The sequence below is a fragment of the Triplophysa dalaica genome, chromosome 14 (genome assembly GCF_015846415.1).
Source record: "Triplophysa dalaica isolate WHDGS20190420 chromosome 14, ASM1584641v1, whole genome shotgun sequence".
Lineage (NCBI taxonomy): Eukaryota > Metazoa > Chordata > Actinopteri > Cypriniformes > Nemacheilidae > Triplophysa > Triplophysa dalaica.
In genome coordinates this window covers 166549-234638 of record NC_079555.1, presented here as the reverse complement: position 1 = coordinate 234638, position 68090 = coordinate 166549, and the positions used below count along the sequence as shown (strand labels likewise).

Below are 68090 nucleotides of genomic sequence, written 5' to 3'. Positions count from 1 at the left end.
AGCAAAAGTGTTTACTAAGATCTTGGATTTGAGGAAGTCAACGAGAAGAACTCCTCATGGATCGCTGGAGAAGAGTCTCGCCCTGACAGAGTCAGAAAAACTAAGAGAAATACAAAGAGTCAAAATCATACAGCAAAAACACACACCTGCTTTTGATGAAAAAATAAACTTTTGGTGTTCTCATGAAACTCTGTTGGCACAAATACACACATGAATAAATCTGTGAATAAGATGAAAGAAAATATAAATCAAACAAATAGCCTACAGGAGGACGGAGAAAGATAACAAGTGTTTCTCACGACACACAGTTGTCTGTACACACACTTTCTGCTTTACACAACCCTCACACAGACACGCACTCACTCACTCACTCACTCACGCACATACACACACACCCGTAAAGATTTATGATGTTTCTAAGGTTGAAGAAAACATTCAGTGTTTACAAATGAGCGTGAACTGATAGATCAGGCGTTTTATGAGCCATCGTTTGTGAAATGAAAGAGTACAGCGGAGCATCTCAGATCTGTGTCTCTGAACGCTGGGAAACACGTTTGATGTGGCGTAGAGGCCAGGTGTGTGAAACAGGAAAAGTGAACGAGCGCTTGAGCTTCTGCAGAGATGAGCGCTTGTGGCAGTAAATGACCTCTGTTGAGCTTCCTCAATTACGGGCCGCCTCATTAGATTTATTACCCACCAACCACCATTCAGCCGTCAGCCTTTGACTTCAATTTCTGCTTTGATGTTCCACCGTCAAGACCACAACAAATAACAGACCAAAGCTTTCCAACGGAAGATCCTGTGATTTTTCACAAATGCTGACACTGTGGGCGTTGATGCAACAGCAGTTTCTTACTGATGGAGTGTGTGTGCAAACCATTCTATCTGCATGCCTCTCTCTCTCTCTCTCTCTCTCTATTGCACCAGCATCCCAGTGACAGCTGAGTGGCTGAGGCGTAATTGCAGAGAAGTGAGGTCATCAGGAGGCTTTTATCAGAGACTGCACAGCGTTCAGCAACACAAGAAGATGCAGAGCGCAGACGGGCCGTCCCCAAAGTCTCTCTCTCTCTCTCTCTCTCTCTCTGGACCGCACAGTTTCTCTGGAATGATCAGAACTGAAACACACCACCTGGAAACACATGTGAGTAGTTTTTCTTTTCTGTTCTACATTGTCAGCGTCTAAGTTTAAGACACACAGAACGAGACAGCGATGAGCGCAGAGATGTTAAACATGCCAAGCGTTGATGTTGATCAGTCCAGGATTATTCTGAGGTCATTAACCTCTGTGTGTTTGATTAACTGAGCTAAACGAACTTTGAAGAACTTGTATAAAACATTGGCTTTCATGTGAAGACACAGAGTCCGGTGTGAATGAATATACTAACACGTGTCCCGTGACTTGATCAGGAATGAGTCGCTGTGGACTGGAGGAGGATCTTTCAGGCTTTGAGGATTCTATCAGCGGCGTATCTTCTGCCACAGTGAAGACTTTTGCTCTCAGTATGTGGTTCATGAACTCCTTGAGAAAAGTATAATGCGCAGATGGACGCTCCTATGGAAACTGCCAAACTTGCAGTGCAGACTGTGGTTAAACCTTCTGCTGGTCTTCAGTCACGTATGCGCGTGTGACAGCGATAGAGTCACCGGTCAAACCTCTGCAACCGACTGTTCCAAGCATGAACGCCACACCAGGAACTTTGACTATATGGAAGGAGGGGACGTCCGAATCCGACGGCTCTACAGTCGAACGCAGTGGTTCCTCACCATCGATGAGTTTGGGAACATCAACGGAACACAGGACCCAAACAACTGCTACAGTAAGATCTCAACACACAAGTGTCACGCTTCTCCTGTCCATCAGGACCACTTACATTACAAACATCATCATATAACATATAGAAACAAAGACTTTTCTATTTGAACATCAGCGGAAAAGAACTTTGTAAATTTCTTGTAAAGCATTCCTGAAGTAATGTTGCAGTGGGATCTCTCATGAGATGATGAACAGATCTGCTGGTGTGACAGGAGTAAAGAGAGACAGGTGCTGTGTGTATTTATAGCTCTCATGTCTCTCATTAAAGTGCTGAAGGGTCTGAAGTGATCGATGTACATCTTCGTTATAAATCAGAACTCAAACGCAAAGTCTGTCAGCTTCACTTAAGACTGTAACCATGACCTGCTTAGACTCGACTCAGACGTTAATCATCTCGTTTTCTTCTGGTCAAAACTTCTTTAAGTCAGTTTCATAAAAAGCTAGATTAGGCTCACTGAGACATGAAAAGTAAGACTGACTTACGGATGGTCAGTGACACTACGGTTATAACTTGGTAGTGATAGACGATATATTGCCTTGGCCGATTTATCAGCCGGAATTTGGATTTTTTTAATAATTGACTGATGTATTTTTACAAAAGGACAATATTGTACTACTGCACATTAGCAATTCACTTCATAAAAATCCCACTAAGATCAAAAGCAGGCGTTTGCCACTAATGTAATGACCACAGGAAAATGGGTCATGAAAATCTTATAGTAACGTATGTTTAAATTGTTATATTTGATTCTTTTGAAGCCATGTTTAGCTGCCCACAATTTACATCAAATTACATTTACTCTTTTGGAAGACGCTTTTATCCAAAGTGACTGATACTACTCAGAAACAAATGAATAGTATAATGCAATGTCATGTGTGAACCTTTCATGTGTTCAAGTCTGTTAGGAACTACGCACGTAATACACAAGAACTGTTCATTCACTTCCTCCATTTTACGGCCTTTTATCAACAATCGGCCATAATATCGACCACTTCTTCCTTAGCTGGAGGGCTGCTTTAGAATTAGAATTTCAAAGTTGAACATTATTATTATAGCATATAGGAACTGATAGTCTGTTCAATATTTGACCTGTGTTTCTCTCTCCTTCATCTTAAATGTTGGTTAGTGTGTGGTGTGCGCGTCCGTGTGTCTGCGTTTCCATGTCTATGTGTGTTAGTCCGTGTGCATATTGTTTTATTTTACAGGTATATAACTTTAATTGATTTGCTTCTAGTCAATGTATCTCATGTACAGCTGCTCTGTTTAAATGGAAATGGTAAAAAGCGCTATATAAATAAAGTTGAGTTAGCAGTTAAGTTTATGAAACTGTACCCAGATCTTACATCCTAGAATTATAACTCAAATTCTAAGCCTGTGTTCTAGAAAAAAAAACAGATCAATCATACCTAAAACTCGATATCAATGTTTTTGTACAGAATGATCGCACACTTTAATACAGACACACTTCATTATTTCTATCAATAATATTTCATCATTTTGATTTAGATTCATGTTGGCTTTATACCGTGTGAGTGTTGTAGAAGGTTAGCGTGTTGGCGTGACGGCGAGCATCTCTGCTCTGGAGGGAAAAAGATTACATCAGCTGGCGCAGAAAATAAGGAAAATTGATAGTGCCAGATGTGTCTGACAACTGCACGCACAGAGAGAGAGAGAGTGAGAGAGCTAGAGAGAGTTAGAGAGAGAGAGACAGAGAGAGAGACAGAGAAAGTAATAGAGAGTGAGAGAGAGAGAGAGAGAGAGAGAGAGACAGAGAGAGAGACAGAGAAAGTAATAGAGAGTGAGAGAGAGAGAGAGAGAGAGAGAGAGAGAGAGACAGAGAGAGAGACAGAGAAAGTAATAGAGAGTGAGAGAGAGAGAGAGAGAGAGAGAGAGACAGAGAGAGAGACAGAGAAAGTAATAGAGAGTGAGAGAGAGAGAGAGAGAGAGAGAGAGAGAGCAGCCAGTGAGGGTAGGAGAGGGGCGGACGAGTCCGCTGTGGGAGAGAAAATCAGACAGATTGTGAGGTTGTGTCAAAGACCTGCCGTGACAGCACATTATTATACCACAACACACACACACACACACACACACACGTCTGGTTTATTATCTCTGTGGGGACAGTCCATAGGTGTAATGTTTCTTATACGGTACAAACTGTATATTTGATCCCCTAAACCTAAAGATCATAGAAAACTTTTGACACTTTTAGATTTAAAAAAAAAATGTTTGAGTATCCCATGAGTCCCCATGAGTTGGTGTGTATTCAGGTTTAGGACCCCACCGGGATATAAAACATGTCCACACATCACTGTCTCTGACCTCACAAACACACATCACTTCATCTTCACTGAAAGTAAATGAGCTGTATAAATATAAATGAGCCGGTTTTAAACTTTCAAAAATCAAGTTTTTTTAGCATTCTAATTAATATCAATCAAACTGTAGTTGGTTTGTTTTGATTTAAACCTTAATAACTCAAAAAATACAGCTAACTAACACAATAAAACACAATAAAAGCATGATGACATAATAAAAAATGTGATTTTTGAAAACCTTTAAAGAGTAAATAACTAGGACTTTTTAAGGTTCTACTTTGGTTTCTGGAGTGGCCAACAACACGTTTGTTTTCATTTAATGTGTGAAAACATGATTATCTCGTAATAATACGCACTTATTCTTACCTCACTTCTTGACTGACTCTCAAATGATTCGTTCCTCAATTCATCTGTATAATCACCTCCTTTCTGCTAGTCTAGTCTGCTGTGATTGGTCAGATGGCCTAGTCTGCTGTGATTGGTCAGATGGTCTAGTCTGATGTGATTGGTCAGATGGTCTAGTCTGCTGTGATTGGTCAGATGGTCTAGTCTGCTGTGATTGGTCAGATGGTCTAGTCTGCTGTGATTTGGTCAGATGGTCTAGTCTGATGTGATTGGTCAGATGGTCTAGTCTGATGTGATTGGTCAGATGGTCTAGTCTGCTGTGATTGGTCAGATGGTCTAGTCTGATGTGATTGGTCAGATGGTCTAGTCTACTGTGATTGGTCAGATGGTCTAGTCTGCTGTGATTGGTCAGATGGTCTAGTCTGATGTGATTGGTCAGATGATCTAGGAAAAAATGTCCTTTTCATGATGTCATGTTATCTACTCTTTTATAATGGAGTTTCGACATTTTGGAACCAAACTCTTCATATATAGACGGTTTCAGGGGCAACAACATGAACAAATGTTCCATTAGACCTCCACAAAGAATCCATTGCTGTTGAGTAGTTTAAATCTGATTAATATTCATATTCAATAAAACATTACCATAATTAAAAATAATTCAATATGAAATAAATTGTTATATTCAAACCAAACACAGATCAGAAGTTCACTTCGTGATGGGGCATGCGTCTGATGACATGGTCTAGAGAAGAGAATCAATCCATGTTGTTATTTTCACATTGTAGAACTTCACTTGAGTCATTTCTGACAGCTTTGTCATTGGATAAGATGTGTTTATATTGTGTATAATGTGTCTCTGCGGGTGTGTGACAGGTGTTCTGGAGATCAGGACGGTCTCTGAAGGAGGTGTGTTGGCCATTAAAGGACTGAAGAGTCAGTATTATATTTCCATGAATCGAATGGGAACACTGCAGGGGAAGGTAAACGTCTCATTCATTCAAACACACATCACCTGCTGTTTAACAAATCCCATCTGAACGATGACGCTTCTGTCTCACACAGAAAGAGTACAACGACAGCTGCGACTTTAAAGAAGTGTTCCTAGAAAACTTCTACACGGCGTACGCCTCTGTGAAATGGACTAAAAACGGAAAGGAGATGTTCATCTCTCTGTCACAAAAGGGCCGGCCTCTGAAGGGAAAGAAGACGAGAAAAGAAAGCGTGGCTTCTCACTTCATCCCTAGAAAGTGCAGAGAGGACGAGAAGACACTGGCGTAACCTTAAAGTCACATATTTATACTCCATCATCTGAATGAAAGAATAACACAAGCTTCAGAAAGATTCTGGAGGTCACTTGATGAGGATCATAGAAGGGGTTTGGAAACGTGTCAGAAATAACTTTTATAACAATAACAGACCTTTCAACAAAATCTAGAACAATAGAAATCTCTGCATTCATGACTCATCGCTTGATTTTCATCAGACACATTCCACTAATGTACTTCCACATCACATTCAAACTGAGCCTGATCAAACTGTGCAGAACTCAACATCTCCAAAGAGAAAACGTCTCATAGTCTCATATTAATAATCAAACTTTATTCAACAGGAAAGTTCCGTAAGATTATCTAAGAAATGTGAGTTGCTTCAACAAGAGTTTGACCGGATTTCGTTTTCACATTATCACTCCGTCCGAGTTGATTGTGTACATAGTTTTGTTATTTATGATATTTATGTAAGAAAGACTGATACAATAATGAACATATAACACCAGACTTCTGTATCATTGTGCTGTAAACACAAAACATTTTCTTCTGCTGCTACGAATAATAAAATAAGAGGTCTTTTATATGACAATAAAATATGTATATCCTTTCTACTGAGCAATGCATTCTGGGAATTATTAAGTGTGATAGTCTGAGAAATCACTTGTGAAGAGAACAATAGTGCTGTTAAACTCAGTCTGTCTTATTTGTTCTTCTGTCTTCTTATGATTCATGTGAAAGAGAGAAGCTACAGAAGAACAACCAGCACAACACAACACACACAAACTGACACTATATGACAGGATCCTGTCAACCTCACTGAGAACTTCCCTTAATATGGAGGTGTATTATGTACAGAATATGAAGAGTTTGGTGCCAAATTGAGATAACTCTGTCTTAACCTTGTTGTGAGAGAGAGAGAGAGAGAGTAAAGTATGGGATCAGAATTGTTTCATTATTCTGTATAAATAAACTACGATTCGCAAATAAATATAGACAATTTCACAAACATTTTTTAAAAAGCGAACCATAAATACATGTTAGACGTTCCACAAAAATAAAAGGAATTCACAAATAAATACAATGAGATTTGCAAATAAAAAATATTCACAAATGTATTTTAATTATATTTATTTGTAGATCGCCTTCTTCACATTTGTGGATCGCTTTCTGTGCATTTGTGAATCGCTGCACGCATTTGCAGATCATTGCGCGCATTTGTTGATCAGTGCACGCATTTGTGGATCAGTGCACGCATTTGTAGATCATTACGCGCATTTGTGGATCAGTGCACGCATTTGTGGATCAGTGCGCGCATTTGTGGATTGCTCTCTGTGCATTTGTGGATTTTGAAACATTTCTAACGTCAACAGTGTAGCGATAGCAGCAGAGATTATTCAGGAATGGGATAAACCGAGATGACTGTAGAAATTACGTTTTATTTTGAATTATGAATGACATAGAAATTCAAAATGCTGATGATTTCCCCCACATTAATTCTGCCATCCTTATACTGGTAGTACACCGACAGTTGCAAAAAATCGGAATTTAGCCCTTTGGAACATAAACACAATAAAACGGCTGACAGCAGACCAAAGCAGTACCGACTCCCTAGTCACCGGGATTTTCCACTCCAGTCCGTGCACGCTGTTATCAAGTCATACACGTTTAAATACAGCATATATGTAACAATACGGACAATGTATATGAACACAAGCGATCATTACATAGTATAAAGAAGAGGCCATTCTCATTTCTTAGTATTACACAGATTTTAGACCGCCATTTGTCGCCATGTTAGCTCCATGAATCTTAGTGCAGAGCAAAACGTGATTGGCTGAAGTTAGAACGTGGCCTATTGGACAACAAAAGCGGAAGTTAACCGATTGGCTTGCGTAGATAGTGGGCGGAATCCACCTATTTGTGGATTGTGCGCACGATTTGACATTAGAAATGTTTCAAAATCCACAAATGCACAGAGAGCAATCCACAAATGCGTGCACTGATCCACAAATGCGCGCACTGATCTACAAATGCGCGCACTGATCAACAAATACACAGAAAGCAATCCACAAATGTGAAGAAAGCGATCTACAAATGCGTGCAATGATCTACAAATGCGCGCACTGATCTACAAATGCGTGCACCGATCCACAAATGCGTGCACTGATCCACAAATGCGTGCACTGATCCACAAATGCGCGCACTGATCCACAAATGCGCGCACTGATCCACAAATGCGCGCACTGATCCACAAATGCACAGAAAGCAATCCACAAATGTGAAGAAAGCGATCTACAAATGCGTGCAATGATCTACAAATGCGCGCAATGATCTACAAATGCGTGCAGCGATTCACAAATGCACAGAAAGCGATCCACAAATGCACAGAAAGCGATCCACAAATGCACAGAAAGCGATCCACAAATGCACAGAAAGCGATCCGCAAATGCGTGCACTGATCCGCAAATGCGTGCACTGATCCACAAATGCGCGCACTGATCCACAAATGCGTGCAATGATCCACAAATGCACAGAAAGCGATCCACAAATGCACAGAAAGCGATCCACAAATGCACAGGAAAGCGATCCACAAATGCGTGCACTGATCCACAAATGCACAGACAGCGATCCACAAATGCACAGAAAGCGATCCGCAAATGCGTGCACTGATCCACAAATGCGCGCACTGATCCACAAATGCGTGCAATGATCCACAAATGCACAGAAAGCGATCCACAAATGCACAGAAAGCGATCCACAAATGCACAGAAAGCGATCCACAAATGCACAGAAAGTGATCCACAAATGCGTGCACTGATCCACAAATGCACAGAAAGCGATCCACAAATGCACAGAAAGCGATCCACAAATGCACAGAAAGCGATCCGCAAATGCGTGCACTGATCCACAAATGCGCGCACTGATCCACAAATGCGTGCACTGATCCACAAATGCACAGAAAGCGATCCACAAATGCACAGAAAGCGATCCACAAATGCACAGAAAGCGATCCACAAATGCGTGCACTGATCCACAAATGCACAGAAAGCGATCCACAAATGCACAGAAAGCGATCCGCAAATGCGTGCACTGATCCACAAATGCACAGAAAGCGATCCACAAATGCACAGAAAGCGATCCAGAAATGCGTGCACTGATCCACAAATGCACAGAAAGCGATCCACAAATGCGTGCACTGATCCACAAATGCACAGAAAGCGATCCGCAAATGCGTGCACTGATCCACAAATGCGCGCACTGATCCACAAATGCGTGCAATGATCCACAAATGCACAGAAAGCGATCCACAAATGCACAGAAAGCGATCCACAAATGCGTGCACTGATCCACAAATGCACAGAAAGCGATCCACAAATGCACAGAAAGCGATCCACAAATGCACAGAAAGCGATCCACAAATGCGTGCACTGATCCACAAATGCACAGAAAGCGATCCACAAATGCACAGAAAGCGATCCACAAATGCACAGAAAGCGATCCACAAATGCGTGCACTGATCCACAAATGCACAGAAAGCGATCCACAAATGCACAGAAAGCGATCCACAAATGCGTGCACTGATCCACAAATGCACAAAAAGCGATCCACAAATGCACAGAAAGCGATCCGCAAATGCGTGCAATGATCCACAAATGCGCGCACTGATCCACAAATGCGTGCAATGATCCACAAATGCACAGAAAGCGATCCACAAATGCACAGAAAGCGATCCACAAATGCACAGAAAGCGATCCACAAATGCGTGCACTGATCCACAAATGCACAGAAAGCGATCCACAAATGCACAGAAAGCGATCCACAAATGCACAGAAAGCGATCCACAAATGCACAGAAAGCGATCCACAAATGCGTGCACTGATCCACAAATGCACAGAAAGCGATCCACAAATGCACAGAAAGCGATCCACAAATGCACAGAAAGCGATCCACAAATGCGTGCACTGATCCACAAATGCACAGAAAGCGATCCACAAATGCACAGAAAGCGATCCACAAATGCGTGCACTGATCCACAAATGCACAGAAAGCGATCCACAAATGCACAGAAAGCGATCCACAAATGCGTGCACTGATCCACAAATGCACAGAAAGCGATCCACAAATGCACAGAAAGCGATCCGCAAATGCGTGCAATGATCCACAAATGCACAGAAAGCGATCCACAAATGTGAAGAAGGCGATCTACAAATGTGAAGAAGGCGATCTACAAATAAATATAATTAAAATACATTTGTAAATATTTTTTATTTGCAAATCTCATTGTTTTTATTTGTGAATTCCATTTATTTTTGCGGAACGTCTAACATGTATTTATGGTTCGCTTTTTAAAAAATGTTTGTGAAATTGTCTATATTTATTTGCGAATCGTAGTTTATTTATACAGAATAATGAAACAATTCTGATCCCACAGTAAAGCCCCTGTGACCCAAACAAGACTAGAGTGAGGTGAACATTGCTGCCAAGTCACGCAGAGTTGTTTTTAGCAGATAATTTGTAACATGTTGTGAAAGTAAACACGCTGCTCTAACTGAAGGCCACACATGAGTGATGTGAACTCACACTAACACTCACCTCTGCACCGTCTGCATCACTCTTTCTCACGTTCCTCTTCATTCATTTACTGACATCACTCTTCAACGTGTACTCGTTGCTAAAGGTTAGTTTGTATCCTTCATTAAGTCAGTTGTGTATTCATCTGTTGTGTGTTTGTTTGTGTGTCACCTGCAGACATTCTCATTGAGTTCCATCAAAATAGCATCAATGCAGTTCTGAGCTCTTTTCTCTTTCTATCATCCTGTCGCCGTTCACCCACTATCATGTGTCACCTGATGTACCTCACAACCCTCGTCTCATTCTACAATTCTTTCAGAGAGAGAAACACATCTGTGTCTTCTGATGGAGACAAACATCACACAAACACGACGACATTCACGCATTTTATTAGTGATTAAAAAACCAGAACAACAACAAAAAGTGGATGATTGTCACTGAACAACACTCACAGGATTAGATGAAAGAACCACACAAAAGATCTCTCAGGTCAAGACGTGTAAGATGCTTCTGGCTTTCCTCATCTGACATCATCTCTGCTGAAGCATCTCTCAGGTCTTCATCTTCTAACACCACCAGCAGCTTCATCCATCACCTGAACCAATCACAACACAATCAAACATCACTGGACTCACACAGGCCTGTCTGTAACACAAACACAACACAAACAAACATCACTGGACTCACACAGGCCTGTCTGTAACACAAACACAACACAAACAAACATCACTGGACTCACACAGGCCTGTCTGTCACACAAACACAACACAAACAAACATCACTGGACTCACACAGGCCTGTCTGTCACACAAACACAACACAAACAAACATCACTGGACTCACACAGGCCTGTCTGTAACACAAACACAACACAAACAAACATCACTGGACTCACACAGGCCTGTCTGTCACACAAACACAACACAAACAAACATCACTGGACTCACACAGGCCTGTCTGTCACACAAACACAACACAAACAAACATCACTGGACTCACACAGGCCTGTCTGTCACACAAACACAACACAAACAAACATCACTGGACTGACACAGGCCTGTCTGTCACACAAACACAACACAAACAAACATCACTGGACTCACACAGGCCTGTCTGTAACACAAACACAACACAAACAAACATCACTGGACTCACACAGGCCTGTCTGTAACACAAACAAACATCACTGGACTCACACAGGCCTGTCTGTCACACAAACACAACACAAACAAACATCACTGGACTCACACAGGCCTGTCTGTAACACAAACAAACATCACTGGACTCACACAGGCCTGTCTGTCACACAAACAAACATCACTGGACTCACACAGGCCTGTCTGTCACACAAACACAACACAAACAAACATCACTGGACTCACACAGGCCTGTCTGTCAAACAAACACAACACAAACAAACATCACTGGACTCACACAGGCCTGTCTGTCACACAAAAAAAACACCACTGGACTCACACAGGCCTGTCTGTAACACAAACACAACACAAACAAACATCACTGGACTCACACAGGCCTGTCTGTAACACAAACAAACATCACTGGACTCACACAGGCCTGTCTGTAACACAAACACAACACAAACAAACATCACTGGACTCACACAGGCCTGTCTGTAACACAAACAAACATCACTGGACTCACACAGGCCTGTCTGTCAAACAAACACAACACAAACAAACATCACTGGACTCACACAGGCCTGTCTGTCACACAAACAAACATCACTGGACTCACACAGGCCTGTCTGTCACACAAACACAACACAAACAAACATCACTGGACTCACACAGGCCTGTCTGTCACACAAACAAACACCACTGGACTCACACAGGCCTGTCTGTCACACAAACACAACACAAACAAACATCACTGGACTCACACAGGCCTGTCTGTAACACAAACACAACACAAACAAACATCACTGGACTCACACAGGCCTGTCTGTCACACAAACACAACACAAACAAACATCACTGGACTCACACAGGCCTGTCTGTCACACAAACACAACACAAACAAACATCACTGGACTCACACAGGCCTGTCTGTCACACAAACACAACACAAACAAACATCACTGGACTGACACAGGCCTGTCTGTCACACAAACACAACACAAACAAACATCACTGGACTCACACAGGCCTGTCTGTAACACAAACACAACACAAACAAACATCACTGGACTCACACAGGCCTGTCTGTAACACAAACAAACATCACTGGACTCACACAGGCCTGTCTGTAACACAAACACAACACAAACAAACATCACTGGACTCACACAGGCCTGTCTGTAACACAAACAAACATCACTGGACTCACACAGGCCTGTCTGTCACACAAACACAACACAAACAAACATCAATGGACTCACACAGGCCTGTCTGTCACACAAACACAACACAAACAAACATCACTGGACTCACACAGGCCTGTCTGTCACACAAACACAACACAAACAAACATCACTGGACTCACACAGGCCTGTCTGTCACACAAACACAACACAAACAAACATCACTGGACTCACACAGGCCTGTCTGTAACACAAACAAACATCACTGGACTCACACAGGCCTGTCTGTAACACAAACAAACATCACTGGACTCACACAGGCCTGTCTGTCACACAAACACAACACAAACAAACATCACTGGACTCACACAGGCCTGTCTGTCACACAAACACAACACAAACAAACATCACTGGACTCACACAGGCCTGTCTGTAACACAAACACAACACAAACAAACATCACTGGACTCACACAGGCCTGTCTGTCACACAAACACAACACAAACAAACACCACTGGACTCACACAGGCCTGTCTGTCACACAAACACAACACAAACAAACATCACTGGACTCACACAGGCCTGTCTGTAACACAAACAAACATCAATGGACTCACACAGGCCTGTCTGTCACACAAACACAACACAAACAAACATCACTGGACTCACACAGGCCTGTCTGTCACACAAACACAACACAAACAAACATCACTGGACTCACACAGGCCTGTCTGTCACACAAACACAACACAAACAAACATCACTGGACTCACACAGGCCTGTCTGTAACACAAACAAACATCACTGGACTCACACAGGCCTGTCTGTAACACAAACAAACATCACTGGACTCACACAGGCCTGTCTGTCACACAAACACAACACAAACAAACATCACTGGACTCACACAGGCCTGTCTGTCACACAAACACAACACAAACAAACATCACTGGACTCACACAGGCCTGTCTGTAACACAAACACAACACAAACAAACATCACTGGACTCACACAGGCCTGTCTGTCACACAAACACAACACAAACAAACATCACTGGACTCACACAGGCCTGTCTGTCACACAAACACAACACAAACAAACATCACTGGACTCACACAGGCCTGTCTGTAACACAAACACAACACAAACAAACATCACTGGACTCACACAGGCCTGTCTGTCACACAAACAAACACCACTGGACTCACACAGGCCTGTCTGTCACACAAACACAACACAAACAAACATCACTGGACTCACACAGGCCTGTCTGTAACACAAACACAACACAAACAAACATCACTGGACTCACACAGGCCTGTCTGTCACACAAACACAACACAAACAAACACCACTGGACTCACACAGGCCTGTCTGTCACACAAACACAACACAAACAAACATCACTGGACTCACACTGGCCTGTGTGTAACACAAACACAACACAAACAAACATCACTGGACTCACACAGGCCTGTCTGTCACACAAACAAACATCACTGGACTCACACAGGCCTGTCTGTAACACAAACACAACACAAACAAACATCACTGGACTCACACAGGCCTGTCTGTCACACAAACAAACATCACTGGACTCACACAGGCCTGTCTGTCACACAAACACAACACAAACAAACATCACTGGACTCACACAGGCCTGTCTGTAACACAAACAAACATCACTGGACTCACACAGGCCTGTCTGTAACACAAACAAACATCACTGGACTCACACAGGCCTGTCTGTCACACAAACACAACACAAACAAACATCAATGGACTCACACAGGCCTGTCTGTCACACAAACACAACACAAACAAACATCACTGGACTCACACAGGCCTGTCTGTCACACAAACACAACACAAACAAACATCACTGGACTCACACAGGCCTGTCTGTCACACAAACACAACACAAACAAACATCACTGGACTCACACAGGCCTGTCTGTAACACAAACAAACATCACTGGACTCACACAGGCCTGTCTGTAACACAAACAAACATCACTGGACTCACACAGGCCTGTCTGTCACACAAACACAACACAAACAAACATCACTGGACTCACACAGGCCTGTCTGTCACACAAACACAACACAAACAAACATCACTGGACTCACACAGGCCTGTCTGTAACACAAACACAACACAAACAAACATCACTGGACTCACACAGGCCTGTCTGTCACACAAACACAACACAAACAAACACCACTGGACTCACACAGGCCTGTCTGTCACACAAACACAACACAAACAAACATCACTGGACTCACACAGGCCTGTCTGTAACACAAACAAACATCACTGGACTCACACAGGCCTGTCTGTAACACAAACAAACATCACTGGACTCACACAGGCCTGTCTGTCACACAAACACAACACAAACAAACATCACTGGACTCACACAGGCCTGTCTGTCACACAAACACAACACAAACAAACATCACTGGACTCACACAGGCCTGTCTGTAACACAAACACAACACAAACAAACATCACTGGACTCACACAGGCCTGTCTGTCACACAAACACAACACAAACAAACATCACTGGACTCACACAGGCCTGTCTGTCACACAAACACAACACAAACAAACATCACTGGACTCACACAGGCCTGTCTGTAACACAAACACAACACAAACAAACATCACTGGACTCACACAGGCCTGTCTGTCACACAAACAAACACCACTGGACTCACACAGGCCTGTCTGTCACACAAACACAACACAAACAAACATCACTGGACTCACACAGGCCTGTCTGTAACACAAACACAACACAAACAAACATCACTGGACTCACACAGGCCTGTCTGTCACACAAACACAACACAAACAAACACCACTGGACTCACACAGGCCTGTCTGTCACACAAACACAACACAAACAAACATCACTGGACTCACACTGGCCTGTGTGTAACACAAACACAACACAAACAAACATCACTGGACTCACACAGGCCTGTCTGTCACACAAACAAACATCACTGGACTCACACAGGCCTGTCTGTCACACAAACAAACACCACTGGACTCACACAGGCCTGTCTGTCACACAAACACAACACAATTAAAGAACAGAAACCTTTTTCTCCTGTGGATGTGTTGTGCTCCAGACAGGACGGAGTGCTGAAGTTTCACTCGTTTCTCAAGCGTCTCCAGATTGTTCTGAAGGGATTCAGTAATGTCGGTTGGAAACTGAACTCGGGCTTTGAGGTCTCGGTATAATTCTCCAGAGTGACTGTAGAGACGAGAGCAGGACTCTTGATTCTCCTCACACGTCACTGGCCACTCCACCTGAAACATGATGAAGACTGACCACATCAACTCCACACACGCTTGAGTCAAGCGCTCACTGAACATTCTTAAACAACTTCTTTTCTCTACAGAAAGTGTGAAATTCATTTGTTGTTCAACTGCTTTCAACTTCAGAAGAACTTAGCCTTTCACTTTTTTAAAACTACACAAATATTTGAACAAAATATAAACTTTAATTATGTATGGAAGAATAAAAAATGAATATGAAACAATTAAAAGCTGAAAGTGAAAGAATCTTGTGACGTGGTCTTTATGCCGCATTATTGCGATTATTATTGTGGATTTATAGATTTGACTTTGAAATGTTTTAGAATAACTGCATGACATATTCTTTCTTAAAACATCCAAAGCTTAATAATATATTGTAAACAACAAATAATATGGGGGTCATTTTCCCAAATGAATGGCTAAAGGACTCTGATTGGCCGGTGTGGCAGATAGGATCTCCTGATTTTGCCTTGTGGTTGATATCCTTATGGCAACGGGACAACATTTAAATCAACCAATCAGATTTCAGAAATAATCTTACAGTTTATTTTAAATTTAACCTCACAGCCAGGATCAGGTGCTTCTATACCACTGTTTTCACTGATCATGTTCATCTGATTTTAGGGATAAGTTATGGTTTGGGTTGGGTGTGGGTTTTATTTATAAAAGTGTTTTCCTTAGGTCAACAAAATATGTTGTCCTGAAGACATCGAGCACTTGTAAATGAGCACAAATGGACAGCTGTCATTGAGACTTTCGAGATTATGTAATCGTTCGACCTGTAATTGTGATCCCGATTAGTTTTTCGATTAACCGTACAGCCCTAATTACTATCTAAGTACATTTGCATAATTCATTATTTTATATTAAAATGTATAGTGAACGTTATTAAAAGACCTCAAAGTTAAAGGATGAAGCAAGATACTCACCAGATGTTGAGACTGAATAAATTCCTCCAGTGAGCTGAGCGGCTTTTCTTCTGCGCGTTCCTCCATTCTCCTCCGGTTGTGTGCGCGTGCCCTATTGTTGCTAGGTAACCGCAGCCATACTTACTACATCCTGTGCCGCGTAAGTGCTTCCGGTGTTTGAGACTCACGCTGGTTTTTTTTGGTTCTAACTGTGATAGAGGGAACAAAAGCACAGGGTTCGGGTTTGTGGCGATGTCGGATGACGGAAGCCCTCTCTGGGGTCTAGTGCTCGCGTCGCACGCCCCGCTAGATGACGCGCAGCGCGCCGGCAGGATGAAGTGCTCCAGCTGCGGCGCGTCCCGCATGTTCTACTGCTACAGCTGCGGGGCTCCAGTAGGGCTCGACCCGCGTGATGTCCCGAACGTCAAGGTTCGTGAAAACATCTGGAAGAAGCGCTGACGTGCTGTGCGTTGAGGCGGTGCGTTCCAAACGGGACATATTGCCCTTCGAAGGGCCCTTCTGGAAGGGGGCATCATACAAAACTTCTCTCCAAATTAAGAGAAGACCTTGTTATTATTGCTCCTTTTGCCAATTCAAAGATTAAGAGATGCTAGAGTTTCTAGAGTTTACACATCACGAGCTGTACTCTTCAGTAGGGCATAGGGAGGATCACACTAACTAGTTGTTTCATAAGGCTGCGTCCTTGTGTCCTCCAGAGGTCTCATCCTCTAAAGATGCGCTATACGGAGGATTCTCAACTTAGAATTAAACGAAACATCATTCGTAGGACATACTGGCAGAAAAGGAAACAGGAAGTACCACGTTGCTATGACAACATGTTGCACTCGCACACCTGTCAAATGAAGTAAAATGATTTCTACGTGATTTAAGAGGTAAAACGTTGGTTACTTTATACCCGAAACAATGCAAAAAGAGTTAAACAAATATAAAATGTTTGCCTTACTGTTTCAAAATCACTAAACACCTGTAAACCTATTTACTACCTATGCCGTCACACAAATTGTAAACTGTTAACATTTAAACACCACATATTTGATTAAATGTGTAGCTGTTGCTGTTTATTCAAATAACAGGAGGACACAGCCTTACAAAATGAGATACATCCACTGTCTGCCAAACACATATATAGTCAACGGCGCCGCCATTTTGGGAAGGGCAGCACTGCCCTCAAACACTCATATTCGGATTTCAGTGATATGTCTGTTTAAGGAGGACTTCAGATGATCTATTTCTCCGCATATACTAAGACTGAAAATGACATGACGTAAGACACTAAAGATATGTCGCGCGCGGTTCTTTTTGCTAAAAGCAGCTCATCCCACGTGTACATGTTAACACAACTTTTATTGGAACACTTTTTAATGCTTGTGTGAGCTGTATACTTGTCCTATTAAACATCTCTTAGATTTGAACCTCGCAGCTTGAACAGAGTAAAGGTGTTGTTGTTTAAATATAAACATAAATAAAGATAAAGCGACGTACTTAGCAAAACCTTATGTCTGTACAATGAAATGCAGAACAAAAAAAAGAAGATATCTTGAGAAATGTCTCAGTGGTTCATACAGTGGAAGTCAATAGGGTGCCATGTTCTTTGACTATCAATATTCTTCAAAATATTTTCTGTTGTGTTGTGCAGAAGAAAGACGATCACACAGGTTAGAGGAATCAATGGATCTTCATTCGTTTTTTGGCTAAACTGTCTCGTGATGTAAGAGTAGGAATATTGAAAACCATATGGCTTTATCATGGTCCTTTTGTGTCTTTAGAGAAATAAGCAGCATCAAGTTCACCTTGTATTTCATCAAAAGTAGAAATCTGATCTTCTGCTTTATAGGTTTGACAGATAGATCGACTTGTTTAGACTTTTGGAAACAATCATGTTTCTTCAATCTTCTGCTGTTTTTCAGCTGCCTGTGAAGGTGGACATCATCAAACACCCCAATGAAACCGATGGAAAGAGCACAGCCATGCATGCCAGACTGCTGGCACCTCAGGACGTCACCATCTACACCTACCCCTGCATCCCAGAGCTCGACACGTCTGCTGAAAACGTGAGAGAGCGTGTGAAAGTCTGATAACTCTGTGTGTTATCAGAAAGTCTGATCCAGACCTGTGTGTCCTTCACAGATCGTGCTGCTGTTTCCCGGTCCGGACGCCATGACGGTAGAGGAATTATGGGAACATTTTTCTGCGGACGCTTGCGGCGGAGAGCCGAGGCCGAAGAGATTAAAGGTGAATGAACAGAGCGGTGGGGCGGAAACACACATCTGTCCAGTTCACAGAGTGATTTTCATCGACAGCACCTGGAACCAAACCACAAGAATCATCACAGATGAGCGTCTTCAAGGTACAGACAGAACAAACATTCAGAACTCTGATTCAACCTTCTTAATGATGACACGAATGACCAAACGAAGGTCCAAACTATTCTAACAGCCGTCACAAATGTTTCACTGTATTGACACTGAATGCCATGATCAATATAAACCGTTACCTTTGATTATGGGCTGTAGAATCTCAGTTAATCAGAATGTCAATCTACAGAGAACGTCAGATAGAAAGTGATTTTAGTTGATTTCTCTGCAGCTTTACCAAAGGTGGAGCTGAAGAGCAGAAGGACGTGTTTTTGGCGGCATCAGCGAGGATCTCCAGACACGTACCTGGCGACTATAGAGGCCGTTTATTACTTTCTGAAGGATCTTCACAGTCATTATCTTCCTCCGTATGAAGGAGAATACGACAATCTCCTCTTCTTCTTCTCCTTTCTCTATAAACTGATCAATAAAGCCAAACAGACTTCTGGGAAAACAGAAACGTCTGACGCGCTCCAGCTGCGATAAAGACTTGTTTTATTTCATCGCTGAATTCTCCAATTTTACAAATCCAGTGATGTTTTTATTTACAAATCAGAGATTGCATGTAACTTCTAATGTTCTCAGTATGACTTATTGAATTGAGAGAAGGGCTTGTTTTTAAGGCACTTGTGTGTGATAATAAAACAGATTTCTCGACTGATGGTGAATCAGTGATTGACATCTCTTATGTTGGCCAGCCATGGAAAGTTTTCTTGGCGTCTCTCAGTAGCATTGCAGTGTTGGGTTTGTAGATGATGTGGTTATCAACGGCTGAGTATCCCACACCAAGAGTTCACTTCATGACAATCAGCTGCACACACACACGTGTCAACAACTACCAATGCTGCTTTTCCAACAAACCGCCCTCTCAACCGCTCCACAGAGAACAGCCGCTGGACACACAACACAGGAATGAAATACCTGTAACATTGCCACATGAGGCGTGTTTATTTAGATTTAACAGACTGCACCTTTAACCTGTAATGTGAAAACATCAACACATCAGCACACATCTCAAACCTGTTTGGACTTCCAGCACGGGCGTCCCAGAGATGTTTGGAAATAAGTTTTGTGTTTTTCTTTGACAAAGGAGTGTATTTTACTACTTTGTCGAATAAATCCAAATCCATTGAATTGGGATCTTCGTGTGCCGTAGAGTTGACCGTGTCATTGGTTCTGATCACAAGCACCAGGTCGGTTTCTGCACATTTCACACAAACATGAAAAAAACTATAAGAGGAGACGGGACAACAGCTGTGGAATGGGTTTCCTCCTCTTAACACGCTAGTCTGGGCTAGTTAAACAAAAGCACTCGCTGACCACAGAGACGCCAGATAAGGTTGCATGTCTAGGCACCATTACATCATCAAAATGAATGATGAGACAGATCACGGCGCTGTACGACTGCACATGTGTGTGAGACGGCAGTCTGTGAATGTGTGATGTACGGACAGCACAACACGGGTGTAAACAGCGGGGTGTCAGTGTCATGTGATGCTAGATTACACGCCGGAAACTTTAAAGTCACTAATCACAACCAAACCATGTGTAAACTCACTCCAGACGTGCAAGATGAAGAAATAACAACTTAAGTTTCCTTTATATGGGCTACACCAGGGCTTTTCAAACAGGGATCCGGGGATCCCCAGGGGACCTCCAGAAGTTTGCTAGGGTCCCCCCTTTTCTAGGAGAAAAGATGAAGCAAAAATGATTAAACTCCACCGTCTTTTTCTTGGTGATATGTATAGTTTCCAGAATTGTTTACGTTTGAATCTTTCTGATGAGATTTTCTCACTATAGTTTCTTTCTTTGGACTGAAAGTGAAATTGTTGGTGACTATTTTGGTTTAGAAACAATGTGTTGTCTTTATAATATCCTATTTACCATCAATCTAACAAACACAAAGCACTATAGATTGATATATATATTACAAAAGGGGGTTTCTCACTACAGGTTCATCATATTTGGGGGTATCTTGGCATCATAAAGTTTGAAAACCCCTGGGCTACACGATGTATATCATGAAGAATGTGATCACACAGTGTCTCCAAAGCCTCAGAATGACACATGAAGAGCAAAGCGAGTACTTGTTTAACCACTCCTGAGGAAATTGTTGTTGTTAATCATTTCATTCTCACCTGGGAAATCTTCATTGATCTCGTCCGTCTCCAGAACCACATCATATGGGACTCAAGCTTCGGCCAATAGGACGTTGTGATGCCCGAGCATGTGACCCGCCACTGGATGAATCCAAACCTGAGAAGAACATTGAGAGTCCTTATCTCATAGGTGATCCTTATATATTCATCCTATAAATAAAGTTCACGCTTGATCTGCTCTGCGTGGCTCTCATGTAAACACTCAGAGAATGTTTTACACTTTCACTCTTTATTTACAGAGATTCTGATCAGACACAGATGTGTTTTGTCTTCTCTCTAACACAATTCGGCGGCTGACCTGCCAAGTACTTATAAAAAAGATGCGAAAAAAACGCATGTAAAAAAGTCTAATTATTTTTGGTAGTTATTTTTATATTATGCATTGTTTCAGAGGTCATGACCTTAGGACTCAATATAAGCCAGAATGAATTAAACAGTCAGCTTCACAGGAAGTGTGTAAACCCTACGTTATGGGATCAAAATGTCCAAAATCCTGGTCCTTGTGGGGACATTTTTTGGTCCCCATGAGGAAACAAGCTTATAAATCATACAGAATTCACTTTTTTGATAATCTAAAAGAGCAGAAAGTGTTATGTGATTGTGAGGTTTAGGGGTATATAATATCATATACAGTTTGTACACAGTATAAAACCATTGTGTCTATAAAACATGGAAACTCAACATGTGTGTGTGTGTCTGACCTGACTGTCTTGCCCTGTTCTCTCAACATCTTCAGCGATGGGATACTGAGCCTTAGCTGAACACAATCCCCCCCCCCCCCCACACACACACACACACACACACACACACACGCACAGAGATTATATGTCACATACGCAGGGCTCTTTCATAGGCATAATGCTTGTCATATCACAATAGTAAATGTTACCTAAATCAAATCTGTTGACATGATGAGATTAAAAGTAAAATATGATTTAATCAGTGTCAAATAATTTGAAGTACTAAACACACACACTTATACACACACACAAACATATGTGCTTCATGTAAGTAATTCTGTGTTTTAGTCAGTGTGAATCCTCTAAATCTCTTTAACTTCATGTTTCAGGACCCACATTTGCTTCAGGTTTACTACTAATGACCGGGGGAGCGTGGAGAATTCTGTCTTCATCAGTGTGTGTGTGTGTGTGTATGTATGTGTGTATGTAGTTCAGGGAAATCCATTTGATTACATTCAGATCACAAGAGCTTCCCAAACCCCAGATGTCTGCCTGCAGAACAACAACATGAGGATTGTGTGTGGAGGACACACACACACGGTCTGTGTGGGTTAGTGAGGGGGGTCCTCTGTATCTGTTCTGAGCTGTAACATGTTTTGAGTTTGGCTATCATTCAAGTTTAGGGTCACTTACTCTTTATGTTTTTCAGAAACAATAATGTCATCAAAGCTTTGTAATAACACAAATGTGAGAAATTATGTTGTGACTAAAAGATACTAAATAAATGGAAAGTGTTATTTCTAAACATCCTTAGGTGAAATGATCTCTTGTCCTTTTATCAAGCAGTTTTCATCCTGAGTGTAAATTGGACTGATTTCACTTCATTATTTAGGCCAAGTCATCTATTTAGGAACATTTATTAAATCAAATATTTTGAGTAATATTAGCACAGTTATATTTACTGCTACAATTTTTTTTCAGACATTTAAGCATGTCAGACGTTCAAGAAAATAATACATTTCAGTGACTCTTAAAGTCTGAATGGGACACTATCTACACAAATAAACTTTTGTACAATCAGATATGAAATCATTGAAGAAACAGAAATCTGAAAGTACAGACATTATGGAAGACCAGTGTCTCGCTGAAACTGTGTGTGTGTGTGTGTGTGTGTGTGTTTAAACACACTAAATGATGTTTCTTTGCTCATGAATCTTCTGTGATGGTCAGGTTAGGGGAAGGCAGCAGAATATACAGTTTGTCCAGAATAAAATCATTACCCCTATGGAACGTCCCCACAATGAAACGTTTGTGTGTGTGTGTGTGTGTGTGAGACAGTTTTCTGAGCTTTACTGACCTCTAGTGGACACACAATTAGATACAGTGTGCAAATTGATGTTTGTTAGTGTACTTAAAAAAGTGCATCACTACAGTCACAATAATCACAGTTATTTTCTGTGGTATTCCTTTAGTCACCCACACTACATGATGTGTTTGTGTCACACCTGGTGTGATGATGATGCTGTCGGCTTATTTAATCATTTCAATGGACTGATCCACAAGGAAGAGAACCATTCATGGCCTGTAAACACACAGCACACGTCAGCAGAAGAGAGATTGAACATATTCATGATATTTATGCATGTTTACTCACCACACACATGATGTATGACAGGATTGCACCAGATGAGTCAATCAGAGCTCGGTTAATAAAAAAACAGTATCGCAAAATAAATTGAAGTGCTATCTGTAAATAAATCATCGTAATTAGTCAAAAACATTCTACATTTTTTGTTATATACAAGTCTCAGAGATGAAACATTTGACTTAGCTTCGGCAATGAAAATTGGAAAATCTAAAGGTGATTTCATTTTCAGCCATTTTTTTATGAATAAAGAACATTTTTTTATTTATAAAAACAACATCTTCAAGAGAGTGTGTTTTGGGGCATTCATAGTAAAAGATAATATTTGTGAGAGTGAAATTATGAGACACATTTATGTACGGTTATGTACCTCCTTAACCTCCTTAAATATACAAAGTTTACCAGGCAAAAGCTCGGCTTTTCTCCAACTTACACTCAATACAAAAGAGCCCAAGTAGAATTTACCCCTTGCAGTTATTCTTCTTTTCATTTGAAAAATTCTACGAATGTGACTTTTATTACATTTCCGATCCAGAAAGTCAAGATCTCCTAAATATAGGGAAGGATAAACACTGTGACCTTCTAAAGTGGTTATTGACTAATTGAACTAAGCCTGATGGAACAGCTCTCATCAAAGAGTTCAATTCCTCGGATGGGACTGGAAAGTTATGGAGATTCAAAAAAAAATCATAATTTAGAATATTGCCCGAATCATCAAACAAAGATAAAATGCAATAGAAACCCTGATAATCTTTACAGATGCGTTTTTAAACTTAGTGACGTCATCATGTGCGCCGCTCCAGCAGGCGTCGCTGTTGTGTGAGTTCTCAGTGGTCGCGCTAGTGAAGCAGATCAGCAGTGAGCGCACATGTGTTCTGTGTTTTGATATCGCACACGTTTCGTCGAGTGACGGTAAGATGACAGCAGTAACATGTCAGTTGTCACTGTCGTGTTTTATCGACTATATCTTCAGTTTGCATCTGAGCTGATTTCTCTCCACAGAGACGCCGAACAGACGTAGTTTGATCCCGAAGAATACGGACATACCGCAGACATCAGTTCATACAACTGATAAAAAAGTATTTATCTGAGGGTCACGTGTAGTTTAGTTCATTCTTTAATGTTATGTGTTTGCATATTTAATTATGGCTGTTTAGCTGTTATGCACCTTTTCATACTATATAATAAATACGTTGTGTTGACATGTCTGTATTTGGATGTCAGTAGACCAAGACTATAAAATTACACATCATCGTTCTTATGTTGTGTTTGATTCTCTCACATCTGCTGTTGTTTCTGAATGTGCGAAACTGACCTCATGCGCATCTTGAACTCAGATGACCTGTGTGGAGGGGCTGAGAGTTGTGCCGCTGGATGTGGTGGACTCAGGCACGCAGCGCTGTCGGGTGGGTCCTCATCTGATGTCCAGGCTGGGACTCCGGGTGGGCTCTCCGGTCCTCATCGGGGTCAGGCAGGGGACATGTCTCTGTGTCGCGTGGCCACGGCGAGACCTCGCTGAGGGATACGTTCAGATCAGCAGCCAGTGCGCCACACCAGACCTGAGCACGCAAACATTTACTGGACTCACGGTGGACCCGGCACGGATCAAAGCCCTGAGCTGCCCCAAACTCACCTGCACCAGCGTGAAGGTGTTCGTGCGGAGTCTGAAACACAAGAGACACGTCCGTGAGCTTGTACAGGAACTGCTGAGCGGCCTCTACCTGCACAGGGGTCATATGCTTGATCTGTCTCACGCAGACACCGAGATCAGGTTTGTTCTGGTTGAGCATGTTAACTCGGGCGCACACACAGCTGGTTTGGTGACAGACAGAACCCGTGTGGACGTGAGCGCGGTTCAGAGCGCCAAACACTTCCAGAATCAGCAGCGGGTCTCAGATCTGTCGCTGGGGGGTCTGGAGGACGTTTATGCATCATTAAAGGAGATGATCGTCTTTCCTCTACGCTATCCTGCTTCTTTACATCGACTCGGGCTGTCCTGCCCGCGGGGGCTGCTTCTGATCGGACCGCCCGGTGTGGGAAAGACATTACTGGTGCGCTGCGTGGCGAAAGACGTCGGGGCCAGGTTAGTGACCGTAAATGGGCCCGAGGTCACGGGGTCTCGACCCGGCGAGAGTGAAGAGAACCTGCGGCGGGTGTTCGATCGGGCCCGGGAGGCGGCAGAGGAGGGCTCGTGCGTTCTGCTCATCGACGAGATCGACTCTCTTTGCCCGAAGCGAACGAGCGGCAGCAGCGCGCCGGAGAACCGACTGGTCGCTCAGCTGCTGACATTAATGGACGGAATCGGCAGTGAGGAGGGTTTCGTCATCATTGGAGTCACGAACCAGCCGGACGCTCTGGAGCCGGCGCTCAGGAGACCCGGCCGCTTCGACAGAGAGGTACTGGAGGATCACCGCCGCTGTGTTTCTTTACTCACTGTGGAGTTGTGAACCGTCTCTGATGTTGTGCAGGTGGTCATCGGTGTCCCGCTGCTGCTACAGAGGCGCAGGATTCTGGAGTGCGTGTGCCGGCAGATGCCGCTCTCCGCGGACGTTGATCTGAGCGCTGTCGCCGAAATGACCTGCGGTTACGTGGGAGCGGATCTGAGCGCGCTCAGCAGAGAGGCAGCGCTGCTGGCCATACGACACTCACAGGTATCTGTCAGTCATTCTCTTCGCTGTAGAAAACACAGAACATCACACACCGGCGTACACTAGCCTGATGACGTCATGTTTGCCTCGCGTCGTTCAGGCAGGAGTCGCTGAGCGTGTGGAGATGCAACACTTCATGGCGGCGCTGCAACAGGTGCGGCCCTCGTGTCTCAGGAGCAGCATAGGAGCGACAGACTTTAAACCTGTCCGCTGGGAGCAGATTGGAGGACTAGAGGAGGTTCAACTAAAACTCAAGCAGGTAAAGCCATGAGGGAAAACTGGTTCATGAACAGTCACCTGTACGTCTGTATTCACATGCTGGTGGTTGTGATGTGTGTGTTGAGAGTATCGAGTGGCCCATGAGGTTTCCTGAAGCATTCGTGCGGATGGGCATCTCTCGGCCCAGAGGAGTTCTGCTGTATGGACCGCCGGGCTGTGCGAAGACCACGCTGGTGAAAGCGGCTGCATCTTCATCTCGCTGCACCTTTCTGTCGGTCAGCGGGGCCGAGATCTTCTCTCCGTATGTGGGAGACTCGGAGAAAACCCTCACACAGGTCTGACATCATCACGCTTTCATCTTCATCATCACAGCAGACGTGAATGCAGTCTTCACACCCTCTGTCTGTCTGTCTGTCAGTTATTTGTTCAGGCACGAGCGTGCGCACCCTCCATCGTGTTCCTGGATGAGATCGACAGTATTGTGGGTTCTCGATCAGACGGCGGTTCCTCTCACAGCGTGCAGTCGCAGGTTCTGTCTGTTCTGCTCACCGAGTTGGACGGAGTTGGATTTCGAAGCGTGGAGAGACGGAGCGGCAGCAGAAGAATGCGTCAGTTAGAGGGTGGAGAACAAGAGCCAGACGAACTGCATCAGGTCAGAGATACAAGAACATTTATCATATAAACACTAGCCTTCAAAACTTCAGGGTCATTTTAGAATAATAGTCAATCACAATAAAGGAAAAATTGGTTCTTACTTCCTTTCTCGAGGCCCGGAGATGTTTTTCAAACACAGTTGACATATATCATTATCGACTGATTTAACTTTATTATTGAGGTCAAGTCATCTTTTTCATAACATTGATTAAATACAATATTAGTTTTGTAATCATTTGGTTATTTCAGACATTTAAGCACTCTAAACTATTGACCAGTCGTTTTAAAGTTTTCTTTCAAATTGTAAATTAGGAATCGCTATTGAGAACAATGCGTTAGAACAAGTGCTGAACATGTGTGTGTGTGTGTGTGTTTCAGATGGAACTTCAGGAGGTGTGTAACAAAGATGTTTTGATCGTGGCTGCCACTAATCGAGCAGACGTTCTGGACAGCGCTCTGCTCAGACCCGGCCGACTCGACCACATTATATACGTACCCCCTCCAGACACTGAGGTGAGCTGCAGTCTTTACACACAGCCCCTGGTCTCTGACAGGCCACGCCCACTTCAATGGTGTTGAATTGTTCCTATGATGTGTGACTGACAGGCTCGTGAGGCGGTCCTGCGCGTGTGCACTGAACATGTTCCGCTCCATCCTGACGTGTGTTTGAGGGATCTAGCTGAACTAACAGAACGCTTCTCTGGAGCGGATCTACAGAACCTGTGCAGAGAGGTAGAACACATGTACACAGAGACACTTTATGTCGTTTGTACTGTTTAACAGCAGACTGAGTGTGTTGTGTGTTTGTGTGTCAGGCTGCTCTCGCGGCTCTGTGTGAGGACGGTTTCACTGTTTCCTGTGTGAGACACCGACACTTCCTGAAGACTCTACACAGTTTAACTCCATCTCTGACTCCTGACCAACTTCAGCAGAACATCCACCTGTCTGTCAGTTCATAAAAACATCATGTGTGTTTCTCTCTTATGTGTGTGTAACTGTTGCGTGTTAAAGTATCTGATTTTGCTGATAGTTTGTTTTATAAACTCATGGTAATATTAATATTTTGCTATTCCAGGGATGTCACCTGGTACAGAAATAAAATCTTATCCTGTTTTGTTGTTTGGTAGTAACAGGACGTGCTGGTTTGTTGTGGTGATTGAACCAGCTGGTGAAAAACAGAGTTGTGACACTCGCATAGACGTCCGTTGAGAGAATGGAATGCTGAATAACTCGTCACGGAGGGCTCTATAGTTACAAATATTGCATTGAAGTTCATTCATTTCACTGTTTCTCAAACACATTCGCTTCTTAGTTGTGAAAATACATCTCTCTAAAACTTGTTTTATTTTGAGGAATTTTTTGAAACAACATTTAGTTAAATGGCTTTTCTGTGTGTCTGTATGTGTGTTTGAACTATTTTCTATAAAGACCGCTTATTGTATAAAATGTAATCTAACCTCAACTTGTATAAATTACATAATGAAATATCTTACTGACTGAAATTGTTTGTCTTGTTCATTTTTCAGCGTTTGTGGTGCATTTACTTGCATTCATTGATTATTTATTGATAAATGACTTGTGCATTTTTATGTGAATGTCTTAACAACAAATTTAACATTGGTATGTACAGATAATAATAGTATCATAAGGAACAGATGAATGCATGCGTACTGTTAATATATTTCACATTATTCATCCTTATTCAAATTTAATCAAAGTATGTCGCAACTGGATTAAACGCTCGAGTAAAAACTGACAATTGGCGAGCGTTGCGTTTCCTTGCGTGGGATGAAACATTGGTCACACGTTCACATTTATAAACCACAACAGTGTGTTGAGCTGCTGGAGCCTCTTACTGTGTCGCGCTACTGCTGTTGTGCGTGTGCGTGCATCTAGGAATCCACTGAAGAGCGCGCTCTCGTGCTCTGTTCATTTCGCAGTTTCAATTTCAATGAGAAGTCAATGATAACGCGCGCGCGCGCGTGTGTGTGTATGTGTACGTGCCACCCGGCGCGTCTCACGCGTGTTATAAGCGCGCGCATTCAGAGTGATGCAGCAGATCACTGAACTCTCATCCTCTGAACTTCAGGTCTGATCTACACTGAACTCTCATCCTCTGAACTTCAGGTCTGATCTAGACTGAACTCTCATCCTCTGAATTTCAGGTCTGATCTAGACTGAACTCTCATCCTCTGAACTTCAGGTCTGATCTAGACTGAACTCTCATCCTCTGAACTTCAGGTCTGATCTAGACTGAACTCTCATCCTCTGAACTTCAGGTCTGATCTAGACTGAACTCTCATCTTCGGAACTCTTGAGAAAACTTGTGTCAGGTGAAAGATGCGCGGAGGATTTATTCAGATGCTGAAGAAGAGGAAGGAGGTGAGAACGTTTTATTGATATTATTGTTATTAGAATTATTACTACACTAGTGTGTTGTTGTCATTAATACATTTTTCATCGTTGTAGTTGATTCCTTTAATTGGATTTGTGGGCTTTGCTGCGCTCGGAGCGACAACAGCTGCAATTTACTTCTTATTCACCAAACCAGATGTCATGTAAGTCATTTATGTCTTTGTGATAGACACAGGTGTCCTGACATCATTGGTATTCTGTGTAAGTCGACTATCAATGAACACAAGAACTCAAATATCTGTTGAAGTTACTCTTTGCGTCTGTGAGTTCAGTAATTATTGTTTTTGTTAATTAACTGTTTTAGTTTAAACAAGACAAGAAATCCAGAGCCCTGGGAGAAACTGGACCCATCGAAACCACAGAAGGTAAGACAACACACTACTGAGAATATGATCAGTTCAGCCGCCAAATCACAATCTCACAGTCTCACCGACTAGAAACATGTTTGGACTTATCATTCATGTTTCTGCGAGCCTGAGCTTCCTTTTGATATGATTATATTTTAAGATATTATGCCCTGTCTTGAAGAATTAAAATAGATGTCTGGCTTCTAAGACGACTAAGCAGTTAATGCAAGTGGCTCTATGTCTTTATCATCTTCTTGTTTATGATTAAAAGTGCATTGTGTGTGTGTGTGTGTGTGTGTGTGTGGTCTCTCAGCTTATAACTCTAAACCAGAAGTGGAAACCAGTGGAGGAACTGGAACTGGTGAAGAGACTGACCAAATGAATGGACTGTGACCCGTCAGGAGTTCATCTTTGCTTTCCATCAACTGCAGCTGATACATGTGTGTGCGTGTTCGCTTTTGTATGCATGTGCATATTGTCCACACAATATGCACATGCACTAACACACAAAGACACACACACACAGACGCACAAACACACGCGCACGCACAGAGTGGAAATGAGAGAGAAAAAGAGGTGAAATATTAAACCGACTAGAAATTTCTAAATGCAATATTCATTTGAAGTAAGACTAGAAACAAATCTAATTTGAAGACGGACACACCTGTTAACCTGTTGTTACTGTAGACACACCTGTAAACCTGTTGTTACTGTAGACACACCTGTAAACCTGTAACTGCACACAAACCCTGCACTGGTCTCTTCAACTTTATCAAGTAAACAATATTGATGAAAAAACTCTATGGCTTTTTAGTATCTTTTAGATTTTCTGTATATATATTTTTTAGATTTAGCAGATGCTTTTATTCACAATAAAGGGATTTATTCTCTCTCTCTCTCACGCACACACAAGCTGTTCACACCATTTCCTTTTAGTACAACAACAAGATCATTACTCAAACACATCAACGGCTCAGCAAGCTGGCTTCATCTCTTGAGAATTATTTCTTCATATGATTCAGATCCACACTAAACATCAGATCATCACACAGACTGATGGGTAAAAATCACATGATCATGTTTATGATCAGTGTACGTGACTCTGTGTTGCATGTTAATGGCAGTCATGCGAGCAGGAAGTGTTTGAATGTTTCTCATATGATATCTCTGAGCTGACACACGCAGGCGCAAGCAAACACGTCTGAGACTCGAAGTGCTTTTCATCAGTTTTTCATTAGTATTAATCATATTTATTTATATATTTGCAGTTCAGCATAAAAACTCTATAATATACCAACAAGAATTCGAATAAATTTATCAAATATTGCAATAAAGAGATATGCGTCTGCTTTCACTAAATCATCCTCCAAACATCACTTTTTATTGATAATTTATTGGTGACCTCAAGGCTCGAGTAAACAAAACTCATGAAAGTCACCCTCTACAACACAATCATCACTGAGCAACCTAATTCACACATCTGCTCCAAAGAGATATCATCACCATGACAACCACAGCTGAAGTTATGGAGGCGTGATCTCATGACCAAACACTGAAGAGATCAGATGAGCAGCACCATCTAGAGTTGTGTGTAGAGAAATGATCTTCAACAAACACTCCATACACGCCTTTAAAATACATTTATTTCAAGTTATCAAAGAACGATCCTTCAGCCTCCTGCAAACACAAAAACGTAAAACAAAAAAGCCATAAAAATAATAATAAAAAGGCATAAAGGCTTCTCATCATCACTGATGATTAAACAATACTTTTATACTCCTTTTGCATTTGAGATAGACAAACAATTACCTAAAAAAGTAAAAAAATTACTCTGTGCCCTTCTGACATTGTGTTTAATCATGTAAGTGTGTGTGTGTGTGTGTGTGTGTGTGTGTGAGATCTCACTCTCTTCTGATTGTCAGTATATAATGTTATATAATGAGATGTCATGGTTTGAGGCACATATGAGAACATGCAGAGAGTTATCTATCACACACACAAACAAATGAAACAACAAGCAAAAACCAACTGAGTGTGTTTGTCATGTTGTTCTTTTGTATTAAAGGTGTATCAAAAATGAGGTCAATATTCATTCTAGAAAAATCTGCTGGACAATCATTAAAACCCGTCTGGGTTCATCCGCCTCTCTTCGTTCAGGCACTCGGTGAGAGACAGTTTGTGCAGGACTGCAGCGCACCGTGTCTCTGCGTCTGCAGCTGCACTGTGCAGTGTGTCACCCCGTGTGACATCATCAGCAGGCGGCGTGCGTTTGTCTGTACGTCCTCCCAGTTACCCATCATCCCCGGCACTGAACACAACAAAGACAACAGCAGCTCTACATCGCCTCCTCAGCTGATTTTATTTGTAAATGTAACGCGAGAGAAGATGGGCTTCTCACCGAGCTGCAGGTGAACGATGGCTGCGGTTTGATCTGCCGTCAGAGCCCAGAGCTTCAGCTCCTCCACCTGCTGCACGTGCTGCAGTTTCAGCAGATCGGCTCGGATGCCCGACACATCCATGTGACGCGGGACGCCTGCACACGCATCCACATACATCAAACATTATCACTTGTGTTCTTGACAAAGAGAGAGAGAGAAAGAGAGACAGAGAGAGAGAGTGAGAGAGAGCGAGAGCAAGCAAGAGAGACGAGAGAGACGAGAGGTGTCTCACCCTCCAGCAGGATGATGCCCGTGTCTCGGATGATTTGGAAAGTGCTGAACAGCACCAGTATGGAGAACAGGTACGTACACACCGGATCTGCCAGTTTATACTCCGGCTGGAACACACACACACACGACGTCATGATCACAACAGTGAACTCTTTGTTTACAGACACTTCAGAGACACACAAACAGAGACTGAAGTGAGAGACGTACTTTAAAGCGGACGATGTATGCAGCGATGAGAACACCGACACTCTGCACCAGATCACCCAGAGCGTGAATGAAAGCGGCTCGAACCGCCAGACTCCCGTGACCGTGACCCTGTTCCTGACCCCGCCCCTGATCCTGACTCCGCCCCGTCGGACCGTGTGAGTGACCGTGTCCATGTGAGTGAACGTGTCCGGACTGATTGAGCAGAAATCCCATCCTACACAACAACAAAACACACGTCTGAGATGATGCACAAGCAGTATCAATGTTTGAAAACAAAACCAACACACAGATGTTATGATCAGTTTTGCGTGTGTGTATATATATATGTGTGTGTGTGTGTGTGTGTGTGTGTGTGTGTGTGTGTGTGTGTGTGTGTGTGTGTGTGTGGACTCACAGCAGGTTGACAGCGACGCCCACCGCTGCCGTGATCAGCATGACATCACCATTTATAGTGAAATCCTGATGAATGGTTCTCTGTGCTGCTTCATTCAGTAACACACCCGTCAGAATGTAGATCAACAACACACTGATCCCTGCAGACAACACCTCTGAACACACACACACACACACACACACACACACAAATAAAACACCTGAAAGAGATTCAACACTGCACACATGATGGAATGAGATGAAGATGAGCATCACCGAGGCGATGAAGGCCGAAAGTGAATCTGTATGTTGGGGGTTTGGCAGACAGCCAGAGCGCCAGCAGTGACACAAGAATCCCGATGAGATCCGTCAACATGTGCAGCGCGTCCGTCATGATCGCCAGACTGTTTGCCACATACCCACCTGAAACACAACACAGAGTCAGACCGGAGTCAGACCGGACCAGACTCGGTCCGTTCCATGATCTCAGATCTCAGATCCGCTCACCTATCAGCTCACCGACCATGAACAGGAAGTAGAGGAGAGCCGCGACGCCTAGCTTCTTCATCACCGCCCGGCGTCTGGTGCGCTCTCGCGTCCTCCTGCAGCTCTCGCACGCGTCCGCCGCCGCGCCGGGGCTCCCGAGACTCGAGGATGAGTCCAGCAGAGAGTCGTCATCATCCGCCAGCAGCGTGCTGACCGCCGCGCCGTTGCGCGCTCCCGTGGGGAGATCGTCGGTCTCGCCGGACACCACCACCTTCAGTTGGCTGAACTTGGGCGTCTCGTCTTCCTCGAGATCTTCGGAGAAATCGAACGTGTCGCTGAGGGGCAACCTGTCCGTCTGCCGGCGGAACAACGACCGCACGCTACTCATCAGGTGCGAGCCGGACATCTCTGAATATACACGCGCGCGCGCGCGCTCAATGGCTGACTGCAGATCAGTGTGCGGTGGCCGCAGCGGATCCCTCACGAGCCATGACTTTGTGTTACCTGCAACACAACACACACACCTGAGGACACACAACACACCTGAGGACACACAACACACCTGAGTACACTAAACGAGAGATTCGTCTGTTGACAATCACAGTGTTAGTGTAAATCTCACTCGTGCTAGCGGCCAACAAGCGCTCTGTTAAGACGCGACATTAAACGGCACTGAAAACACAACCGTGTAACAGAAGAGCACAAACCTGTTGAAACTTTGACGTTTGTCGGTTCCGTCCATCGTTCGGTGTCTGTCTGTGTGTGAGTTGTGTTGGGGCAGATCTCACAGCGTCCGTCCGGTGACTGATGTTAGCGCGTCCACTCTGCGCTCAACGCTGCTGCGCTGCAGTCCCGCCGACAGAGGGCGCCACACTACACTCACTTCACTCAAATGACAGTCAAAAAGTGGACGGGGTTTGTTCTTATTGATTACTTCACAAGTCGATAACACACAAGCGAGTGGCAAAACACACTAAACCAAGATGTCTGAGACAGGAGTCGTTTCACTGTGACTGTGGGTAAAGTCTCCGCACGTGGCGGCCGCTTTTGAAGTTATTTTCGTTAAGTTTTAAGAGACCAAATCCTGTACATTTGAAATAGAGAATACATAAAGCTTTAAAATCAAACAATTAAACTTGACATCTATAAGTTTAGCTTCTAAAGCTCCAATAACGCTAAAAACTAAATTTTCCGGTATACATAGTTACACAACAGCATTGTCTTGTTCACAACACTTGGTGTTCATGAGGGATCAGGGCCACGTAAAGTGGTTCACGTACATTTGTCACCGTTGCAGCAGTGTTCCGGAAGCGACCTGTCGGCGGAAGTGCTCGCAGAGTGGCCACGCGTCGTGTCTCTCGAGAACTTCTTTCATCTGCAGTCACATGATGGGCGCGCGGTCACATGATGTTTGTGACACATGGAAAGACTGTCGCTTATTTTCACATTTATGAAAGGGGAAGTAAAGCGGGAGTGTGTACTCGTCATCGGGTCGATTGTTGTTGATCTGTTTGTGTGTTAAAGACGACTGTTGATGCTGATGATGAACAGAGATGAAGAAGAGGAGGAGGAGGAGGAGGTGTCGTCTTCACACAGAGGTGATCAGAAACATGCTTTAAAATACACCAACTACCTCCGTCGATTTGTGTCTACGTCTAGAATAGTCATCTAGCGTACTTCTGAAGTATGTAAAGAAAAGAGTATGTGAGTTTCTGTAGGAAGTACAACACTAACAGCGCAAGGTCACGTGTGTCGTTCTTCAGCGTGAAGAATCAACTGAGTTTCATCAAAACAGTAATTAATAATGCCAAAGATAACATGCGCATGCATCAAAGTGAGTGTGTGATTGTAACAGTGCTGTGATATATCACCGTTTAACAGGTTCTTGCTTAAAACACTGATAGGTTGTGCAGAGTATGTACTCCAGTATGCAGGTATGAGATGTTTGTGTGTGTTTAGCATGTGATGTGATTGAGGAGACAGCAGCGCTGCAGGACATCATGTGTGTGGATGAACAGACTGTAGAGCGACTGACAGACGGATTCTTACATCACTATCTACCAGAACTACAGACCTCCAAACAAACCCTACAGGAACTGACGTATGTCTCTCTCTCTCACACACACACACACGCAGTCACACACAAGCACAAGAACACACACATGCTCACACACATTATCTCCGTGGGGACAGTTCAAAGATGTAATGAGTTGTATACATTCACATTTAGTCATTTAGCAGACGCTTTTATCCAAAGCGACTTACAAAGAGTTTAGGAGCAATAAGCGATAGTTCATACAGGAGCAATAATACATTAGGTGCCAATACAAAGTTACTGTTTTCAACTAAAGCTAGACCACTACCTGTTGAGAGAAAGGGTTAGTGGGTTTTTTTCATTTTTTTGTCAGGTATTCTGTCAGAGTTTTAAGTAGTTTTTTGAATGTTGTGAGAGATGTGGTTGACCGGACAGAGTTAGGAAGAATGTTCCACCAGGAGGAAGTTGTGAAGCAGAATGAGCAGGAATGCGATTTACTGTATGAGAAGGTAATACAAGACGCCGCTGGTTTGCTGAACGCAGTACAAACTGTATATTTGATCCCCTAAACCTAAAGATCATAGAAAACTTTTTGCATTTTTAGATTTTCCAAAAATAATGTTCTGTACAATTTATAAGCTTAAGTGCCCTTGAGTACCTCAATTTTGGTTTATGTCCTCACTACCATATAAAAACAAGTCACACACACACATGCTGACACTGCAGTATTGTAATAGTTGATCATCTCTGTCTAGTCAAAATCAAGTGATCCTGTTGGATACGCTGGAGCAGGAGGTCACAAAGTTTCGCGAGTGCAACACAATGGTTGATCTGAATGCTCTGGTGAGTTTTTCTTCAGCCGCTCTCAGATGTTCTGCTCGTCTCTCTCATCTCACATCTCGTGTGTTTCAGTTCACAGAAGCAAAACTTTATCACAACAAACTGGTGAATATTCGCAAAGAAATGATGTTCCTGCATGACAAGACCACCAAACTGAAGGTTGAACATTTCTTCAAACGCACTTAAACTTCTCATGAAACAAACATAAATGATTAACAAACAGCTGTTGTTTACTGTCATGTCTGATTGTGTGTTTAGAAGCGAGCGTTGAAGGTACAGCAACACAAACAGAAGAATGAGCTGGAGAGAGAGCAACAGAGAGAGAGAGACCTCGAGAGAGAGAGACGCCTCGTCGCCAAACCTGCCAAGCGTGTTGATACCTGATGTTTACACCGCCCACCGATACATAACTCCTCCCCCAATCCTCCATCCTAAGAGCAAAGGGGTTATAGAGAAGACGTGAAGAACTTCTAACATTGAGAAGGGTTAAAGCACACAGAACCAAACAGAGTTGTGTTTGTGTTTCCTCCAGAGATCATCATCTTCATCATCTTCTTGTATTTGAGTTGAGATGATGTTATTCTTCAGTCACATTATAAACTAGAATCTCTTTCTCTTTTGATTTAGGGCTTCATGTAAGAACCACCTGTTGACAAATATTAATCCATGTTGCATGACATCATTGTGTATGAAACGTTAATTTAAATACTAGATTATCTCTTTATATATGAATGTATGCACTGACACAATTCTACACAGCGCTGGTGTCATTGTTTAATATTTAAATAAATATATAAAGTTATAATGTAGTGTGTAAAATCCTCTGACAGCAGCGGCTTGCAGCTCATTCATGTGTCCTCTGGCTGGCAGCAGAGCATCATGGGATACTATATGTCCACTCACTGTGTGTGTGTGCGTGCGCGCGCACGTGTGTTTCTAAAAACAAAGTTAAAATGATGATTGAGAATTATTACATCATTTATTCCCTGACGTGTTGGGTCAAAACTGTATGAATTTCTTCTTCACAACACAAAAGAAGATATTTTGAAGAATGTTGATGATCAAACAACATTAAACTCCATTGACTTCCAGTGTCTCTAAATATCTTCTTTTGTGTTCCACTGAAGAAAGACTCGCACACAGATTCACAAACACACGAGAGTGAAGAAATTATGATTTATTTGAACTTTCAAGTTGATGAGAAGCATAAAGTCTGTGTGTAAATCATGTGTTTGTGTAGGTTATGATGATCACATCTGGCTTCATTTCTCGACAGTCTATAGATCACACGTGTAAATGAAGTCTTCACTTGTGGATCAAACGGCAGCACCCCACACTTTACGATGAGTAAACACTCAAAAACATAGGAATAAAAAGGTTCATGAAGTGTGTGTAAACACCAGACAGTGTGTGTGTGTGTTAGAGACAGTGGTGTTGTGAGCAGACAGTTCTGGTCTCCCGGTGGTTTGGACAGTGACGCTCCTCCTTTCCGCGCGGGCGTTTAAACTTGTCTCTGGATTTAGATGTTTGGGTCTGAAGGAGAAAAACAAACCCACAGAGCCGGAGCCACAGACACTCGAGACACAACTCGACACATGTGGAGGTGAACAAACCCCTACAGACAGCTGAGAAAATAAACGGCAGAGTGACGGCGAATGTCATGTTTCTGTCTGTTGTCTTGTCATCATCATCATCGTCACGGTCACAGTGAAGGTGTCTCGTGTGGAAACACTGTGAGGTTTGTTGAACTCTTCACACAATGTTATGAGTTGTGGTTTTGAGGTGATGGTCACTGCTGTGGAATTGGGTGGAGCAGCACGATATTAAACACCAAAAATAGAGTGAAACATTCACCGCCTGAAACCTCATCAACACAACAGCATAAAAACATCTCAACACACATCACAACAGACCCAAAACACATCATGAGCCCACAACATACATCACAACATGCTCAACACAACAAACATTATGAACACACAATACAACAGCACCACAGACATCATGAAGCCACAACACTCATCACAACATGCTCAACACAACAGCACAACACACTCAACACAACAGCACAACACACATCACAACACGCTCAACCCAACAGCACCTCACACATCACAACATGCTCAACACAACAGCACAACACACATCACAACACGCTCAACACAACAGCACAACACACATCACAACACGCTCAACACAACAGCACAACACGCTCAACACAACAGCACAACACACATCACAACATGCTCAACACAACAGCACAACACACATCACAACACGCTCAACACAACAGCAAGACTTTGGAGATTGTGGGAGAAAGTTCTCCGTCCACAAGCAGTGATGGATTTGCTCATGTATTCAAACACAACACATCTGTACAAAATTTGCGTGTGTAAGTGTATACTGGTGCTCATCACTGTGTCCCCATAAAGATAGTAATACCAGTACATTTGACCTTGTTGGGACATTTTTTAGGTCCTCATGGGCACAAAAGCTTATAAATTGGACAGAACAATTGTTTTTGAAAATCTAAAAATGCAAAAAGTTTTCTAAAACAAAACCCATCTGCTCTCTCTGAATCAATCAACATTCACTGTCTTCATTTTCTTCCTTTTAATTGTTTTATTTTTGAACCCCTCCTCCAATCAACTGAAAGAGACATTTTTTGTTTTTGTGAAAGCGATCTTTCTTTATAGTAAAAACCCTTGCTGAAGTATTTTGATGTGTAATAATAGAGTATATTTACATTTATAAGAGTGTTTAAACACTTGTTTTGACCTTCAATTGATTTGTATGAAACAGTGAAGTGTGTGTGGAGTGAATGTGTGGTCAGTGGTCAGCAGAACGTTTGTGTTTTTGCTTTATGAATAGCACATATACTTTCATACACAGTGTCCAGCTGTAAAAGCCACAGATGAGGTTTAAGTCCAGCTCCTGGAGTTTTATGGTCAATGCATCTGAAGTCATGTGCATCATCCATCCATGACGTCTGCTGTATTAATGCTGATAGTACACCAATAATCAACATAAATTAACTTTTGATGGAACTTCAGCACGTGTCTGCCGGTCAGATTCAGCAACTCTGTGTCATGTCTCACATCCACTCAACAAATGTATAAAAGTGTGTTCGTGAATTTGTCATCAGGCGCAGAAAGCTTGTGTGTGTGTGAGAGAGATAAGCAGTCGAGCTCTGCACTATTCAAACACATGAACAACAAACTGTGTCAAAGTTAGGGCTGTCACAATTATTAAACACTGGTCTTATCCAAATTATTTGACATGACCGCAATTATTTCAGTTCACCTCAATTATTGTTGAATTCTTAGAAAACAAGTGTGAACTGCAGCATTCACGGTCCTTGATCTGCACTCACTTCTCCATCATTTAAGTTGTGTTAGCTTTGCATTTTTTGTGTAGATTTGTTTTGTTCGAGTGTTTCCAGACTTGCTGCATGTACACATCATCATCGCATCTCAGTTACAGTGCGAATGCTCAAAACAGTCTTTTCTGTTGGGGTCACTATAGTAAATATTATCATTTATAAGATTTTCACATTTATAAAGAATATATTTTATTCATTTAATAAATGAATTGTCATAATCTTTATATTATCAAAGCCTTAAAACAGACGATTAATTGCAATCATTTAATAAACAATAATCCAAATTTCATAACCGGTGACATTCCTTGTCAAAGTAATCACATGAAACAAAGAAATATAGAGAACATGAAATTCTTTGATAAAAGTTATTTTATTGTCATGGTACGGAAATTCTGAGAGTTATTTTTCAGAAGTGAATCTCAAGTGTCTTCAGACATCTTTACTCTTATAATAAAACATCTAAAGCAGATAGACACACACACACACACACACACACCTGTGTTTAGCGGCGAGACTTTCTCAGGATGTGCTTAAGAAAAATAATTATGAGGAGAAAACCATAATGACCGGTCTGCGGTCACCACCCGACAAAAAACACAGCAGCAGTCTCCCAAAACATCACCATGAGCAATTTACATATGAAAATAACCTGTGAGTCACTGTAGACTTCATAGAACATCAACAACACAAACACTGTTCTTACGCTCTCTCACAGGAGCTTAAAAGAGACTTCCATCTGTCGTCACACAACAAACTATATGAAGCTTCAATGTTCACCATAGAACTCATGTGCTTGAAGTGTGGACTTCCATTTTGAAAGCCGATCAGAAATGAAGTCATGAAGTATTGTGTCACATGCAGAATAATCACAAATCAACAACAATAACTTAACAGGAGCTTTATTTTATTCTCTTGTGCTGGAACCATAAAACATTCTGTTCATACAGAGGAGCGTTATAAAAGCTTGAGAAGCAATAAATACAGAGGATATAAAACCATATAAAACCACTGCAACAGCGTCTGCAGGCTGGAGTACACGTCTGATGCAAAGCTGCTTCATCCTGCTGCATGACAACACCTCAGCATGTCTACAACACACACAGAAACACACACACACACATATATATATATATATGTGATTCACTTTCTGATGAGCGGAATGAAAACACATGTGATAGTCCAACACTGTACCTTCATCACGGCAGATTCTCCTGGATGTCATTCAGAATGTTTCCGTGCACAAAGTTGTACATTTGTTCTTTAGACATGGTTCCATCTAGCTGGACTGTAACACACAAACACACACTATCAGCATCTCAATGTACTCAAACACACACACACACAGCTACACAAACACTTACCCACATCAACCCCTGAGTCCTCCATGATTTTTGTATGTTTCACATACATGGGCCAGACGTGTCCGTCAAACAGACCGGGTGGGTCCGGCACAGAATAGTTTCTTGAACTAAACACACACACACACACACAGAAGTTGTGAATCGGGAAATCTCACATCGGTGTTCCAGCTGCAGCGTGACACTCACCTCCTCCTCTTTTTGCATTCTTCGTATGGAATGGAAATAAAGTATCGCTGGTTGAACACATCGATCAACGGCCTGTTTGTGGAAAAGAAAATGTGTAATAAAGCTGAAATCAGCCGTTCTGCGTAAAATAACTGACGTTCTCTCAACTGAGTCAATCTGAACGTCATGCGTCTCACCTGTGGGTGTAAAGCAGAAATCCCTCCACGATCAGAATGTGATCGCCTTCATCTTTATCTCGGCCGTGTGGAAGGATCTCAGAGTCCAGGGTGTTGTTAACGCCGTGAGATCGCTCAAACTTAACAGGGTTCTGCTGCCAGGCGTGGATGGTGCTCATCATGGAATCCATGTCCAAAGCGGTGATGACTGCAGAATCAAACATGCACACGCAGCCAGTGAGTGAGTGGAGGAGCGGGCGGCCCACCGTCAGGGGTCTCAGTTACACAAACAGTATTTATTGAGGCACTTTGCTTGAAAACACATACACAAAGCCTCTGATAAGAGCCCAGCTTACCATCATACTGTTTAAAGCCATCTTCACCAACTTCAATCTCATCTTGGGGCTGAAACATACACCAGTGAGATGCACTCGAGAACGTTCATCACGGCACAAGCCTCAAGCTTCTCTCATCCGACACCGTAAACATTCATCTGCAGCACTGGGTGCACACACACAAATATATATACTGACCTTGAAGAAATCATCCTGATGGACCACACAGCAGTTGGGCAGAATCTTGGTCAGTCTGTCGGTCAGGGTGGTCTTACCCCCGTTTGTGACCCTGAGGAAAGCAACACACACTCACTGTTACTATACAAAACAACAACACAATGTCCAGAAGCATGCAGTCACTTGTGTTTCACAGCAGTAAGTTACCACATCACTGTTAAATACACAAAGAAATACTAAAGAGTTCCTACAATTCTCCTGATTACTATAGTTCATGCTACAGAATACTATAGAAATAATAATGTGATGAAGTGTGAAGCACTACAACTTCCGCTGACGTCAGTATGATTCCACGCGTGGGTGTCTTGACGTTTAACTTACAACAGCACATCAATCTTAGACACAACAACAGAATCTCCATCAAGAAAATCACAAATATGACATTCTTCAGATAAACGAACACAAGTCAGGAAATAACACGCGTTTTACACGAGCGCGCGCGCGCACACGCACACCTTCTGTCAAACCTGTTACCACAGTAAAACCCCACGACTCAAACTGAATCATATGATTTCACTGCTTTTATTAACAGTCGTGGATTAATGTTTTACAGTTACTACAGTCTCGATGGTATTCGGGCGGATATGACGAGCACTAGATTGAGTTTCTGTCAAGTAATGAAAGAAGCACGCGGCCTGGATCGAGCACGCGCTCTCGCACACTCACCCGCCGATGCCAATGATGAACTTCATCTTTCTAACCGCAAGTCAAGCGCGTCAAAGCTGATGGAAGGCTGAGTGTGATAAAGGATCGATGGCCGTACGAAGAACAGCGTAAAAAAGAGAAGGATACAGGAAACGTCAACTACTCGATTCCTCCATGACGGTCAATGAAAGCTGGACGATGGCGCTTCCTCGCGATCTTCCACCAAGAGAAACTCGTGTGCTCGCTCGAGCTCAGACGCTACCAAGAGATGCGAGCTGATTGGCTATATAAACGCAGCAGACCTGCGGAAACTTCTCCCGTCCAATCAGAAGTCTTGAATAGTCGTGCGTCATTCATAGGCACCGCCCACTTAGTATGGTAGAGAAGCGTTTAAATAAAGAAATACATTCTGTGGGTTTTCACTTATGCAATTCCTGCTTTTCCGTCACTTTTGGTTTTATTGATTAGAAGAAAACACGCTTTGTTTTGTTTATCTTTTTTTATTATATGTGAGAATATTAGAGGAAAACTTCAAAGAAAGATGTTAATAACTTTATGATGTTTTTAAAGTTTTGAAATGAACTGATTGTTATATATCTCTTTATATATCTCTCTATTAATAAATACACACAATAAATACATATGAGTATATGTATTCAACACATCATTATTCTATTAACTCAATATATGAAGAATACAAATGCGTTTATAAATGTGACATTTGTGTATTTGTTGTTCATATTTGTGAGAAAAACATGCACTTTTATGACTCTTAACAAAAGCTCACAAGTACACGCCCAGATGGCTAAATAAACCCATAGCAGGTTTAGTTTGTGTTGTGGTTGTTTGTGACTGGACTCAATTCCTTAAATCATTTCACACAAACACCATAATGTCATGTTGTTTTCCTTCGTAACATTGAAGAGTTTTTGTGAGACGTGGTGAGTCTGGGGCGGAATGTTCTGGATCTCTTCCGTCTGATACATTTATTCCATTCCACATATTTACTGAACGTCTGAGGACATCATTACATGATTCCTTAACATGAAAAGAGAAGAAATACAACATACAGTCCAAAACCTTTAAAGTTGTATGATATAGATATTACCAGTGGTGGTCCTAAAAAAACTGGTGTACTATCTAATACAAGCATGCACGACCCCAAATGGCACAAACAGATAAAAGTCAGTGTGTTTGTTTCTTCTGGTAGCATGCCAATTATATCAGTTAAATGTGCCATTTATTTATATTTATGCAGAATTCTTTACTTATGCTTTGATTATGAAGTTATACAGTAGCATTGGGATAAAACAGGTCTACTGTTGACCACAACACAATTTTTTTAACACATCAAGTTCACAAGATTACGTTAAAACATATGCAAGATTTTACTTGGTAAAGAATACAGATGTAACTTTGTCAACACCGCTGTATCTTTGTGAATATTTGTGGGGAACTTATAAGGTCAAAGTCAAGGTCAAGTTCAACACAACAACAACACATGTTGACCAAAGTGCTTCACATAGCAATGGTAACAACAAAATACACAATTTACAAAAAATACAGAAAAATGTATGAAGTATAGGCCTATATTGTGATGGAAAAAAACTTTATTTTAAACGTAGAATAAACATAACGAGGATGTTTAAAACAACTGTGAAGGGAATGAGGACACCGAGAAAGTTAATGATTGTGACTTGTGATCTTTTAAACAGTAGGGCACCAGAAGGGCTTTGTTTTATTTAGTCGCGTGTTGTTTAAATAAAGCTGCTATTAAAAGTTGTGACAGATATCAACGATCCGTGATGCATCACAATATCATACAGAGATAAAGCGGCGCAAGGCAACGCGTGAATACGATTTCTCTCGAAACAGTCCGTGCCAGAAGAAAGTCACTCGGCAGGAGTCATTTTTCGACAGAACACACTTTAAAGCAACTTTGACTGAAGTGAGCAGATTTATCAATGTTTCTGACGCCTTCAGAGGTTCTCTTTCGCTGACAGGACGCGCTGCGCGCTGCCAACACTGACGGTGACGCGCTTGACTCGCTTGTCGGAGGCGGGGCCGCGGGACATATTGTGTATTTTCTTTAAAGAAACTGAATGAAAGAAAAGCTTGTTTAAAACAAAATAAGAAAAAAGGCGATAAAGTTAAATGGAAAGCAACAACAAAAGTAGCTGGGAGACGTTTTACGCAGCAGCACAAGTGGATATATATATATGTAGGTTATGGCAAAAGTAAGCATATGGCGTCTACGTGCGTATGTCCCTGACTACACCACTTCTGTATATATACGAGGTCAACCTACAGGGCGTTTTTGAAAAAGTGTCGCCCCCTGGTGGAATAACGTTTTAAAACATTTAATCTTTGCATGTTCACGTCAGTCCTGAATAATTTAAATGCTCCCATCTTTACTTTGAATATCAAATTGTAAATTGTGATCGTAACTGAGCGCGCGCCCATAGACGCGAATTAAGAAAACGTCATTTCCCAGGGGTCATTGCCCGGAGCTCCGACGGAAGTGGGCGGAGCTTCCATCAGCTCTCTGACAGACACTTTCAGGAAGTGCTCGAGGTAAGGCATTACATCTTCCCTTTTATATATACAATTCTGGCAAAATTCAGTTTTTCTTGATAAACCGACACGTTTTATTAAAGGATTTATGATATACTTGATATTTGATTTCATTTCTTAAACTGTGATGTCAAAGGGATTCTTCTCACGTTAGCATGCTAGTTTCCGATGTCTGCTGCGCGTTCGTTAATATGACATGAATATGACATGAGAATAACTGTATCAAATATAAGGTAGAAATTGAATGTGAATATAATACACACACTGCAGGTTTAACAGGTGAAAAACATTGAAAACCTTTAACTCAGCTTTAAAGTGCACTACTGTGAAGATGTGAATAATGGAAATCAAGTTTCCCTTATTTAAAGGATTTTTATTTGATTTACGAGACTAATAGTGAAGAGGGGTCACATTCTCCCCTGGGTGAGTTTGTAAAATACATTTCATGCAATAATATGCATAACTAGACCTGTAATAAACAATATTCAGAGAACTCTATGTGCGGACAGCATTACATTTGGAATTTTTTGATTATTTTTCAATTTATTCCATTGAATTTCTCCCTCATGTATCTCATCCGTGCTCACACAGACACCTTCTTAAGTCTCTTTAGGAAAGTACATTTGAGTAAAAAAACAATTCTGTTGACAATGTGTGTTTGTGCTCCAGAGGAAGTGGCACACAAAACCACAGCACAGTGTGTTGTTGTGTAACGAACACTGATGTTTACTGTGTTATTGTGTGTCCATGGTTCAGGAGGATCCAGTGACCTGAATCAGCATCAGCAGGAGAAGTGGACGACGCATCACCTGCGTGCTTGTCAGTTGTTGAAATCGGTTTCTGTCAGACGACTGTGGCTGGTGAGCAGGAAGACGAGACGACACACAGGAAGAGAGAAAAGAGAGTCAGAGGAGGAAGTCAGAGCAGAAGGAACATGACCGAGTTCTGGGTGTGTTTCAGCTGCTGCATCGCTGAACAACCACAACCTGTGAGTCACAAGCGCTTGTGTTCTGATACGATGATGATGAAGATGATGATGAAAGGACAGTTCACAGTCATTAGTGTTTACATTGGTGTTCAACCAGGAAAAGTTTGGATTGAGTTTCAATTTCTGTGTCTTTCAAACCATTTTAACAGACCAAGCGCTTTTGTTCCATGTTGTGTGTGTTTTGCAGAAGCGGAGGCGGAGAATAGATCGCTCCATGATTGGAGAACCCACAAACTTTGTTCACATGACACATGTGGGTTCAGGGGACATGGGCATGAGGCTGTCAGCTGTGAGTAGTGTTTTACTCCCTCATAACATCAGTCAACACATTTGAGTGTGTTTGAAAATCTCATCATTGGACACAGGACTTTTTTTACTGTATTCCACAGTATTTAGTTGTACAGTGATTTATTGAAATCAGTTATGTAATGAACATTGGCATTATGTTTAGTAGAAATTTCTACTGAATTTCTCTTTCTTACCCAGACCTGGATCTTGACAGATTATGCTTCAATAAATAAACCACATAGACCCGAAGCATTTACATGACAGTCAGCTCACTTTACATTCTATTTGTTTTAAGGAAACATTTGACTAACAAAAGTTCTCGTCTGTCGATGTTTGGGTTATGATGATGGGTCGGTGATGTTGTTTGTCTTTGACAGGTGGATTCTGTGCAGGCGCAAATGAAATCTAAAGGTGGATATGAAAATGGCACTGCGGACAGCGTACAGGGCTAGACAGGTAACACAACTCTTCACTGCATCATACTTACATGTGAATGAGGATTTTACTTTGATCATGATGAAATTGCGTTGTTTCTGAAACAACTTTCCTATTCAGCTGTTGTCTGCTGGTTTTTGGTGCACAGGTCTCTGGTAAATGCCCATAGCCAGACAGTTACAGTATTAATGTGTGTTTCTATTTAATAGCTATTTATTTGTAAATTATTTAGCACATTTGAACATAATGAGAAAAGAAATGTATAAAGGAAGAGTTTTGTGAGAAATTAGTTTTTGTATTGTGCATTCTAATTTATATCAATCAAACTGCAGTTGGTTTGTTTTAATTTAAACCATAATAGCTCAAAAAAAAAAATACAGCTGACTAACACAATAAAAGCATGAAAACATAATAAAAATGAAGATTTTAGATTTTTTAAACGGAGTTATCTCATTTTGGTTCCAAACTCTTTTTTTTAAGATCTGCAGGTATGTGGAGACACTATCCCGACTCCCACGCCATATGGATTTACTATATTAAAGTGACCTCATTTCTTTCTTTGATTTTTGTGGGGCATTTCTGACTTGTGTTACATTTTGGATGTGAAATGGCTTGTGAAGAGGTAGAATCTATAGTGACAGTAGTTGTAAGTGTTTTGGATGACCTGTGTTGTTTTCTGTCCTGTGACAGGAGCAGGTGAAGAACAGACCGATGGACATACATCACAGACACTGGAGCTCAGAGGTCACTGCACTGGCGTCTGGACGCTTGTAGATATTTTTGTAATGAATGCACTGCTATTCTTTTACTGCTGTGTTCATCCTTCTGTACAACGAGACCTTTAATGGTAGACATGGATGAGAATAGCTGTTGATTGATTGTGTAAGGGGATCAATTGTGATATATTTTGTCCATGAATCTGTATTTATTTCATGGTTGAACAGTGGCTGGGCCACACAACATCTCATACTTACACAAATTCACACACACCAAACGTTTTAGAGCCGTTCTTAGATCTGTCAGAACTGCTTGTTGTTATGGTTTATACCTTTCAAATATTCCCTGGCTCATGGAATATTCTTTTTTTACCTTTTAAATGTGCTATAAATGTGCGGTAAACTTGAAATGTGCAGCTCACTGTAATGTTTGTGTGATGCGTTGACAGGAAGTATTTTTGTACAAATCATGTTCATTTTCATTCTGATGCCTAAATAAAAAGCAAAGTCATAACATTTGTATTGTTGCGATGACAGCTGTACATATTTTAAACAACCAGTCTCATGCTTCTAATAAACACATGATCACTTATTTATCCCTTTCTTCCCCGTTATTCTGTGAATATACAACACAAGCTTATTTGTTTAATGTTTATCAGATTATAAACAATCATGTTGACAGACTGAATTAATATACTTACATGTGAAATAATATATAACAAAATAATAACATTTAAAAGACATATACTACATGTTTTATTGTTCTTATAAACGGCTAAAAGATGAAAGGTAAGATAAGAAATGCCTTGTAATTTGTTTTGTTTTATTACTTTAATGATAAGACGAGGCCCGTATGAAGTGTTCAACGCGTCGCTCTGCGCATGCGCTGACGACAAACAGCGCGTGATGAATCTTGGTCACGTGACAGAAAGGGGAAGTAAAATCTTTAATCGTCACTGTAAACATGACAGAAGCAAAACTCGGAGATTAAAATTGCGTTTTATCTTCAATACATTAAGACACCGAACACATCTGTCGCTTTCTGCTACTGTTCTCACCCGGGTGTGAGAGAAATGACGCGATATCTATTCATAGTTCTGCCGCTGATGTTGTGTTGCTGTCAGGTAAGAAGTGAAAGTGTGAATAAAACACTGAAGCGACGTGAATGTTGTGTAATGGGGGTATGTTGATGTGTGTTGATGTGTAGGTCGATGGTCAGGAGGCGGTTCTGCACGTGTCTAATGGATCTACAGTGAGAGAATACTGTCTGGTGTTTAACTCTTCCTTGAGTAACATCTCACAAGACCTCAATGCAGCGGTGAGGACGTCACAAAAAAACACACAATTCTGACTAGATGTTAATCTCTCTAACCCTGTGTGTGTGTGTGTGTGTGTAGAAGCCGTACCCTCTGATGAACTTGAGCTCCAGTCTGTTGTGTGATGCGGTTGGGCACTCTGAAGGGTCTCTGAAGGGTCGGGCTGTGGTGGTCATGATAGGAGTCTGTCCCTTAAGTCAGAAAGCTCAGGTCGCTCAGTCATTGGGTGCGTCTGCGCTTCTGATCGCCAGCAAGACCAACCTGGTAAGAGAGTGAATTTCCCTTCATCACCCGGCTGCTTTTACCTCATTAATACTGTGTGTGTGTGTGTGTGTGTGTTACCAGGTGTCGCCTTCAGCAAACGAGTCTGAGTTCAGTAAAGTGAAGATTCCTCTGGCACTGGTGAGGTATCGTGATGTGCTGGATGCCCTGCAGGTAACGTTATGTTTATCGTACAGTTCACTTCTATTCATTTTCTGGAGTCAAAGTTCCCTGTAATGCACTCATCATTCAGCCAGCATATGAGGTCACAGTGTGGCCAATCTCCATCTCTCATAATTCCCAAACTTAAAAAAACCTTGACTATTAAACTACTTTACTTTTGTTTCATTAGAATAAATCTATCTTGATGTTTTTGTCATTAGTTGAAAAATCCTCAAATAAAATCTCTGGTGCGGTGATAATGCAGAGCGTCAGTGGTGTTGATCATGATCTCTGCTCTCAGGTGTTTCCTCAGGGAATGGAGGTGAAGCTGTACGTTCCGCCCGCACTACAGTTTAACATCAGCGTCATCATTCTCTTACTGATCGCTGTGTTTACGGTGACCCTGGGGGGGTTCTGGAGCGGAGCAGCGGAGAGGTCAGTTAGTGACATCACAGGTCATAGTTCACATCGTTTACTCACCCTCATGTCATTCAGAAAGCTGATGTTTTCTGAGGAGATGATGAGCACATGGCATCTCAATGATCTGAGGGAGAAGAAATGATGATGATGATGAGATGTATGTGTCACTCTGCACCCTGGGTCTCACACGTCTGTGTCTGCGCAGGGTGAAGCAGACATCAGGCTCCTCTGCAGACGACGAGCAGGCTGACGGCAGTGAGATCACTCTCTACTCGCCCCTGAAAGTTCTGCTGTTTGTGGCTATAATGTGTGTGATGTTGGTGTTGATGTACTTCTTCTACTCATGGATGGGTGAGTGTGTGTGTGTGTGTGTGAGCAGCAGTGATCTCCAGATAGAGCAGCAGTGATCATGTGTTCTGTCGTCCTGTAGTTTATGGTATAATCATCATCTTCTGTCTGGCATCAGCGACGGCACTCTTTAACTGTCTGGACTCACTCATGACGGCTTTGGGATTTGGAACGCTCAGGTGACCCCACGCACATACTTCATTTTTAGACACACCCCCGCTTTTAAAGACTCCACCCTCTGTTTCTTCATCGGATCTGTGTCTGAAGATGTTGTGTTGACTGATCATGTGTCATTTTATTTGTTCAGTTTGTCATGCGGTGAGAAAACTGTGTCTGTGCGCTCGCTCCTGCTCGCCGCTGTCTGCATCACGCTGTCTGTGATCTGGGGAGTCTACCGCAATGACGACAGGTCACGCACACACTTGTTTTGTGACAGATTTGTCACTTGTGTGATGTACTGTTTCAGATTCAGTTATTTGTGGTTTTCTACCTTTCATACCAGCATATATCAGTCAGATCTGAATGTGAGATTGGAAGAACTGCAAAAATGATTTTGAAACAAAGGTTTTCTTCATGAAGACAAACATCTGTGGTTTACAGGTGGATCTGGATTCTTCAGGATCTGTTGGGTGTGGCTTTCTGTCTCAATTTTCTGAAAACCATCTCCCTCTCAAACTTTAAGGTAACGCATGTATGATGCTCAGGGATGCAGTGATGCGGCGGTGCAGGAGTCAGTTTGACGTGTATTTGTATGTTTTCTGTAGATCTGCGTGATTCTGCTGAGTCTGCTGCTGGTGTATGACGTCTTCTTTGTCTTCATCACACCGTTCCTCACAACTGTGAGTATCTCACCTGTGTGGGCCCACTCACTGCTGAGCGGCTGCTTTACACTCGACATGTGATCATGTGTGTGGTTTCAGAATGGAGAGAGCATTATGGTGCAGGTGGCTCTTGGTCCCGGGGGAAGTGGAGAACGGGTGAGCGTCTTCACATCATCTCATCTGTGTGTGTTTGTGTGTGTGTGTGTGTCACATGGGTGACTGACCGAAGTTTCTGGTTCTGCTCGTAGTCTGGTGGTAAAACGGTGGAGATTCCTGCTGACCCCTCATCAACCTACGAGAAAGTTAGTAGATGTTTACGGTCACATTCTGTAAATCTGCTCCAATAACATCATGAATCAGTTCCTGCTGTGATATTGGATGAAAGAGACAGATTGAGTTTTATTGGGTGTCCGGAGGCGTCAGAGTGTGTGTGTGTTATGTTGTGTTTTGTTCACCTGTGCGTGTGTGTGTTTGTGTCGTGTTGTGTTCACCTGTGTGTGTTCTGTCGCATTTTGAGAACATTAACGTGTGTGTTTTCCAGTTGCCGGTAGTAATGCGTATCCCACAGTTATTTGCGGTGGCACAGAATCTGTGTATGACTCAGTTTTCCATATTGGGCTACGGTGACATCATCATACCAGGTGAGATTGTGTTCTCTCTCATGATAATGTGTAGGGCAGAGTTCAGGTGTGTGTTGACTGTTGTGTTCTGCGCGCAGGACTGCTGGTTGCGTACTGTCACAGGTTTGATGTGTGGATGAGTAACTCCAGAAGAATCTACTTCATCTCCTGCGCTCTCGGTACGAGTGTGTATGTCTTGTTCATGCTGACCGATGTGGATCTGCAGTGAAGTTTAGATTGTATTGTTTTGTGTGTAGCGTACTGCGTGGGTCTTGTGGTGACGTTTGCAGTGATGTTGCTCTCTAAGATGGGACAGCCGGCGTTGCTGTATCTGGTTCCCTGCACACTCCTCACCAGCTCCATTCTCGCCTGCGTCCGGAAGGAGTTCAAGCAGTTCTGGGCCGGCACCATCTACCAGGTGAGTCGTCTCGTGTTCGGCTCTACAGAGCTTCTGCTATTGTCAGTTAACCCGGTTTCACAGACTAGACTTAAGGCTAGTCAAGACTAAAATGAATGTGTGACCTGTCTTAACTCAATATAACTTCAAATATATTGTTTAAGTCTCAAGATGCTCTCAGGTAATATATTCTTCTAAGGCACTTTTATAAGAGACATGAATATCTTCTGGCTCAAGTTAAGTCGTGTGTGTGAACCCGGGCCACAGTGTTGAAAAGCTGTAGCTTCTGAAATAACAGCGCTCACATGTAATGACACAGACATGAGAAGTGAATTGTTCCAGAATACACATTTGTGTACTTGCCTCAGTGTGTGTGTGTGTCACTGGATATATGTTTTATATGACTTCATTGGTTCTCCTTCAGGTTCTGGATGATTCCAGTAAGCCCTTACTATCAGGTTTGACATCAAGTTTTAATCTCTCGTTCTTCATCTTTACCTGCTCAGTGCTCTCCCTCCTCTTGCATGCAGTGTGTTGTTGTGTTCTTCATGTCCTGCAGTACACATACACACCACAGTGTGGTGATAGAGATTGGCTGTTGCACGTTAATAAGATTCCTGATATTTTTCAGTTTTAGTTCAGACTCACCTGCTCTTATTAACACACTAATGAATACACCTGTCAGTGACTGAATAGAATCATGTGTAACTGCTGTCTCTCTCTCTCTCTCTCTCTCTCTCTCTCTCTCTCTCAGATGGGGACGTAGAATACACCGGCGGAGCATCTACTAACACACAACAGAAGGGAATCTGTTAACTGCACTGGACAGTTTCAACACATCTGATCAATACATTAAACTGACAAAGACAACATGAAACTGTTAGGGGCCTTAAATCACCTAATCAACCTGAGGGTTTCTTTCTTTTTCAATTTTTACTTCATTTTATACTTGTAATCTTTCAGATATTTCTTTCTATAGAAGTGAATAATTTAACTGTTCCTCTGTAATTCAAATAGAATTGTCTAATAAATGCCAAAGTGAGAACAAAACTGAGTATTTCTGTTGAAATTATAAATGCTCATACACGTTTGTGTGTGTGTGTGTGCGTGTGCGTGTGCGTGTGCGTGTGTTGAGAATCACAATGCCAAAATGTTACAGTTATTTCACTACAGTAAAACTGAGGTAACATGCTTATTTAAGTGTGTTGTTAGTATACACTACATCATTTAAACTTTACAGGAATGTACACATTAAGCATCCTTTTTAATAGCTTCACAAATGTATGTTGCCAATGTAAAAGAACACTTTTATCAACTTAATGTATGAATAAGTAGTACATCAAGCATCTATAATTGTAGATCTATTTTAAAGTATGCTTTCTGAAAACACTAGGTGTTGGACTAACAGTCATTTGAAAGCAGTGCATGCTGGGCCTGCAGTCCAATCTGAGTCTCAGAGACCATTTAGTGCAATATGTTTGTCTGGATGCTGTTAAAGTGGCTTCTAAGATGCTTCAGCAGTATGAGGACAGTCCCCCTACTGCTCGGAAACAACACCTTGACTTGACTAAACCACTTTTTACAACTGCAAGTGAAAATCAGCACTGACAGGAAATGAACCTCTTCACCTGGACAGGAATTTCAATTTGGACAGAAGCTCTGTAAGAACCTTCCTCTAGAGTACTTCTGAGGGCATGGCAAATAGACTGCACAAACTGGGACATACACTGCTAAAATGACATTCTTACTAAGTGTGTTTGTTTTGTTTTGTAGTAGAAATATCTAAACATTCTTACATCAAGATGCACTTTCTTGACAAGAAAGAGAACTAAGATATTAAGTCTCTTTTTAAAGAGAAACATATAAGAATGAAGTAAGTTTATGGTAAAAACAAGCAAAAAACATCTGCCACTGGGGTGAGAAATAAATACATTTGAAATTGACCTTATTCTCAAGAACCTAACTAAATTCAAGTATATTTTTCTCAATCCATTGGCAGTTTTTGTTTGCTTGTTTTACCACAAATTTACTTAATTCTTGCATTATTTTTCATAAAACAAGACTAAATATCTAAGCTCACTTTTCTGATCAAGTAACTGTATATTGTTTAAGAAGATTTAGATATTTTCACTAAAAACAAGACAAAAATGCTTTGTCATTTTGAGCATACAGGAAGAGGATGTGGTTGCTGTTGCCTATACAACATTGTGGCCAATAACTGTCAAACAGATCAAAATACAGCTCTTCTTTCCATTAAGATATTTATTCATTCATATTTTGTATGTAATGTATTTATAATGTAATTGAGCTTTTCTGTGGCTCAGTGGTTAGAGCATGCGTAAGGTCATGGGTTCGATCCCAGGGATTGCACGTACTTAGAAACAAATGTTTTGTATCATGCAATGTAAGTCGGTGTGGATAAAAGCGTCCGCCAAATGCATACATGTCCATGTAATGTTAACTGTATACTTACATTTGTTAATTTAATGATGCACCAGTTATATAAATTATTAATCCACTGAAGCGCCACTAGTTGTGGGTAATATCAGCCGTATGAGTGCTCATCATGATGCACTTCGAATTTCTACCGGAAGTAGTAGACCATCCGGGAATCTTTGGAATACTATTTTCACCATACTACGATTTGGCACGTACTAATTCTACTTTCGAATACTATTAGAACGGAACGTATGCTGATTGGAACGCAGGGCGTGTGTTGGACTTCACGCCTTATTTTGGGTTGTATTTCGTAAATTAAAGATCGTTTAAAACATCTATTTAAATAACATATTGAAACAAGTGTAGGCAGAGACAAATGCAATTTATGTTTTGAATTAGTATTTTTATTTTGCACCGAATGTTGCACATATGTTATTTAAATTGTATATTTAAAACACAATTGCTCTGTCATTTTATATGCTTAATTGAAATTTTGTATATTGCATTTCAAATTGAAAATTGCTACCAATATGCTTTCAGCACGCGGCGCTGCGCAGACCGATCGGCCCATGACAAACTATCGCGAGGGCCATTCGAAAGCACCGCTTTGAATCACTCTCGCGATGCTTCGAGTCATGTGACGCACCGCGCATGTGACGCCTGACAGGGCGGGCTCAAGTGAACTCCGTCACGCCGCGTCAGTCCAGAGTCGCACAATTATGAAAATTCCATCTTCCGCTGAAGCCGCAGCGGACGCACACGACTATCACCGCCGTCACCGGGCTTCCCTTCCTAGGCTTCACGAGCAGCACCTCGCCGATAGATGGCTAGAAGATCCGGATCAGCTCTTCCTCAGTCTGAACGCTGAAGAGAATGGTAGGGCTCGCGTCGCGCTGCTCTGGTGTTGAATGCGTGGCGAATGTGGCAAAAATCTATGCTGATTGCGGTTCTGTGGCGTGTCTGCGCTTGCCGCGGCTTCGCGAGATGGAATGCGCGTCGCACGCTGTTTTTCCGTCCATGTCTGTGTTGACAAGTGTCCCGCGTGCAGTCGCGGAGCTCGACCGACCGAATGCGTTGCGTTGAGCGCGTCCGGGGAGCTCGAGGGGTTTGGGCTCTTGCCTCGCGCGCTGCTAGCTTTAGCTGCTCTGACACGCGCGTGCGCCTAGTCCGGTAACGTTACCGGCGAACCGGGTTGAAAACAGCGAGCGTCACGTGCAGTGCAGATGTTTCCACCGCTGTCGTGTTGAATGACGGTTAAAGGTGAGGCGCAGAGTCGAGCTGTTAGATCACAGAGACTTTAACTCGTGTGACTGACTGAACGCGCTGCTAATCCCTCATCTCACTGACATTCACACTATAAACATCATGACATGTCACACATGTGTCATGAACACTCTATTATCATGATTAACATGCTTCCGTTGATTAGTGTGTGTCTTGTTTTCTATATCTAGTTGTCATTTTCCTTCAGTGTAATTTCGGCGTGTGCTTGACTTTATTCTGGTGTCCACGGGCTCGTGAGATGTTATTCTGACGTCATTGTGAAGTGACACCTCACGGTCTTGAGTTGTTGAAACCCCGTCAGGTTCTTCCAGAAGTCAACGAGCTTCTCTTTGTGTCCGACAGGAATAACCTGCAGGTCGGCCTGAATGTCCATCTCGTTGCCTAAAGGCAAATTTTTAGTCTAAACCCAGTGAACTATTTACACCCTTAAGAGCTTCACACTTATTTATTTTGGTCAAGTGTGTGGTGTGTGTTTGTGCACACATGGTATCAACCTTTGCGGTTTCAATGTAAGGTCCTAACTGGGAAGATTTGTGCATGAACATACTCAACACCACTCGAAGATTGTCTTATATATTTGCTTCACTTACTATGTTCCTTCTCATGGCATGTCCGTGTTATCCTCAGTGTAACTTTTGTGATTCTTGTCGGATTGATTTCCACCTGCAGTGAAGATGAAGACTACAACACCCATAATTCCAAACTCATTCACAGTGTCATCAAACTACCTCTGTGTTATTGTTTAGAACTGTATGTGTGAGGATGTCTGGGGCTGGAGTCTTAATATTGCAGCAATATTAAAGAACACTAGATAGTATAATAATAATAATGATTAATATGGAGTTGGAGATGCTTTTGTAGTATAATAGTAATAATGTCCTGCTGAACGAGTTATGTCACTTATGATGATGTCAGGCTGTGTGTGTTCTGTCTGCAACATGGTTTCCATTCCTGTACTTCACTGGAAAACCAAAATGTTTCCACAGAGGTCTATAATGTTTAGAATAAATACAGCTCTTATTAGTTGTGTCCTAATTACTATTTAATCAAATCAATTTAGTTTTGTGACTGAAAGTGAAGTGAAGTGATTGTCGGGCGGGAGGACGGGTTGTGTAGTGTGTCATGAGTGTTGCAGCATGTGTACCGTTGGTGGTGTATTGCGATATTTAGTTTGAGTATTGTTACACAGCTCTTGTGCCTTTAGATCTGATGTCAGGTTGTGTTGTTTGGTGTGTTACTGTGACATTAGTGAGTGAATTGAAAGAGTGCGTTTGTGTGTAGGGTGTGCAGATCATTAGTTAACATGTCCAGGAATGAAACTTTGAGTTTAATGCAAATTCATTTAGTCATCATGATAATGTCAACGTTGATGAGCGGGAAGTTTTGATTTCAGTCATTAAGAGTGAGAAACACTTAAAATTCTTTCAAATTAAACACACAAACAAACAAAATCATACACACACAGACATAACACACACACAAACACACAGAGCTGAGGGTGAAATGATTGACTGATGAAACTGGTTTGAGGTCGCTTAAACAGGTAAGTGATGTCATCGAGTGACCACAGTGTGTTGTTGATCAGAAATGTTCACATTTGTTGTACAGGTTTTGTGTGTTTGTTGAACAGTGTTCTAAGTGAGTGTTTGTTGTAATAAAGTGTTGATGTTTCAGAGACACACAGCGTCTGGGGCCCGTTTCAATAAGGAAGTTCAACCAACACCGAGTTTAAATCTGAATCATCTACGGGTTCCTGAATAAACAGACATGTTATTTTAAGGTCTGTGTGACTAAATTGAGCGCGATTAGGAACACAAATCAATAAACAAATGACGTATGCAATTTCAACACCGCTCACGCTTCTTAAAGGGGTGCAGATTGTAACAAACCCTGGGTTTGCGGAATAAAACCTGCTCCAGACCAGGTTAGGTTCACAGAGTATGTTACTCTGGTTACTCACTCGGAGTATAAGATACATCAATTTCTGAAATGGGCTTGACATACCCCGCAGTCACGGGTTTGACATACCTCACGTTCTGAAACCAAAAACACAGAGTATTCTGTTTTCTGGGGTTGACTTACTCTGAGTTTGCACTTACCCTGCTTTGTGAAACGGGCCCCTGATCTGCAGCTCAACTCACTGAACTCACATTCACTCATTAAACAATAACAGAGTCATTTCACTTCTGTCCATCATCAACTTTACTATTTACCATCAGATAACATCTGTGTGTGTGTGTGTGTCCGCGTGCGTTTGTGTTTGCGTGCGTGTGTGTTTGCATGCGTGTGTGTTTGCGCGTGCGTGTGTGTTTGTGCGTGCGTGTGTGTGTGCGTGCGTGTGTGTTTGCGTGCGTGTTTGCGTGCGTGCGTGTATGCGTGCGTGTTTGTGTGCGTGTATGTGTGCGTGTATGTGTGCGTGTATGTGTGCGTTTGTATTGTGTGCGTGTGTGTGTTTGTATGTCAGCTCATGAATATCAAGTAATTGTAAATCATCTGGTGGTCCAACTCGATTCTCTAGATATCTCAGACTGGAGTAACAGGGCGTAGTGGGCTTAACACCCCCCCGTGTTTGTTTGTTTTGTGTAATTGGTTGTTGTTATTTATTCTTTGTATTGTGTCTTAATGGAATATAATCAGATGTAATGATGATGATGGTCACAGAGAGAACTGTGTAAGAAATCCTTCCTTCACAGTGTGTGTCACATGCGGGAGATTACTGTAATACCAGACCTGAAGCAAACACACACACACACACACACACACACATTGTGAGGAGATTATTATTCACTCTCAGTGGTTTTCAGCAGAAGATGTGTATGTTAAACTATCAAAGTCAGCAGTCTGACTCCTCTGCACTTTTCAGATACTGAACTCTGTGTGTGTGTGTGTGTGTGTGTTTACACTGGCCGGTGTTTTGGCTAATATGATCCTGTTTGAGGTTATATCACACACACACATTCTGAGGATTCTGAGGTTTTGACATGAAGGTTTTTGACTCTTCAACAGAAGACACACACACACACACAGACACACACAGGTTTGTGTTTTTCAATCATTGATGCAGATGTGATGATGATCATTCTGAAGTGAGTTCGGGAAGGGTTTGTAGGGTTTCTCGCTGACCTTTGACCCCTGCACATGAGCTGTGGGTTTGTTGTGTTGGTAGATGACAGATGATGTGTTTGTGTGAGTTCAGGTCAGGCTGTGCTGAAGCGTCAGGGCCTTTGAAACTGTACAGGTGTGTTTATTGAGAGAGAATCTGATAAAGATCATTTAAACTGATGATAGTTTATGGTTTTGTGTGGTTATCAGGAACATTCATCTGCCCACACAAATGTAACACACAATCTCACTGGAACGTTACATGATCAATGCAGAGGTCACGGATGTCATATCAAACCTGTGTGAGTTTCTTTCTTCTTCAGAACACAAAAGAAGATATTTTGAAGAATGTCGATCATCAAACAACACTGAACTTCTTTGACTTCCATTGCATGAACACGAAACCACTGAGACATTTATCCAAATATCTCTGTTGTGTTTCACTGATGAAAGACTCTCGTACAGACCGTGAGGTGTGTGTGTCTGGATGTAGGACCTCTCTCTCTTTAATATCCCTGTTCTCGGTCAGAAACATTCATCATGACCCCCCCCCGGTCTGTTGCTACTGAACAGTGTTGAGAAACACAAAGTTAAGTGTGTTTGACTTCTGTGAAGTGCTGATGTTTCTCTATTCGCTGCTGCGACACAACGCTGAAGATGAAGATGAGGAGGTTTGAGCTCTTTGGTTTTAGAAGATCTCTAGGGTCTGTTAGTGTTGAGCGCTCGCTCGCAGAGTTTAAAGGAATTCTGGGAAATTTAATTAAACATTCCTCTCTGTTAACTGCGTCTGACTGTGAGGAGCCTGTTTGATGTGAACACGAGTGATGTGGATGTGATGGCGGCTTTATTAAAGCAATGATGTGGATTACAGGCTCTTACTGCGATTTCTCATTTTACTCTACTACTGTTTGGGTCTCTGTAAAGCTGTTTGTTACAACAACACAAAACTGAGACAAGAAATGTATAGAATGAAATTGTCTTGAGGTGGGCAGAGCTTGTGTTTGACATGTGTGTGGTGTAAACAGATGTTGTGTGATGTGAAGTGAGAATGTGTAGGGGTGGTGTTGTGTGATGACACTGAGAGCTGACTGTGATTGTGTGTGTGTGGATTCATCAGTGCTGTTGTGTGTAGATATCATCATCATCACTTCAGTCGTCTGTCCTCTCGCTCACTCACTATTACCCATGATACAACACGCGACGACCGCTTGATACTAATCATCCGGAGGAGAGTGACCGTTAATGCCACCAATGCACGTTTATACACTTGTGTTTGTTCTTGTCAACAGTTATTTTGTGTGTTAAACAGATTCAATCAATGTTATAGACAGTGGAGCTTTATTTGAAATATATTCAATCACTTTATTAAAGATCATACACGTGGAAAACCGTTGTTTTATTCTCTTTATTGAAAGCTAATACAAATATGGTGAAAATCAACTGCACCATTCATTACTCAATCCATGAAGCCACACAGGTGTGATATAAGAGTTGTGATGAATGTCCTCCACAATGCTGTCAGAAGCAGGTTATATTACACCAGTGTCTGAAATCCTTCACTCATTTTCATTCCCTTCTTCCCCATATAGATATAGATATATGGAGTATATGGACTCAAATGTCATTGTCTATATGGGAATAGTAAAGGAGTGAACAAGGGGTCGGTTTGAGACACACCAACTGACTGACGATTGTCTGACAAAACGTCCAGAGAACAATAGAAATAAAAATAGAGAAATACTATACATCTCAAATCTTTCTAGACGGATGTGTTCGGCTCAGATGAGTGGATCGTTTCATCAGATTTTCTTTTTGATCTGTTGCAGTCCCAGAAGTCCTGGATAGAAAACACGTTCACCAGGAGGGAATGTGTTTATATACTGCCTGTGTCCAAAGACCCGCACAGGTAAACACACAGAAACACAATCATGAAGTGAGTTTATGTTCAAGTGTTCTGTTTCTGGATCCATCTACTCGTCAAACATCAGCGTCCGTCACTGTGTTTTTATGAAGACGAGTCATTGAGTTCTGAACTGTAGTCATGTGACCAAAATCACTCTCATCATTGTGTGTGACGTGATGCTGTTGTGTTTGCAGATGTCTGCCGGGATGTCAGATCTGTCAGCAGCTCGTACGGTGAGTGAGAAAACACACACACGTACACATGAAACACGGCGACAGCTGCTGAAGATGAGTTTGTGTGTGTGTGTGTAGATGCTGCTGTGGGCGTTTGGTCCGGCAGCACGTGGGCTTCAGTGCGACTCTGCCGGTGAAATACTCAGACGTGCGTTTGGCTGAAGGGGAGCCGTCAGATGTGGAGCAGTGGTCTGTGGAGAAACACACCGAGGAGACGCCCACTGACGCTTATGGAGTCATCAACTTCCAGGGCGGATCTCATTCATACAGAGCCAAGGTCTGAACACACACATGTGATGTTTCTGATGCGGTGAAATCACTTCTTCACACTGAGAGGTCAATTTGAACACATTGCATCATGGGATACAGTATTACATGCAGTGTGTGTTTGTTCATCTCAGTGAAAACAGGTGGTCATGTTTAGAGGCTATTTCTTAATTAAAGATGAGGTAATGCACACAGTTTCTGTCGATCTCATATTAATCTTCAGAGTCTATACAGTAGTATTTCATACATGGTATTTTAGCTCTGGAACGCTCCATCTATCAGTCTCAAACCACATCCAGTTTATATAACATCCATCACTGAAATACCCTGAACAAACAAACACCTCAACGTCACCATCACAAGAGTAACCAGCTGCAGCTGCAGACCCACAGCGCAGATGATGTTGATAAGAGGGTCTTCCTATCACTCGTCGGTTGGCATGTGGGCGGGCTCTTTCTTTGACCTTGCCGTGGGCTTGCTTTTCCAGGCCAATTGCCAATAAAAGGAAAAGGGTTCCTGTTACGAAACAGGGATCCAGACTTATCTAAAACTTTCAGAAACAAGTTTGAGTGTATCAAACATAGAAATACTCCGTCATACGTCCAACTGGTTTTTTAACATGTTAAACATGAGAAGTCAGCTCGTTCAACAGTGTAAAGAATGCAGGACATAGCATGTTATCCTGTGTTTAAACGTGTCCATCAGTGCAAAGAGTGCATACTACAAAGTACATTATATTCTAGCACAGTAGTGAATGTGTCTGATCGAGCGATGTGATTGGCTGTGCAGTATGTGCGTCTGTCATACGACTCTCGACCGGAAGCCATCTTGAGACTCATGCTGAAGGAATGGCAGATGGAGCTGCCGAAGATCGTCATCAGCGTTCACGGCGGCATCCAGAACTTTGACCTGCATCCACGGATCAAACATGTGGTGGGAAAAGGACTCATTAAAGCTGCCGTGACCACAGGGGCCTGGATCCTGACGGGCGGAGTCAACACAGGTGTGTGTGTGTGTGTGGATTAACTTGAGCTCAGTAATGACAGTCATGAGAGTGTAAAGATCAGGTGTGTATGTTTGATGAGTGTTTACACGCTGGCCGAAACACGTGCACTAGTGATGTCACAGCTTCTGTATACTGTTGACTGTGGCATTTGTCTGCTGGGTTTTCAGGTGTGGCCAAGCATGTAGGGGACGCGCTGAAAGAACATCTATCCAGATCATCACGCAAAATCTGCACGGTTGGAATCGCACCCTGGGGAGTCATCGAGAACAGGAACGACCTCATCGGAAGAGATGTGAGACTTCATCACTCACACGTTCAAGACTAAATGAGATGTTTGTGCAGAGATCAATGACATGAGAATCTGTGTTGACACGTGTGTTGCGTGTTTGTGTGCAGGTTGTTGCACCGTATCACACTCTGTTGAATCCTCTCAGCAAACTCAACGTGTTGAATAACTTTCACTCACACTTCATTCTGGTGGATGATGGGACGGTGGGGAAATACGGAGCTGAAGTCAAACTGAGGAGAGAGCTGGAGAAACACATCAACCTCCAGAGGATACACGCACGTGAGTCGCACAAACTGTTGTCCCTCTTGTTACAAAACTGTTCCCAAAGGGACAGACGTGTATATAAACACACACACATGATTGTGTATAAACACAGTTGTGTTCAATGACAGTAATCATCCTGCACTCTGTGTCATTACACATAATCACTGTCAATCAAACGTTTGGACACACCCACTGATTCGGTGTTTTACAATAAAAGTGATGCTTCTGAAATGATCACATGACACACATGTGCAGTAAAACAGTAATCATGTAATGGCAGTGTTCAGTGTTGATTCAATTTGACCTTCTTCAGAGTTTTCCATCATCGTCGTCATCATCATCATCATTAGAGTTTCAGTCTGACAAGAAATGTGTTTATACGGACACACAACTGATATTTTACTGCGTGTGTGTGTGCAGGCATCGGTCAGGGCATCCCTGTGGTGGCACTGATTTTTGAAGGAGGTCCGAATGTGATCCTGACGGTGTTGGAGTATCTGCAGGAGAGTCCACCGGTACCTGTGGTGGTGTGTGAGGGAACCGGACGAGCCGCTGATATACTGGCATACGTTCACAAACAGACCGAGCCAGACGGGTATGACACACACACAGACACACACGAGATGTAATCACTGTGAAGACCTTGAACTGTGTCTGAGCTGTGTGAATGTTCCTCGTGTCTCAGTGCACTGCCTGACGGTGTTGAAGCTGACATCATCGCCACAATCAAGAAAACGTTCAACTTCAGTCAAAGTGATGCGCTGCATCTGTTCCAAACGCTCATGGAGTGCATGAAGAGCAAAGAGCTGGTACACACACACACACACACACACAAAGAAGCGCCTCAGATCAGAATGTTGTACATCGGTGTTTGTGTGTTCCAGATCACAGTATTTCACGTTGGTTCAGAGGATCAAGACATTGATGTGGCGATTCTCAAGAGTCTTCTCAAAGGTCAGTGTGTGTGTGTGTGTGTGTGTGTGTGTGTGTATGTGTGTTTCAAACATTAACTTCACGTCAGTGTGAGAATGACTTAAAGTCTAAACTACAGAAACACATTCACTTCATCTGTTTAGTGGTTAACTGTTGGAGAAACACAGGAGATTTCATCAGTGGAGGTCAAAGTGTTTCAAACGCATCACTAAACACGTTCTGTCAGATAACCATCTGTGTGTGTGTGTCTGTGTGTGTGTTACAGGCACAAACGCATCAGCCTTTGATCAGCTGGTCCTGACGCTGGCGTGGGACAGGGTGGACATCGCTAAAGATCACGTCTTTGTTTATGGACAACAGTTGCTGGTTAGTGAGTGTCTGCACAACAACAAGAGTAGCACACTCACTGGGCCAATGACCTCTGACCCCTCAAACTACATTAAACTATAGCATATGACTGTGCTAATCATTCAGTACCACAGTATCAAAGTCACAAGTTCTTCAGAATCATCACGCAGACATGATTTGTGTTGTTTATTGTGTTTGTTAAAATCATATAATAAGAGTTTTGGATCAGTCCCATCATTTGTGAGGAAGAGGTGATGTTCATGTGAAGTGTGTGTGTTTGTGTAGGTGGGCTCTCTTGAACAGGCCATGTTGGATGCGTTGGTGATGGATCGTGTGGAGTTTGTGAAACTTCTCATTGAGAACGGTGTCAGCATGCACAGATTCCTGACAATTACACGCCTGGAGGAGCTCTACAATACGGTACACACACATGCGCGCACACACACACACACTCACACACACCTGAGGAGTTGATTGTGGATCTAATGTCATTTATTCTTGTGTGACGGTGTTGTGATATAAATTTGACTCTTGTAACAGAAACAAACACCAACAAACCCAACTCTCTATCACCTGGTGAGGGACGTCAAACAGGTACAGAGCGCTCTCAGCTTCAGTCTGAGGTCATCTTGACGTTTTCTTGACTTATTAATCTTGTGTTGTTGTAGGGTAACCTCCCGCCCAATTATAAAATCACATTAATCGATGTTGGATTGGTGATCGAGTTTCTCATGGGAGGAACGTACAGATGTAACTACACCCGCAAACGCTTCCGCATCATATACAACAACCTGCACGGAAACAGTCGGGTAATGAAAGACTCCAGCTCATGTGTTGTGACTCGCTTTCAGAAGATCCACTTCTAATGTCTCTCTCTCTCTGTCTGTCTCTACGTCAGCGGTCGGGGAGACACACGGGCAGCACCTCGCACGAGTCCTTCAGCATTCAAGCAGATAAAAAAGAGAAAACCAGACACAATCACTTCATCAAGACGGCACAGCCCTACAAACCCAGAGTAAAGCCCGACCACATCTTTACACCTGTGTGTGTGTGTGTGTGGCTGGTTTAACATGTCGCACTCGTGTTCCTCAGCTTGACTCCACTTCTGAGCAGCAGAAGAAGAAGAGCAAAGAGGAGGTGGTGGACATCGACGACCCCGAGACCCGACGCTTCCCGTACCCCTTCAATGAGCTGCTGGTGTGGGCCGTGCTGATGAAGAGACAGAAGATGTCGCTGTTCTTCTGGCAGCACGGAGAAGAGTCCATGGCCAAAGCTCTGGTGGCCAGCAAACTCCTGCGCTCCATGGGCTACGAGGCCAAGAAGAGCGACGTGGTGGACGACACCTCAGAGGAGCTGAAGGAATACTCCAAGTGAGTGTGTGAGAGACGCGAGAACCAAACAAGGGCTTGCGGGTGTGTTTCTAACGCTGGTGTGCTCTCTGCTAGTGAGTTCGGGACGCTGGCGGTGGATCTGTTGGAGCAGTCGTTCAGGCAGGACGAGACCATGGCCATGAAGCTCCTGACGTACGAGCTGAAGAACTGGAGCAACTCCACCTGTTTGAAGCTGGCCGTGTCGTCTCGACTCCGCCCCTTTGTGGCTCACACCTGTACACAGATGCTGCTGTCCGACATGTGGATGGGACGACTGAACATGCGCAAGAACTCCTGGTACAAGGTGAGAGTTCCTGCGGCCGCATGTCCTCTCGGAGCGTGTCATGTCATGTGTCGATCTGCTGAGGACTGATGACGGTGTTGTTGATGTTTGTCAGGTGATCTTGAGCATCCTCGTTCCTCCGGCAATCCTTCTGCTGGAGTACAAGACCAAAGCTGAGATGTCCCACATTCCCCAGTCTCAAGACGCCCATCAGAGCATGGAGGACAGCGAACACAACCTGCAAAACCCTGACGACATCCAGATGGTAAAATCACACACCGCCATCACTTGAGAAACATTTGCACACTAAAGAATCTTCAAGAGAATACATGGGTTTTACTTCTGTTTGTGTGTGTGTTAGGACGTGTTTAAGGAAGTTCGTACCACTGACAATGCAGAAATCAAAAGTGAATCGGAGGTCCATGTTCGTTCTCGCCGCTTACCCATCACACGCAAGTTCTACGCTTTTTACCACGCTCCCATTGTCAAGTTCTGGTTCAACACGGTACGTATCGCTGCTTTCTCACGCTCTTGTGTGTGTGTGTGAGGCCTTCTGCTTCTGTAAAACATCCTGGATTAGTTCCCATTGTGATTATATCAGACACACACACGTCTCTGCATAAACCCACTGCATTAACACACCCCCCACCCCCCCCCACACACACACACACACACACAAACATCAGAGAGGCTTTAGTAGTGACATTTCAACCAGACTTGAACTTACCACTGTGTGTGTGTATGTGTGTGCGTGTGTGTGTGTGTGTATGTGTGTGTGTGTGTGTGGCCTTGTTTTTACATCCCGGTGAGGACCTAAACCTGAATACACACCAACTCATGAGGACTCGTGTCACTGTGGGGACCAAAATTGAGGTCCTCAAGGACACAAAAGATTTTAAATTGTACAGAAATATATTTTTGGAAAATCTAAAAATGCAAAAGGTTTTCTATGATCTTTAGGGTTAGGGGATCAAATATACAGTTTGTACAGTATACAACTCATTACACCTATGGACTGTCCCCACGGAGATAATAAACCAGACGTGTGTGTGTTGTGCTGACAGGTGTTTGTGTGAATGTGCTAGATAATTCTTTTATATTTTGTTGATGTGTGTGTGGAGAAGAAATCAAACCGTCACCATTGATTGTGTGTTGTGTGTGGTCATGTGATGATGTGATGTGAGAGGTGCAGAAGAGAGAAACATGAGTTCACTTGTGCTGTGCATAAAGAATGTGTATAGTGTCATAACAATTATGTGTGTGTTGCAGCTCTTTTATATCGGCTTCCTGATGTTATATTCATTTGTGGTGTTGGTGAAAATGGAGCCCCTTCCATCACCTCAGGAGTGGGTCGTCATTCTCTACATCTTTACACTGGCTGTGGAGAAGCTACGTGAGGTACGTGTGTGTGTGTTTAGATGTTTTCGAGGCATGTCAGAAACGTTTAGTTATTTGTTTTTGCATTTGTTATAATCCAACAAACTTCAGCTGAATGTTTAAACTTCATGTGTAATGATCGACTGTGAAATTGAGAGAACAAACGTGACAAATGAAGTGTTGCGCTGTTAAAGACCGTTTGAAGCTCTCATGTGAGAGAGAGTGAACAGAAGACAGGCGTTCACACACAACACAGAAACTACAAACCAGCGCTTGATTCTAAGCTAGCTCATTTATCAATCCTCCACACATTTCTACACAATATAATATATTCTACACCTTGACATAACTTGTGAAAAAAGCATGAAGAAGTTGAATAAAGCACTAACCCGTGTGAAGCCGTGGGTTAAAGTGTATTTTATAACAGCTGAGGGTATTGTGGCATGACATGAAGCAGAGTCATTAAATGCTCTGTAACACACTGCTTCACACGGCTTATTGCTTTTATTAAAGAGTTATTACATATGTGGAGCAAGGTTTCATAAAATTAAGTAAATAAAGTAATTTTTAGCCTATAAAATGCGGTCAGACGTTATTTATCCCGGGGTATTTTATAACGGATGAGAACTTGGCTCCATCAATCAGAATCAAGGACCAGAACTGACCCTTTTATAATGTGTGTTTTTCTCTGGATAGATGTTCATGTCAGAAGGAGGAA

General features: G+C 42.5%; 10 protein-coding genes and 2 long non-coding RNA genes across 17 annotated transcripts in view; 8 read left to right on the top strand and 4 right to left on the bottom strand.

Annotated features, from left to right (window-relative positions):
* Positions 1–3564, bottom strand: part of LOC130436039 (uncharacterized) — a 5017-nt gene extending 1453 nt beyond the window's left edge. Inside the window, exons 1-2 of one of the 3 annotated variants that reach the window (XR_008908906.1) lie at positions 3340–3564; positions 1–100 (exon numbers count right to left, since the gene is read on the bottom strand). The exon at positions 1–100 is cut by the window's left edge and continues 17 nt beyond it. This is a non-coding gene — a long non-coding RNA (uncharacterized LOC130436039). Of the gene's footprint in view, positions 115–3339 lie in introns of those variants that run through there. The other 2 variants (XR_008908904.1, XR_008908905.1) reach the window with 2 other exon arrangements.
* Positions 5–6619, top strand: fgf7 (fibroblast growth factor 7). Its single transcript, XM_056766945.1, has 4 exons — positions 5–1141; positions 1408–1817; positions 5351–5457; positions 5540–6619. Exons 2-4 carry the CDS (start codon positions 1535–1537, stop codon positions 5753–5755), a joined length of 606 nt encoding a protein of 201 aa, XP_056622923.1. The 5' UTR covers positions 5–1141; positions 1408–1534; the 3' UTR covers positions 5756–6619.
* A 3578-nt stretch (positions 6620–10197) lies between these two features.
* On the bottom strand, positions 10198–15957 carry LOC130436038 (uncharacterized). Its single transcript, XR_008908903.1, has 3 exons — positions 15748–15957; positions 10770–10912; positions 10198–10659 (listed from the first exon to the last, which is right to left on the bottom strand). It is a non-coding gene; the product is annotated as an uncharacterized LOC130436038 (long non-coding RNA).
* A 1082-nt stretch (positions 15958–17039) lies between these two features.
* dtwd1 (DTW domain containing 1) lies at positions 17040–19919 on the top strand. Of its 2 annotated transcripts, none has more exons than XM_056766409.1 (4): positions 17040–17305; positions 18805–18948; positions 19025–19244; positions 19484–19919. In XM_056766409.1, exons 1-4 carry the CDS (start codon positions 17129–17131, stop codon positions 19735–19737), a joined length of 795 nt encoding a protein of 264 aa, XP_056622387.1. In that variant the 5' UTR covers positions 17040–17128; the 3' UTR covers positions 19738–19919. The 2 variants fall into 2 exon arrangements, with proteins under 2 accessions (XP_056622387.1, XP_056622388.1); XM_056766410.1 differs by having other exon boundaries at positions 17156–17354.
* Positions 19920–24580: 4661 nt separating this feature from the next.
* On the top strand, positions 24581–28758 carry afg2b (AFG2 AAA ATPase homolog B). 3 transcript variants are annotated; one of them, XM_056765809.1, is made up of 11 exons: positions 24581–24647; positions 24738–24814; positions 25073–26131; positions 26204–26386; positions 26484–26642; positions 26728–26937; positions 27021–27254; positions 27635–27769; positions 27863–27988; positions 28072–28203; positions 28384–28758. In XM_056765809.1, exons 3-11 carry the CDS (start codon positions 25073–25075, stop codon positions 28384–28386), a joined length of 2241 nt encoding a protein of 746 aa, XP_056621787.1. In that variant the 5' UTR covers positions 24581–24647; positions 24738–24814; the 3' UTR covers positions 28387–28758. The 3 variants fall into 3 exon arrangements, with proteins under 3 accessions (XP_056621787.1, XP_056621786.1, XP_056621785.1); XM_056765808.1 differs by having other exon boundaries at positions 28072–28224; XM_056765807.1 differs by having other exon boundaries at positions 28072–28758.
* A 532-nt stretch (positions 28759–29290) lies between these two features.
* c14h15orf48 (chromosome 14 C15orf48 homolog) lies at positions 29291–30819 on the top strand. The gene is made up of 4 exons (XM_056765812.1): positions 29291–29638; positions 29726–29814; positions 29976–30036; positions 30332–30819. The coding sequence occupies exons 1-4, from the start codon at positions 29597–29599 to the stop codon at positions 30398–30400; spliced, it is 261 nt and encodes an 86-aa protein (XP_056621790.1). The 5' UTR covers positions 29291–29596; the 3' UTR covers positions 30401–30819.
* Positions 30820–31643: 824 nt separating this feature from the next.
* slc30a4 (solute carrier family 30 member 4) lies at positions 31644–34610 on the bottom strand. The gene is made up of 8 exons (XM_056765810.1): positions 34460–34610; positions 33774–34256; positions 33543–33689; positions 33289–33442; positions 32895–33108; positions 32689–32794; positions 32417–32551; positions 31644–32326 (listed from the first exon to the last, which is right to left on the bottom strand). Exons 2-8 carry the CDS (start codon positions 34156–34158, stop codon positions 32172–32174), a joined length of 1296 nt encoding a protein of 431 aa, XP_056621788.1. The 5' UTR covers positions 34159–34256; positions 34460–34610; the 3' UTR covers positions 31644–32171.
* A 533-nt stretch (positions 34611–35143) lies between these two features.
* bloc1s6 (biogenesis of lysosomal organelles complex-1, subunit 6, pallidin) lies at positions 35144–37432 on the top strand. The gene is made up of 5 exons (XM_056765811.1): positions 35144–35350; positions 35712–35853; positions 36543–36630; positions 36700–36786; positions 36886–37432. The coding sequence occupies exons 1-5, from the start codon at positions 35287–35289 to the stop codon at positions 37009–37011; spliced, it is 507 nt and encodes a 168-aa protein (XP_056621789.1). The 5' UTR covers positions 35144–35286; the 3' UTR covers positions 37012–37432.
* A 3460-nt stretch (positions 37433–40892) lies between these two features.
* On the bottom strand, positions 40893–43193 carry mibp2 (muscle-specific beta 1 integrin binding protein 2). The gene is made up of 8 exons (XM_056766102.1): positions 42950–43193; positions 42245–42335; positions 42068–42116; positions 41733–41919; positions 41557–41628; positions 41371–41477; positions 41201–41294; positions 40893–41097 (listed from the first exon to the last, which is right to left on the bottom strand). The coding sequence occupies exons 1-7, from the start codon at positions 42973–42975 to the stop codon at positions 41206–41208; spliced, it is 621 nt and encodes a 206-aa protein (XP_056622080.1). The 5' UTR covers positions 42976–43193; the 3' UTR covers positions 40893–41097; positions 41201–41205.
* A 2194-nt stretch (positions 43194–45387) lies between these two features.
* Positions 45388–48525, top strand: LOC130435816 (CDC42 small effector protein 2-A-like). Its single transcript, XM_056766669.1, has 5 exons — positions 45388–45502; positions 46259–46490; positions 46678–46779; positions 47156–47234; positions 47904–48525. Exons 2-4 carry the CDS (start codon positions 46437–46439, stop codon positions 47228–47230), a joined length of 231 nt encoding a protein of 76 aa, XP_056622647.1. The 5' UTR covers positions 45388–45502; positions 46259–46436; the 3' UTR covers positions 47231–47234; positions 47904–48525.
* Positions 48526–48843: 318 nt separating this feature from the next.
* zgc:123258 (uncharacterized protein LOC641502 homolog) lies at positions 48844–53318 on the top strand. The gene is made up of 17 exons (XM_056766667.1): positions 48844–49053; positions 49137–49247; positions 49327–49509; positions 49591–49680; positions 49970–50103; positions 50294–50439; positions 50519–50615; positions 50744–50845; positions 51037–51118; positions 51201–51275; positions 51357–51413; positions 51506–51559; positions 51799–51898; positions 51976–52056; positions 52135–52295; positions 52699–52732; positions 53029–53318. The coding sequence occupies exons 1-17, from the start codon at positions 49003–49005 to the stop codon at positions 53088–53090; spliced, it is 1620 nt and encodes a 539-aa protein (XP_056622645.1). The 5' UTR covers positions 48844–49002; the 3' UTR covers positions 53091–53318.
* Positions 53319–55386: 2068 nt separating this feature from the next.
* trpm7 (transient receptor potential cation channel, subfamily M, member 7) overlaps positions 55387–68090 on the top strand; it is a 20579-nt gene continuing 7875 nt past the window's right edge. Inside the window, exons 1-21 of the mRNA XM_056765687.1 lie at positions 55387–55589; positions 60926–61005; positions 61197–61235; positions 61314–61512; positions 62292–62505; positions 62676–62800; positions 62905–63076; positions 63482–63656; positions 63747–63870; positions 63946–64015; positions 64260–64360; positions 64628–64762; positions 64883–64936; positions 65011–65151; positions 65241–65357; positions 65435–65712; positions 65788–66016; positions 66111–66260; positions 66357–66500; positions 67265–67393; positions 68069–68090. The exon at positions 68069–68090 is cut by the window's right edge and continues 230 nt beyond it. Of these exons, the coding sequence (XP_056621665.1) occupies positions 55587–55589; positions 60926–61005; positions 61197–61235; positions 61314–61512; positions 62292–62505; positions 62676–62800; positions 62905–63076; positions 63482–63656; positions 63747–63870; positions 63946–64015; positions 64260–64360; positions 64628–64762; positions 64883–64936; positions 65011–65151; positions 65241–65357; positions 65435–65712; positions 65788–66016; positions 66111–66260; positions 66357–66500; positions 67265–67393; positions 68069–68090 (2701 nt within the window). The 5' untranslated portion in view covers positions 55387–55586. The remainder of the gene's footprint in view (positions 55590–60925; positions 61006–61196; positions 61236–61313; positions 61513–62291; positions 62506–62675; positions 62801–62904; positions 63077–63481; positions 63657–63746; positions 63871–63945; positions 64016–64259; positions 64361–64627; positions 64763–64882; positions 64937–65010; positions 65152–65240; positions 65358–65434; positions 65713–65787; positions 66017–66110; positions 66261–66356; positions 66501–67264; positions 67394–68068) is intronic.

Bases quoted from the DNA above. Each gene is read 5' to 3' on its own strand.
- dtwd1 (XM_056766409.1), top strand. From the start codon at position 17,129: ATGTCGGATGACGGAAGCCCTCTCTGGGGTCTAGTGCTCGCGTCGCAC. The intron at 17,306-18,804 runs GTTCGTGAAAAC...GCTGTTTTTCAG, and splicing joins GTGATGTCCCGAACGTCAAG to CTGCCTGTGAAGGTGGACAT. The intron at 19,245-19,483 runs GTACAGACAGAA...ATTTCTCTGCAG, and splicing joins CACAGATGAGCGTCTTCAAG to CTTTACCAAAGGTGGAGCTG.
- bloc1s6 (XM_056765811.1), top strand. From the start codon at position 35,287: ATGCTGATGATGAACAGAGATGAAGAAGAGGAGGAGGAGGAGGAGGTG. The intron at 35,854-36,542 runs GTATGTCTCTCT...ATCTCTGTCTAG, and splicing joins CAAACCCTACAGGAACTGAC to TCAAAATCAAGTGATCCTGT. The intron at 36,787-36,885 runs GTTGAACATTTC...TTGTGTGTTTAG, and splicing joins ACAAGACCACCAAACTGAAG to AAGCGAGCGTTGAAGGTACA.
- fgf7 (XM_056766945.1), top strand. From the start codon at position 1,535: ATGCGCAGATGGACGCTCCTATGGAAACTGCCAAACTTGCAGTGCAGA. The intron at 1,818-5,350 runs GTAAGATCTCAA...GGTGTGTGACAG, and splicing joins GGACCCAAACAACTGCTACA to GTGTTCTGGAGATCAGGACG. The intron at 5,458-5,539 runs GTAAACGTCTCA...TGTCTCACACAG, and splicing joins TGGGAACACTGCAGGGGAAG to AAAGAGTACAACGACAGCTG.
- mibp2 (XM_056766102.1), bottom strand. From the start codon at position 42,975: ATGAAGTTCATCATTGGCATCGGCGG. The intron at 41,478-41,556 runs GTGAGTGTCACG...GTGTGTGTTTAG, and splicing joins GAATGCAAAAAGAGGAGGAG to TTCAAGAAACTATTCTGTGC. The intron at 41,295-41,370 runs GTAAGTGTTTGT...TGTGTGTTACAG, and splicing joins GGACTCAGGGGTTGATGTGG to TCCAGCTAGATGGAACCATG.
- c14h15orf48 (XM_056765812.1), top strand. From the start codon at position 29,597: ATGCGCGGAGGATTTATTCAGATGCTGAAGAAGAGGAAGGAG. The intron at 29,639-29,725 runs GTGAGAACGTTT...TCATCGTTGTAG, and splicing joins TGCTGAAGAAGAGGAAGGAG to TTGATTCCTTTAATTGGATT. The intron at 29,815-29,975 runs GTAAGTCATTTA...TAACTGTTTTAG, and splicing joins TTCACCAAACCAGATGTCAT to TTTAAACAAGACAAGAAATC.
- LOC130435816 (XM_056766669.1), top strand. From the start codon at position 46,437: ATGACCGAGTTCTGGGTGTGTTTCAGCTGCTGCATCGCTGAACAACCA. The intron at 46,491-46,677 runs GTGAGTCACAAG...TGTGTTTTGCAG, and splicing joins TCGCTGAACAACCACAACCT to AAGCGGAGGCGGAGAATAGA. The intron at 46,780-47,155 runs GTGAGTAGTGTT...TGTCTTTGACAG, and splicing joins TGGGCATGAGGCTGTCAGCT to GTGGATTCTGTGCAGGCGCA.
- slc30a4 (XM_056765810.1), bottom strand. From the start codon at position 34,158: ATGTCCGGCTCGCACCTGATGAGTAGCGTGCGGTCGTTGTTCCGCCGG. The intron at 33,690-33,773 runs GTGAGCGGATCT...GTTGTGTTTCAG, and splicing joins CATGGTCGGTGAGCTGATAG to GTGGGTATGTGGCAAACAGT. The intron at 33,109-33,288 runs GTGAGTCCACAC...GTTGTTGTGTAG, and splicing joins GGCGTCGCTGTCAACCTGCT to GATGGGATTTCTGCTCAATC.
- zgc:123258 (XM_056766667.1), top strand. From the start codon at position 49,003: ATGACGCGATATCTATTCATAGTTCTGCCGCTGATGTTGTGTTGCTGT. The intron at 51,276-51,356 runs GTGAGTATCTCA...GTGTGGTTTCAG, and splicing joins TCACACCGTTCCTCACAACT to AATGGAGAGAGCATTATGGT. The intron at 52,296-52,698 runs GTGAGTCGTCTC...GTTCTCCTTCAG, and splicing joins GGGCCGGCACCATCTACCAG to GTTCTGGATGATTCCAGTAA.
- afg2b (XM_056765808.1), top strand. From the start codon at position 25,073: ATGACCTGTGTGGAGGGGCTGAGAGTTGTGCCGCTGGATGTGGTGGAC. The intron at 26,938-27,020 runs GTCTGACATCAT...TCTGTCTGTCAG, and splicing joins CGGAGAAAACCCTCACACAG to TTATTTGTTCAGGCACGAGC. The intron at 27,989-28,071 runs GTAGAACACATG...TTTGTGTGTCAG, and splicing joins TACAGAACCTGTGCAGAGAG to GCTGCTCTCGCGGCTCTGTG.